This window comes from Azolla caroliniana, unplaced genomic scaffold, assembly GCF_043228905.1.
Source record: "Azolla caroliniana isolate FFs.n. ecotype wild unplaced genomic scaffold, voAzoCaro1.0.p SCAF_10, whole genome shotgun sequence".
Classification (NCBI taxonomy): Eukaryota; Viridiplantae; Streptophyta; class Polypodiopsida; order Salviniales; family Salviniaceae; genus Azolla; species Azolla caroliniana.
Window position 1 is genome coordinate 15,705,080 of NW_028230445.1, and position 72,089 is coordinate 15,777,168.

Below are 72,089 nucleotides of genomic sequence, written 5' to 3' on the forward strand. Positions count from 1 at the left end.
TGGACATGCAACCATTGTTGGAAATGTTCAACAATGTACGCCTAGTAATGTGTTGACTTTAACTTCCTTGTTAACCAAACTTGAATAGTTTGTAATGGGCATGTGCCCTCCTAAACTTCTATATTAAGTCAACCTCCCTACCTTTGTGAAGAAGACATAAGTCGGTATTTTTAGAATCTTCACGCCATGTTGCACCCAAAACAAAGGGTAAAACCACTCCCCTCCCTCCTTTGAATAAAAATAACTATAAAATAAATGGAGATTACCGTATAACTTCAAAAGAATTACATGTGTTTGTTAAATTTTGGTAAGGGGACAAACGAGTTTTTAGGAAGTTGCATACTTACATTACTCTTTTGATAAGAGTGTAAAAACAATTGTTTTCAAATGCAAACAAATGTACATGTTCAAGACAATTAAACAAAAACTCATGCCAATTTGGAAAGAGACGAGACAATTAAAGAAAAACTCATGAATATGTTCAAGTACATGTTGTACAACCCTACATTACAGAATTTCCTCATAGTTGGCTATTGCTACACATTCAATCACTCTGTCAAAGCTTGCAAAGGGAAAATGGTCAATGGCCACGATGGTTCTTTTACAACTTGTGGATTGATAGAACTGCCCATAACATAGTAATTGGGTTAATGCCAACTAAATTTGTTTCTTGTGATAAAGAAGAACTTGTCCTGCACGTCTTTTGATATGAGATAAGTCTAATGACCTAATTAAGAAAAGAGTTAAAGACAAACATAAAGAAAGGGGAAAACTCTAAACTAATCCCTAAGATTTTATTGATTTCCCAAACACCCCTAAATTATTGTTATTTTTGAGATTAGTAGATTTTATATTTTTCTTCAAAAGTAAAAATTGACATATGAAACCAATAATAACATAATACATGTGAAACTGAGTTGCGACGATTGATGTTCAAGAACTTTATTAATGAATGTTGTAATCGAGATTGCGCATTGTGACAATGAGAGGATTGGGTTTGGTTGAAGATGTGTGGAAAGCATAGTTAGATGTGATCAAAGGCAAAGAATTGTATCAAAATGTGATATTCAAAGTCATGAACTTGCATAAGGCAAAGAGTGCATAGTTTATTACTCTCATCACTTGTGCCCCAACACCTTGTCTCACATCATAGTGTGTGAGCTAAGTCTTATTGAACCAATGGTTCGAATGACAAACAATGGGGTGGGCTCTAAAATGTATTGATGTCTGTTGTTTCCTCATTTTGTGAAGAATATGGTTTTATAGTTAGGTGCAACATGTGTAGTATAATTTGTGAAGCGTGAGCCACCACTTTTTTCTCATATGATACATTGGTGTTGCAAAAGGCCTCATTCACAATAACTTTATTGATGCATCTGAAAGCAAGTGTGTTGCATCCCATCTTCCAAATCATTTCTATATATCTTGCATCCAACCAAAACACAACAATTTACGTTTTGTGTGTGTGTGTGTGTGTGTGTGTGTGTGTGTGTGTGTGTGTGTGTGTGTGAGAGAGAGAGAGAGAGAGAGAGAGAGAGAGAGAGAGAGAGAGAGAGAAGTTGAGATCTCAATTCAATCGTAGTTGAGTTCTCAATTCAATCGTTTATTTTGATTGGGATTGTACATTTGGAAGATGTGGTTGATAATGAATCTCAAAGGTTGTCGGATTTTGAAGATGCCAAGAGATGGTTATGTATTCCCCCAAATTATGGATTTATTTGGGAGAAATTACATGATATACCATTGTTGCAAGGATCTTTGCCATTGAAGACCAATTTTGCACCTTGGGTAGATTGGTGATTACAAGATGGTACACGCTTGTTACAGGTCGCTACAAATATATTGTATCATCATGTGATGGCAGCATTATCTTGGCTATCTCCTAAAGCAACGAAGGTGTGGAATGTATATAAGTCAGATGCAAGGTGGTGGAAAATATTACAACGTGGTTGGCATTCCCATCTACCATTTCGTGCAAAGGTATTCATATGGAGAGTCATGATTGGTGGGCTCCCATTAGGTTCGGCCTTAAAGAGACGAGGACTAGGGTCTGGCACTTGTTTCTTTTGCACCGTTCCATTGGAGGATAGTACACATAGGTTCATTAAATGTCCTATAGCGTGTACCATTTGGAAGTACTTATCAGACATTTGGCAAGTTTTAACCCATTGTTGTTTGAGACCTCAACAATGGGTATGTTCAAAATGCATCAAATGATGAGATGGAGATATTGTTCCAATTTTTACATTATTGGGGTCTACAACACAATTGGAATATGCATAATGCTTTCATGTTTGATAATATACATGGGGTGAAAGCCTATATAAAGAAGCTTAAAGGTATTCTCATGTGGAATTTTTGGATGTTAGAGCATGTGGGGATCATTTCCTCAAATGCATATTCAGGTTTTTTAGTAGCATTACAGAACGTCCCTCTCCCTACATAGGCATATGATAAGTACATGAGACTAAGAAGTGTTGTAACTAAGTGGATTTTACATACAATTAATATAATTGTGTGCTTTTACCGAGAGAGAGAGAGAGAGAGAGAGAGAGAGAGAGAGAGAGAGAGAGAGAGAGAGAGAGAGAAGGAAAGATATATTGACGTCTTCTAAGACCAAAATTGGCCCATTAGGCAATTGATTACAGTCATGGGATGTGTACCCAATCATCAAAAATAAAAAATAATGGAGAGAAAGAAAGAAAGAAAGAAAGAAAGAAAGAAAGAAAGATATATTAATGTCTTCTAAGGCCAAAATTGGCCCATGAGACAAATGGTTTACAACAAAAAATGGGATATTTACCCATTCATCGAAAGTAGAAAATAAAAATAAAAATAAAAATAGAGTTTTAAGCTAAATAGTTCTAGTAAAATAACAAACATGTTCTACAATGAAAATGATGTTATACTAGGCCTAATTCATTTCCATCCAAGTCTCTCGCAGAGAAGCGGGAGGTCAAAGGGTTTCAATATGGATGTGGCCTGTGGCCCCAATGTAAAAGGTGCCCCAACTATAGCTTCTAGTCGACGTATCTCACGTTCCCTTATCTTCTTAATCCTTTCTACTCCGTGTCGACTTGTTTTGAAGCCCAACATCTGAGAGCGTTTGGTTGTTCTTTGCATTTCGGCTTCCTCAAGAGAGAGGCCGAGTGGTGTAAGTGTATCCACATTCATCGTCTCCCCTTGTTCTTGAAAAATTACACTAGTTACAAGTTGGTGAATAGTAAAAGGGTTATGGTTAACACTTTGTAATTTATTCTCCATATGTTGTTTTAGCTCTAAGATATACCTACCTAGTCTCTTTACATCCGGGGTATGTAATAGTTTGGAGAGGGTGGGAGAGGGTCCTAATATGTCTTGGTATTCCACTCGTATCTCGGCATAAGTTGGGCACTTGCACGTGAAGTGATACTCATCATCTATCTCTATGTGGCACAACCTACATAGCTTTTCCTCTCTAGGGATTCTATTAGCCCGACCATTCTCAATCTCAAGTTGGTGAGATGATATCCTACTTTGTCCAATGGCCACCCTTAGTGCATTTGATAATAATGTATCTAGATATCTTGGTCGTGTGATAAAACCTAACTGAGAAAAGTGCAAGAAGTGTTCCTTATAGTACAACATTTTAGATGGGAGTGGCTCTCGTGGGATGATCCATTTATATCGAGTGTAAATTTGCCATATTTCTTGGCATATCACTTTATTACGGTCTTCATGAGATATTCGAGTTTGATCAGTCCCATGGTTGTACTTAAGGGTGGGTAGGTTATTAATGTCTACGCCGTTTGCAAGTAACAAACTCACCACAGTGCTATACCAAGAGCTAGTGTCTCTAGATGCATGTAGGGATCAGGATGCCTCAAAGGCTCGACGGGATATCCTATCTTGTCGTTGGCTATGTATCCGATGAATAAAAACTACCACTTGAAATAGTGCTTTTACTAACATCGGGGGTAGACTGAACTCTACTCTAATAATGTCATGTGCTACTGTCAATTTGCTTCGGAGTTGACGTGATAACATTGTCACCAAAGGTCTCTCTAATTGCGTCCACATGAAAGATGGTAGACATGGAGCCCATACTATTGATGCATACATGAGGGAAGGGATCACTAATGACTCGAAGAGCCATCCCTTAGTCTGTGGCTCTTGAAAATATGCTTGGTGGCATTATCTCTCTAAGAGTGAGAGGGATGCATACCCTCTCGTTAGCCTATCTTTGGCTGCTTGGGTCATCGAGAATTTACCTGAGCGAGCACTAAAAGTGACTCCCAAGTATACATATGATCCAACTACCTCAACTAGTTTATGAGAGAGGATTAGGTGACATTTACTCCTAGCTCGGGACGATGTATGAAAGATAAGGACTTTAGTTTTTGCTAGATTCACTACCAGTCCTCGTTGTGTACAAAAGTCATCTAGGGCATTAAGATGCTTTTGTAGGCCGTGTTCCGACTCCGAGAGCAAGACAATGTCGTCTGCGTAGAGTAAGAGACTAACTTGCGTATCTCCAATAGCTACTCCCTTGCCTCCATTACGAGCAATAAAATCAGTGATCTCATAAATGTAGATCCCAAAAAGAGTCGGTGATAGGGGCAACCCTGTTTTACACCAATGGTGGTAGTGAAACAATCGGATAGGCCACCTAGGCACCTTACGCACCTAGAGACTTGCTCATATAGAGCATAAATGGCCCAGATCATGTCATTTGGTATCTCCAAGCTTTTAAGTCTATCAAACAACTTCTCCCTGGGAACTGTGTCAAAGGCGTTGCGAAAGTCCACAAAGCAACAATATAGTTTCTTCTTACGAGCCTTCATCTGGTCAATTAAGCACCTAAGTGTGAAGATATGGTCAATAATGGAGAAGGCTCGTCTAAAGCCAACCTACTTAGATGCTCGAAGACTTAATGCTTCCATATAATCGCTGAGCTCCGCTTCCATTACCACACCATATAGTTTAACGAGCGTGTGACCTATCATAATGGTCCTATATGTATTTGGGTCTATTGGGTCCCCTCCTTTATGTATAGGGGCCACTGTGTTCATGGTCCATTGTGGTGGAAAACCCTCGGCGAGGGTGCGGTTGAAGATAAGAGTGAGAACGGGGGCTAGGCACTCTCGACCATATATGATGTGCTCGGCTCGCAATCCTGTGTGGTCCATGGATTTTCTATGTTGTAATTTTTTTATGACCTTCGTGACCCTAGAGGTCGTGAAAAGTGTCCCCATGGTAGGTCGGGGTGTGGAAGGCATTGGAATGGGTGGTTGGTTCGGGACATGGTAGAGTCTCTCGATATATGTGTGCCAAATATTGGGATCCTCAATGGGTGTTTGTGGTCACGGTTCCCGTAGTCTCTTCCATGCAAGGGCGCAATCCCTACTCATGAGCATATGGTAGAGTTCCCAATATTGGGATGCTTCCCAAGCTTGTCTTTTACGACGTGTCATCATGCGCATCTCTTTTTGAGTCTGTACTGAGGAAATAGTACCACTAAGTTGCGACACTTTAAGTTGTCTATACAACTCTCTACAATCCTCGTCATACCACTTGTTTTGTGGCATAGACCCTATTCTACTATGATTGGAGTGTTTTGTGTATGGGAAGCTACTAATTGTTGCTGAGTGAAGGATGTGTGCGAGTTCCGTAGTGAGGTTCTCTAGAGAGAGAGAGAGAGAGAGAGAGAGAGAGAGAGAGAGAGAAAAGAAAAACCTAAATGAATGTACCTCAATTGGTAAGGTTGCCCAATGGAAATAAAAAAATTCATGGGTTCAACCCTTCGGTTCCACCCATAGTGGCATTCAATAAATTAAGAGGATATGTATGTACTATGGAGTAATAGAGACGTCAAAAAGTTGGGTTTGAAACCCAAAACGTAAGATTAGTAGCCTTAGCAACTTACTATTAACATAAGTAATTACAATAAAAAAAGAAAGTAAATGAGTTTATTTATTTAAATATGAACCATGGGAGAAAAGTGAAATATTTTTGCATAGTATGTGTGGATTTGTGCATGACTCTAGATGTTCAAGAATGTTACTAATGAACAGTACAAGGAGTGTGCACTTTGGGATTCTGAGAGGACTTAGTGGGATTGTGTGACACATCATATCAAAGTGTAATGCTTTGACACCCAAAAGTTGCTTAGGGAAAAATATACATAATCAACTAGTTGCTTTGTTTATGCCCCAACACCTCGTCTCACATAGACTAGGATGTGAACTAAGTCATATGAAAACATCAATGTAGGTTGTGGACAAAGGGACAATCTCTAGCATATCTCATTAAGTGTACTTTCCCACATTTGGAGAAGAAGATAGTATGGTTGTTTGATGCAACATATGTAATATAATGTGAGAAACTTGGGTCAGCAAAACAAGAACTTGTTGTACTATTAGAAAAAGGTGTAGAATTTCAATATAATTGTAAGACAACTAATTGGACCCAAATGGGTGATAAATGCACAACTGAATTTTTTCATGCAATGAAACCCAATCATATTGTTGTTTCACTAAAACAACTACATCATGAGAATGGGGCCATCTCATTTGAGCCTCAAGTAATAAGAGAGATAGCCACATGATACTATGCCAACCTATTATCATTTGTTTCCTTTTCCGACGAGGATTTAACAAGTCAATCTTGTGTATGGAATAAGTTGAATCCTTGAAGAACAACACAAGATATGAATGCGTGTCTTCAAGACATTCTTACTTATGATGAATTGAGTGAAGCACTTCAGGCTTTGCCTAAAAATTGTTGTCCAGGTATGAATGGTCTAACCCCAACGTTCTTCATTAAATATTGGGACTTGTTCTGAAAGCAGATTTATGTACAACATTCCAACAAATTCTTCGAGAGGGTAGTATGCCTTCACATTTTATAGAAGCACTAATTTACCTTATCCCTAAATCAAACGGTTCTTCACTAGACATCAAGAAATGGCGTCCGATTACACTATTGATATATGGTGTATAAAATCCTAGCTAAAGCAATTAGTATACAACTTAGTACTATAATGCCTATAGTTATTCATCCGACTCAAATAGGATTAATTTGAGAAAGGAGCATTTTGGATACTGTTTGTAAATTTTGGGAATCTGTTGCCTTAGTAGCCAAATCTAATCAAAAGTTGGCCATTGTTATGCTTAATTTTGAGAAAGCTTACGATTGGGTTGGTTGGGAATTTTTGCAAGGTGTATTGGCTCGTTTTGGTTTTTTGCAAGAACGGATAAGAGGTCTTCATTATATAATTCTGCACAGAGCCAAGTCTTATTAGTTGGGAATTATGGCCCTTTGTTTTCGATTTCTCGATCATTTCGCCAAGGTTGTCCTTTGGTTCCCTTCCTGTTTATGTTTTTTTGCTGAGGCAATGATTTCTTTTCTTAATGTTGGTGATATTGGTATATGTGGACTATGCATCCCACTCTCAAATATAGAAGTAAGGGACGTTGACTTTGCAGATGACACTGCCCTATATGTACTTACAAGGTGTTTTGGAAAATCTCCAAAAAATAAAATTGGCCATATCCACATTCTGTAAGGCTTCAGGTGCACTAGTCAATTGGAACAAGTCCTTTGCATTTTGGGTGGGGAATGTAGACCCTCCTTTATTGAATCCACATCTGCAATTTCGGTGGATACCATCAGGTTTCTTGGTTTGGTACCTAGGATGTATGATAGGTATCGATCTTTTGTTGGAAAATCAAGTGGCATCCCTCCTTGTGTCATTGCGGAAAAAGTTGTTATTATGGAGTTCAGCCAAGGTGTCTTTTGATGGTCGGATTGTAGTTGCCAATCAAGTCTTATTGGCTTCAACATGGTATGTTCTATCTTGTTGGATATTCTCCAAGTCATGTATTTTGAAAATACCGAGACTGATTCATAATTTCTTGTGGTCTAGTAAAACAGAAGGCAATGCTCAGTCTAAAGTAAACTGGGACGTTATTACCTTACCTCATTCTAAAGTGGGATTAGGTATATATTGATCTAGTAGACCAATCAAGAGCATTGTTAAGTAAGATGCTCATTAGAGGATTTACTTTGGGGCAAGAGATATGGAAAGTATTATTACTTGACCGTTGTTTAGATTGCTCTCTCGCTTAGGTGCCTTTTGGTCGAAGGATGTAAACTGGATATTTAGGGAAAATTTCCAAGTACCTTCAACCAATAGATGGGAAGACAAGTTTATTAGGACACTATTTTAAACATGGAAACAAGTATTATCTGGTTTGCTTCGCAATAAACCCAACCCCAAACATTACTTTGAGCATCTCAAACGAAGGATAGTCTGGAACCCACTATTTACAACATTAGATAGTTTAGTGTTGGGTTCTAGACAATGGCCATCGTGGGGGAAAATGACAGAAGGTCCTAAGAAATTAGTTGGGACATGGCAAGAATTTTTATCGTGTTCATGGGAAGAGCAAAAAGAAATCCTAGGTAATACGCATGGCGATCAAATAATGTATCAACAAATTCAAGAAGCTATGAGTAAACTCCCCATACCACCCAATAACTCTAACCATAGATGGGTTGGGGTTTTTTCAAGATTGGAAGTACTCTTGACTGTTAAGGGCTATTCAAAGGATAAGGCCTACCAGTTTTTTGAGGTGGATGGAACAAATCACTTGTCTTAGTTGGGGGAAATGGTGATAGATTACCCTTATGCTATTGAACACAAGATAAGGGTCATCGGATATGCCAATGATATGCCAATCGTAAATGGTATATTGATCCATTGATAGAGGAAATAAGGGCACATTGGAAGTTGTGGGTGTTGGCTAAAAAACCGGTATTCCGATTAGATTGGGACCCAATTGATTATCGGTGGATATATCCTTTTACGAGTAACAAGTTCAATTTCTTCCAATATTATGTATCGTTAGGAAGACATGTGCTTTTAGATACACGGGATGTGTTACCGGTTGCATTTCAATATTGGAATCAACAAGGTATCACTCCCCAATTCCTTGCAAACTTTTGGGTTATCTTATGGGCAAGAAAACATCCACACCAAATATTGCATGTACAATGGTTACTTGTACATCGAGCCTTGTCGGTTGGCACATGATTGCATAGGATGGGCATATATTTTGGTTGTGCTCGATACCATTTACAAACGGAAACTCAAAAACATTGTTTATGGGATTGTTTACCAACATTTGGCCTGATCACATTGGGATTGTTTACCAACAAGTTACTGCTATCATCATGTATTTGCATTTGGCCCCGACCACATTGGGATTGTTTACCAACAAGTTACTACTACATACATACTTTACCTGGCTGGCTTTTTAGATAGATATGTATGTACATACATGATACTACATACATACATACATACATACATACATACATACATACATAGTTAGAGAGGGAGAGGGGGAACCCATGGAGAGAGAGAGACATGGGTTCTCTCTCTCTCTCTCTCTCTCTTCCATTGTTTATTCATATTGATTGCCCCATAAAGAAACAGAGGAGAGAGAGAGAGAGAGGTAAGAGAGAGAGAGGGGAACAGAGGAGGGTAATAATAGATAGTATTAGAGATAGATAACACAGAGAGAAAAGAGAAGCAGAGACCCTTTCCCCTGCCTTCCCTATATGTACATATCCATTATTAATTTACTGCACATGTAAAGAAAGAGAGAAACTACACAGAGGACATATTTATGTATGTTTTAGAGGCGAAACAGGGGAAAGAAAGAAAGGAGAGAGAGAGAGAGAGAGAGAGATTGATGGATATCTCTTTTGGGTCTTCTCCTAGAGAGCCAGAAACAGAGGAGAGAGAGAGGAATCTCTTGCGGGTCTTCAGATATGTACACATGTATGCGTCATCTAGAGGAGAAACAGAGAGAAAGAGGCACACAGAGTAGAGTAGAGAGAGAGAGAGAGAGAGAGAACTTTTGAGTCTTAAAATATATACGTGTGTGCGTGTATCTTTGGGTCTTCTCTTAGAGGGATTTAGATAATCTTTGCTTGTTCAGAGAGAGAGAGAGAGAGAGACCTATTGCGGGTCTTTCTCTTTTGTATTGTGTGAATAGGTTCTTCAAGGAGAGCTATGGTGTATACCGCCCACACCAGATCATCCACAAATCCTAACAAAATAGAAGAAGAAAGAATACATTCCGTCTTTCCAATTGCCGACAAATCTGAACCCCCGGGGGTAGCTAGTGATGAAAGAATTGATCAATTAGGAGGCAGGTCAATATCTTTTTAATGTCCACCTGTTGCAAACTCTATGGGACAGGGTCGAGCCTATGCGGAGGATTGAACTTAAGTTCTCTCAAATTTAGGATTTTGGCCTGACAGAGAGATGATGATATCTTAAACTCCTGAGAAGGCCAAATATGACGATGATGCAATTGTAAAGTTCTCGGAAGGCCAGATAGAGAGGTAAGGATGATGGTATTTTAACATCTAGAAGGTTAGAAACACAGAGAGAGAGAGAGAGAGATTTGAAGAACTGTATATTTTGGAAAATCAAGAAACCCTAACATAACAAATCTCACAATGATAAGGAATATAGCCCCAAAACAATGATAAAGGATATCCGCAAGCAATGAAAGAAATTTCAGCCTGAAATGTTAACTTTTATAACTTTTGATGTGGGCTATGGATGATCGGAGAATGAAGAAATTGGAATATTGGTTTAGGCTATGGAATATTGGAAAAATATGTGATTATTGATTGGGTTGGGTTGTGGAAAGTGAATATATAGATATCTGTTTTGGCTATTCCATCAATGGGTTTGCTTCAGAATCCTTGTGGGTCTCTTGATGATGATGAAGAAAGTGATAGAAGAGACATCAAGGTTAATCCGAAACCTACCTCTTGGAGAGGAGGAAATATAATGAATTCAAATGGCTTTCAAAATAGTCATAATCTAATCAGGAACAAAGGGTTTGATGGGTTGCAAAATTCTACTCGTAGTGAGCTTTTGTTTTCAAACAAAGTTCACTCTTTAAATGATCAGAATGTAAATACAAGCGATCCCATGGCCATTGTGTATGGTTTTGACGCGTTCTCTTCTTTAGAAGGCCAATGGAAACATGGGGATTTGGCCACCCAAAAAGCATATTTGATGCATGATAATGGGTCTTCTATCAGAAGAAGGACAAATTCCCCCCTTTCAGATTTGTTGACATGTGTCCAAAACGTCATGGCCGGACATATGGAATCTAATGTATCAATCAAAGAATATGACAATAAAACTCGACAACCTGGGGAATCAAGTGGTCCTAATGTTAGTCTTTTGTTGGAAGATATACCTACTGGGGTTTCAGTCAATCAATCACCATATCTAAATGGAAATAAGAGCAACCCATTATGCATTCCTTTATCGCATAGGGATGCAATCAAGCCCTGTTATGCCTCTTTACAGACAGATGGCCCTGTCTTGAATGAGAAGGAAGTATTTGCTTTACACCAAGGTGAGAAGACCCAATATCATTTGCATCAACAAGAATCCCCTCCACTAGGTTTTGGACAACATGGTAACAAGTGTATATCTGGAACTTCATACCACTCTTATTCACAACCTTATGCATCACCTAGCCTATCATTATCGCCTCTTGGTCCAAACCGCCTATTGAATGCAGTGTATAATTCAAATCCTCTTCAAGGTGGAAATTCTGTTTATGGCTTTGATGTATCCCCTATGAAGTTCACTCCTCCAATGAGAACTATATTGAAAGATTCCAGGATACATGGAATTGGGAATCGAACACAGGACTTACAATATGATGATGGACATGATGAAGCTTATTCTCAGCCTTACATTACATGCAATCACAATATTTGCCAATGGGGAACAACCCCTCCAAAGAATGTAGGATATAGAAGCAAGGCTATAGCCAATATGAGGAGATCCTTGGTTGGATCTTTTGAAGAATCTTTGCTTTCTGGTAGGCTTTTATCGGCAAAGCCTTGTCAGGTAATTTGTTGTCTAAAAACGCTTGTTAATGAAACTAACCAAATGCTAGTTTTTTATATTTAAATCTAGTAAATGCTCGTTATTGATAATTATGCCGTAGAAAATCCGTGTTTGTTGGTACAAAAATGTTATGCTACTTAAATCTCACAAAAGTTTTTTGTTATTGAATTGAAACAAACCAAAATTTTTGTTCTTCGTACTTACATAGTGTGATTTGCATGAGAATGAAGGTTATGTCTGATAATGTTGGTGAAAACAATGGGCATGTAATTAGTTTCTCATTGAATGCATTCCAATTTTCTTATTGTTATTATTATGAAATTTGTTGAATGCAGAAGCTGGAAGGGTTTTTATCATTCCTTAGCATTACAGGTGGCTGTTGGTCTCCACCTTTACAAAAACTGCCATTTTCTGTTACTTGTGTTGATGGGCTACTATATTATGCATCGATTAATCTTGCTGGAAATTCTGTCAAGAAGAGAGGAAAGACCAATCAGTGCAAAAAGAATGATTCTCTTGATGATACTGCCATTGGTAAAAATCGGTTTAGAATTCCTGTCCGTGGCCGAGTTCAATTGGTAACAAATATGTAGCTTTAATGTATGAGCTTAAGTTTTATATATACATATGCATGTGAATATACAGAATAAATATGTGCACATTCATATGCATATGCATACATGGATATCCATATCCCTACACATGTACTTATACTAATACATATGCATATGCATATAAAGAACATTTGTACATCTATTTATCGATATGGAATTTTCCTTTGTTAGGTTCTCAGTAATCCAGAAATGACACCTGTACATACATTTCTGTGTAATTATGATTTGTCAGACATGCCCCCTGGAACAAAGGTATGCCACTTCTATAATATATCAATTCAAATGTTTATCTTTTGGTACGTTTAAGAGCTCAAATTATTCTTTAAATTTGTCAGCTGCTTATCATTTTAATATTTATGACAGACATTCTTACGGCATAAAGTATTTCTGTTAACATCCAAATCCCTGGGAAAGACTTACAATGGATCCATTGTTTCGGCAAAAGGCGACACATACAAACTGTCATCATGTAACAACACTTTGTACAGAAGTAATGATGCATCTATTCCTATCACAACTGCAATCAACAAAATAAATGTGAATATCGAAGATGGAAAATTGGAAGACATTGTTTCTCCCACCCATCTTATCGATACCTTCTCGGCCATTGGCGGCCTATTGACTAATCCTCGTAACCATCCTCACATGAATAACATGAATGTGACAGCACCAAAGGAAAATGAAGGGTCTGGTTTTGATGAAACCACCTATAAAGATTATTATGATGTCGAACCAGAACATAGTAATAGTAAACAAAACATGCCGAATAGGCATGCATCAACTATCAATTTGGATGAAATGACCCGTAGAGAGGATCATGGCATCAAGCTGGAACAAAGTGATAGTACGAAAAAGATACCTAATTGGCATGTACCAAATTCTAGTAACTTACATGCTAAAAAAGGTTCTGAAGATGTAGGAGGTAGTAGTGTATTGCGCTATGCTCTGCATCTTCGTTTTGTATGTCCCTCTCTGAAGACACCTAGAAAAGCAAAGGAGGCAGCACTCAATTGCTCTTCTGTATCTATGGACAGTCAGGATAATCTACTGGAGGATAAAAGGCGGTTTTATTTGTATGGTGATCTTCGTGTCGTCTTTCCTCAAAGGCAATCGGATTCCGATGAAGGAAAGGTTGGTTCAATAGGAGCTTTTCCACTCTTTTTACGTATCCAAGGACATTTTTTTAGTGTTAAGGATGCATGTTTCAATTTTTATGTTCAATGCCTTATGATTTCATGATGCATTAATAATATGAAAAGAAAAATACCAAATCTTGATCGAGTGATACCTTTTCTGAGGTTTTTCCTACAAAATAATGTTAAAATGGAGTAAAATATCACATGTGAAACTGTCTCTTGTGTCTCCAATGCTCTTGGATTTTGTCAAAGTTTTTTGTGAAGGTTTCTGACTTTATGAATGCATTCATTTGGAGCCTAAGTTTTAGCATGTTGAAATGTTCGTATTTCAGGTTTGACCTATTTTCAACCATCACTTCATATTATTTTTGTTTTTGTTCAATAGAGAACTCCATAAAAGCTCGAATTTTTCATAGGCTTGTAGGAACAAAGCATTTTTGAGGCAAATAATTTGTTTCTTTGAGTTGGAAATGGTATGAAGAAAATATAGAAATGGACAAATGCTCCTCAGTCATCTATTTATAGTTGGTGAAATTGGCCCTCAAATTTGAAGGTATGGTCTGAACATAAACCTAGCTTTTAACCATTGAGACTTAGATAGGCACACGTCAGTATATAAGACATCATCATTCTTTGGCACCTAAGTCAAGGTGTTACCACTGTGCTCAAAATAAAATAACAAACTTGAGCAAATTAAACAAAAGTAACAAAAAACTAAGAGGTTTTACTCTCCCCCCAATGGTAATCTTCTGATTTGAGGCCAATCGGATGGCTGGAGGGATTTGTGCATCTGATACTGAACCAATGATTGTCTAGCACCATATCGTGTGTTGGGTATGTGTGCACAACTGTAGAGCTTGAGCAAACCACCGTAGAAAATGTGTGATGTGAGATTATCTAGCCCTTTATATCTATGCATGCATGTATATATGTATATGTATGTTGATTTAACATCGTGAATTAACTCTCTCCTTGTTCAATATTCTACAGTTACAAGTGGAGTATGATTTGCCTGCAGACCCAAAATACTTTGATTATTGCAGCTGACTATGATTGCATAGGTTGGAGGAAATCTTTTCTTCATCCTTAATATGGGTTCATCCTATACATAATCTGTATATATTCTCCTCCATATAGATCTTTACATTTCCTGCATGTTTCCAATGCGACAGCATTTGCACCATTTCAAAATTTCTTCTTATAAAAATAATATGATGGATTCTTCCATGTTTATTATTGGAATGCTTTCAAAAGTGTCCAAAGTTTCTTTGATTTTTACCTGGTTCGTTTGGCAATTAATAAAACATGAAGGGAGTTGCAATCTTTATGTCAACGGTGATCATTGATGTGTATAAAATGTGGATTATGTTATGTTAGTTTGTGCTAGTGCATCATATGAAATCTTATTGATGTGTATTTACTCAATTGATCCACTGCATATTGCTTAAGTTCGGATATTTATCCAAACCTTTATCGATGTGTATCCAAATCATATATTTTATATGTTTTGATAATTATAACAATGTATCAATTATTTTGTTAATGACATGTTTGTGTATGATTATATGCCTAATTCATATTTGCATTGTTTTAGGTAGTTCACATTCCATTTTGTTTGATTGGTTGTTACCAACTCTGAGTTTGATTCTGTACAAAATTAGGGCTCAGAAGTCTATTTTCCTCTTGCATATGGATCTGGTGTCTTACTTGTGCTCAATGTTTTGTTCACTCATCTCTCTATTCTCCTTTGAATATAGATGGTATTCTTTGTGGGATTTTTTATGTGTATATTCTTCATATTATTTTGGAAGGTCATTATCTTGTTGATGCTCGTTACTGTGGTGCTTGATGTGCAGTGTTTAAGGATGTAATGCGTTTAGGCTGTATGTATGCATAGTTCATCCAACCTCTCTTGGAGTTCCTCTTCAATAATGTTTTTCTCTCATATGTAGTTGTCATGAGTTCATGTTCATGATTGTATTGCTCTGAACCATGTATACATTTCCGTAATGGATGTAATAGTCCTGTATCTCTTTGATGATTTCTTGCATTTGGCAATCTAAATACTATCAATCATTATTGTGATGCGAACTAGGAGCATTGATGAGTGGTTTTGTATTCTCATGATACGAATGAGGAGCACTATCACAATTTCTTGCATTTGAGAAAGGGCATTGATTGGTGATGTTACTGATGTGAACAATGGTTATTGATAATAGTGTAACAATGTCATGTAGATACACAAGATAATATCAAATTCAGGTTACTAAGTGATTCTCTAGTTCTGGTGGGTTAATTATGGATTGACACAAAGGTTAGATTCACCACTCGCACCACTGTCGTGTAGAGAACATGAATGGGAGGAAGATTGGTTGATTGGGGAGCCAAGAATGGATCAACATATAATCACTACTTTTATTATCCAAGGACATGTATGGGATATTATTGAGAATGAGAGGAGAATTGATTAATGGGTGAGTCAAGAATGGATCAACGTATACTCATTGCTTCTTGTCATGTTGAGACATGAATGGGTTTTATTGATAATGAGAGGAGAGTTGATAAATGGGTTAGCCAAGAATGCAACAAACATACATTCACTACTTGGGCCACACCGATGCGATATTGACCCAACGACAATTTTTTTTTTTAAGAATGACAATAAGGATCTTAAAGATTAAGCGAGAGACATATGCTATCTGTGAAGACCGGCTTGGCTCGTCACATGGGTACCAATGTGTTTATTGATTCTCCTCCCATTATTCGGAGAGTTCATGGTTTCATACCTTCGTGTCTTTCATGCTTCGAGAGCTCTATCTCACACGAGTCATGACCATGTGATGGGCCAACATGAACACATACATACATGATTAGCAATAGGCCCGGTTCGGTTTCGGTTCAGCTGAGTTCAGTTTTTTGGCATTGAAACCAAACCAAACCGTTTAAAATTATGAAGCCATTTAAACCGAACCATAGATCATAAATCGTAGTATTAGTGTGATTCTTCTTCTGGGGCCATAAGTTGGAGATAAGAGAACAAAGAGAGAGAGAGAGAGAGAGATGGCATAGCACAGAGGAGGGGGGCTGTTCTCCTCTTGCCACCATAACTCCATAGCTATGGAGCTAACTCTAAGTTTGCCCATATCTTCAGCACTAACCAAATCAAACCCTTGTCTCCCGTTCAAAACACCTTCTCATGCCAAGCTATGGAGGAGTGGTCACATTACAAGGAACAGAGCAGCCATAAATAATCGAAGAACCAGCCAGAGGAGCAGTAAAGTGCTGTGTGGGATAGAGGATTTCATCGGTGGGGATCTTCTTGGGTTCGATCTCGGCCAATGGGAAGAGGATGTGGAGAAACATGGGGCGCTGGCATTCTATGCACCCCATGAGGGTGGATATGAGGGGCGATATGCGACGCGCCTCAAAGGAAAAGGTTACCATTTCCTTGACCTTACTGCGAGAGGCCTCGGTGATGTTGAGGCATACTTGTCGAAGATCCATGGTGTCCGTCCGGTAAGTCCAATTTTATTTTAGGGTTAAGGGCCCTTTTTTCTTTTTTCTTTTTAAGGTTACGGTAGCTAGGCCGTGATTGACAAAGACCCATGTTGTTTGTCCTGTGATTTCAATTTAATACAGTTTAGGATTATGGTTTGAGTGTTTAATACGGTTTAAGATTATGGTCGAGTATTTAATACGGTTTAGGATTTCAATTTAATAGGGTTTAGGATTTAGGTTGGAAATTTCATGCAAATGCATGCTGTTGAAGATCATAGTATATGTGTGATGAATTCAATTTATGGTTTATTAGGGGGTTAAGGTTAAGTTTGGAGTAGGGATTTAAAAGTAGGGCTTGGGGTCTATAGTTTAGAGTTTTAATTTGTCAAAATCCATCTTATTATGGTTTTATTATGTGGAACCATATGTGTGGAAGATCCAGTGTTTTGGTTTAAGATTATTTTTTCATTCCTTCAAAATCCATGTTGCCATTATGGCATGTCGATATTATGTGGATGAGAATTTGTTGAAAATCTTTTGGCCTTAACCTTGCTAGTACTCGTGGTAAGTCTACATTAGGTTGGAGGTTCAGGCTTAGGATTCGGGTTAGGGGTAAGTTTAGGGTAAGTGTTATTACCCACTTCATTTCTTAAAATCCATGGTGATTTTATTGTATTTCTTAATGCAGCCTCATTTAGGAAAGCAAAAAACTGTTTGCTGGTACTACCCTCCGGAGATTGATTATAGGCTCTCTCTGCTTCCCGAGAACAGCAAAGGGCTCATTCTATGGCTCATTGAAGCAAAGGTAATGAAAAACAAAGTTTCAATTTCATGTTGTTGGGGATCATTAGACTTTGGAAATGAAAAAGCATTTAAAAACGGTTTTTTTGAAGCTGTTTGGAAATGCTAGCTCTCTCACAATATTCTTTCTTACATGTAAAGGTGCTTTCTAAGAGTGAGCTGCAATATCTAGCCCTTTTACCAACAATACAGCCGAAAGTGAAAGTTATCGCAGAGTGTGGAACATGGTAAGTCATTTTATTTATAGACTTGATTGTTATTGTTAAGTTTGCATATAACACTCAACCCTAAACCCCTTAACCATGAATCCCTAAACTCTAAAAGCCTAAAACCCTAAACACTTCAACTCCAAACCCCTCAACCCTAAAACTTCTAATTCTTAACCCGTTAACCCTAAACCACTAAAGTGTGAACCCTAAAATTACGATTTTTCTGTAGGAGGAAAGTCCGATGGAAGCCTTTGAGAGAAATAGCTGGGCTCGACTTGCCACCAGTAGTGGGTACCACCACCTAACCTAAGTATGGACATTTGTAAATCATGTGTGTAATTTTGTATGTTTGTACCAGTAACTTGGCAAAAAAAAGAGTTTAGGCTCACTTGGAAATGAGCTTGTACAGTGAAAATGAGCATACAATGAAATACATTTGTTGATTACTTTGTCTCACTTATTTCCAGCAAACCTTCTCCACGGAAAATTTGTTACCATCAATATAGTTTCATTCGTATGATTCAGTAAATCTTAACTGTATTGTAGATGTGAATTAAGGATACACACCAATTTCAGTTATGGGTTGCCTATTAATGTGTCGTGGTGTTCTAAAAAATATAGTCATGGGTGAGTTCTTGGTGACATCAAATATGGTGCTTTACATGCTTTGATATAGTAAATCTTGAGTTTCTTGTAGCTCTTTTAGTGTCTACATGCTTGTTATGGTTTGCTTTCCTACCTTGTCTCGGCCCGGAGGTGTCTATGTTCTTCATGTTTGGGATTTATTCAGAAATATAATCCAAGTTGGTGTGTCGTGTATTTCTTTACCTTAGATGAAACCCTAAACCCGAGCACCATCTAGTTCTCGCTCACTGCCATTAAATTCAACATATTTGTAGAAGGGCTAAAAGGTCATATAATGAGATACAGTGGCCAAGTTGATAAAACCTTGTATGTTGCATATGCATTCAGAGACACAATGCAGACTCTTTTCACCAAATTACTAGTAACAAACACATTGGTATGAACTACCCCAAGGTCAATATGTATCTTAGTATCTTGGCCAAGGTTGTGATAACCGATTCTTCATACGGAAAATATGCTTCTTGTATGATGCATGAACGCCATTAACTTTTGCCTAGCAAAAGACCACAAACAGTAATCTATATGATCTTGTACATATTCATGTTTGTCCATGATGTAATCACAGAAGAACGCTTAATTTTTTGGCAAAAATCAAATTGTGTACAATTACGAAGATTTAAGCCCCGAAACTAACACAAATAAATGTGATTTGACTGATCTTGAATCATTGGGCCAGAGTAGTTGAACACTTTACGAGGATTATTATTTTTGGATAAGCTTCAAGCTATTAATATCGACATTATCCCTTGATGTAGTCTTCTTGTTTGTAGTATCATGGTAACATCTCCATTGGAACTCCCGTATCTCTATAATTATTATATGGTTATCTCTATAATTTGGTAATATTAGGTTAAAGTTGCCATACAAGGAAGGTCATGTGCGAGGGAAAATTAGAGGAATGATGATCTAATGAGATCGACAATGTCAATCCAATAGTTTCTACATATATTGGCATATCTCACTCATATCATGTCCAATTTATAGGCATGAGCAGAAATAAAGAGGAAAGAAAAATGTTAATAAGAGACAGGCTAAACATAGTTTACAAGAACTTGCTAAACATAAATTAGTAAAACGAGAAAGTCAAATAACAACTTGAATCTACTCTATCTTTCCTCGTTCAATTGTTTCATTTTTGGTTAAGCATACAAAAAAAAGTTGAGCATTTGGCAAAGAGAAAAAGAAATGAATATCATTTTGGCAAATACACTAGACAAATTGGCATTTAAAAAAATTGTATAGATTTAAGCCAATTAATTATTCGTAACTAGTCATTATGACAATCTCTTTCAAAGGACTTCTCATAGTCTAGCAAATTGATTGGTTAAATGAAGAATTTGATCTATTTAAGCGAATCAACAAACCAAGTTCAATCATTCAAAATTACTCTTTTCATCATCTTGATCATCAGATTTGATACTCGAGAATGAATCGATGTTCATAAAATAAAAGACATGGCACAAAACCATGTGTTTCTGTGTTGGCAACATTTGATGGAGGTGATAAAGTCAATTGACAGAAAGATAGCTATAGAAAAGTTTTATGAGTTGTGTAAAGGAAGTATCACTCATTGCATTACCGAAGAAGAGGATGTCTTTCTTTCTATCGAATGGCACACACGTAGCAAAGAAAAGCTTTGATAGAAGAAAGGTTCCAAAGATCTAGCAAAGTGTTCTTATAATTGGAAGGAAGGAATGGACAAGGCCCTTATTAATTATAAACCCAAAAGAGAGGCAAAATAATCTATTAACATATGTTTCTTATTATGGATAAAGATTCCTCAAAAAGATAATATGCTTTCATCGTGTGTACATTTGCTTTTTATACCGTACATTACCTAGCCAACTTCTATTACCTTTATTTTTAATAGATGCACGTCTAACTAGAAATTGGCCATGTTCCTTCTGATAGAGGAAGCATTCATTTGATCACCTTAACTTTGCACTTAATATTAGTATTCTCGTGCTTGCAAGAAAGTAGTTGCTTAGGTTATGTATTTAACACTATTTTTTCATGTGATTTGGGCAAAAATATGACCACACTTGTATAGAACCATCTATGATAAAAAAAGACTTTGGAATTTGAGGTTTCGGAGAGTGTTAAGAGACAATGGATATGAGTTGAATGTATTTCACATGTTGTGTTCTTTGTGTTTAGGTAGATATGGGATTTTCTTAATATACCACAAAGAAAAAACAAGATGAGGACTAGCCGTGATTGTTACACTTCCTATATGTCTCTTGCTTTTCACGACATTCGAGAAGACACGTGTGTATGTTGGGGGGGGGGGGGGGGGGAGGTCCAAGTTTACTTAGAAGTCCCTAGGGTCGACGAATATAGAAGTGGGAGGTAGTGTTTTGGACCAATTTGTCTCGATGCTTGTGGATGAAGACGATGGGGGGGTAAGGCATTTGATGCACCAAAGGTCTTCCTCGCATGAGAGGCTAGACCAATGCGGAACGTGCGGACGGACAGGGTCACCAGAGGCAAGCTCCGATGCCAAAACGGCACACCCGTCTTTCTTTGCAAGGTTGTGTGCAAACCATAGGAGCTCCGTGAGGAGGCCGGAGGATCTATCCCCATGGGCATGTAGGCCATATGCTAGGTGGAGGCCAAATGGCCGGAACACATCGGGTGGTGTCGGGACAACGATACCAGGCACAATCCGTCCAAACAAACGTGCAACGGACACCATGCTGCGCATGCGCCACGATGCACCCTTAAGTTGCAACTTGAAGATCTCATTACACTTCCATATGCTCAACATTGCCCATGATCGGCATTGGTCATGGTCTTGGTTTTCTTGACCATGACTGCCTCCTTTGCATCCGGTTTCCTCTTCATCTCTCCACATGGCCATCCATGTGCCCTTGTGTAACTTGCTCCTCATGATAGCATCCACATCCTTGGGGAAGAACTCAACATGTTTGAAGACCTCTCGATACAAGTGCTCGCTATGTTTCACCTCGACTATCTTCACTTTGGGGTTGAGCCTCTTGGCCTTGGCATAGATGGGTTGGACAAGGATGGCCGGCGTCCGGAACTTGCGGTACTCGAGTCTCTTCGTGAAGAGATTTACGGATGCTTCGTTGTCTTTCTCGGTCGCAATGTATGCATACATTGCTCCTTGCTCTCTACACCATCCCTCCATCTTCTTCACCAACGCTACTGCAATGCCAAGCCTCCTGTAAATTGTTGTGGAAGCCAACCAGCCAGCCAGTGCACATTTGTTCTTAGACAGAAGGGAGACACACAAATTCACATGCAATGAAATGGCAGCACACAAATGACATCAAAACACACTAATGGACCATGGTGCACAAACAAACACACACATATGTATACATACCTACATATACACACACATACATATACATATACATACCTACATACACAACCATACACATATACATGCACACAATATATATACACTGTACACACACACATATACATACCTGCATACACTCACATATATATACACATATACACACAAGCAAACATACAAACAGACAGACATAAGTACATATATACATAAACACACATACATAGATATACACTAATGAAAAAAAAATGAAAAAAAAGTGCATATATTCATAAACACACACATACATACACACTTTATCTATACATACACAAGCACATGCATACTTACATACATACGTATATACATACATGCATCCATACACATATACATACATAAGAACATATGTACATATGTACATACACATACACATATACATACATAAGATCATATGTATATGCACATACACATTACCTATATTGTGGAGCAACCCATAACCATACACAAGCATACATGCATGCATACACATATACATACACAAGAACACATGTATATACACATACCCATATACATACACAAGAACACATGTATATACACATACCCATATACATACACATTACCCATACACATACACATACCCATATACATACATAAGAACATATGTACATACACATACACATATACATACATAAGATCATATGTATATATACATACACATTACCTATATTGTGGAGCAACCCATAACCTATACATACACAAGCATACATATATACATACATACATAAGAACATCATATGTAGATACACATACACATAGACATTACCTATATTGTGGAGCAACCCTTAATCCCAGGATATATGCGGTGCAGACAAATGTGGGGGAAACAGAGTCGGAAGCTTCATTGAATTCATCACATGAAGACGTTGATGAGGATGAGGATGGTGGTGATGATGGTGATGCTGAATCTAAGGTTTTTCCACATACATTAACCTCTTTCACACCAGCCCTGATCATCCCAGCTATTTCCAGATGCCCATCCTCCATCTCTACCTCTGCAACCTAAAATCTCCAAGTTATGGAAATCCAGATTCAGTCTCAAGAACATCGGAGAAAACAAATTACGTAACAGAGAAAATGAATGAAGATGAAGATGAAGATGAAAATGAAGACACAGACATAGATACCAGCGCGCACACACACACATATATATAATTAAAAATGCATTGGAATGTACGAGATACCACAAAATGAGTGTAGAGTACGACAACAAATTTCCGTATGTTTTGTATACTCTGAATGTGTGTAAAACAAGCAGGCGCGCAGACACAACAGACGGTATAAATTAGGGTATACATTTAGAATGTAGAAAAACAATAGATGTATATACATATACAAACTGTATAAATTAGGGTATAGAAAAACAATGCATAGGGATAGAATCTGTATATACATATATACAAAACGGTATAAATTAGGGTATGGATTTAGAATGTAGTAACAATGCATATGGATAGATGTATATACATATGTATATGTATTTGTGAGGATGATTACCATCATGGAGAAGGATGGGAAGTGCCTGAGCCTGCAGAGGGGGTCACCCATGAGGTCAGTGAAGAGGGAGGCAGAGGCCTCACACACCCTCTCCACCCTCTCCACGCCTTCATTGTCCCTCCCCTCCTCATAAACCCTAATCCATACTTTCATCTTCTTCACATCATCTCCATCTCCATCACCATCTCCATCAATCCCATCCCTATCACGATCATGATGATGTTGCTGTTCTTCTTCTTCTTCTTCTTCTTGCACAGCCATCTTTACCTTCATTGCATCAATCAATGAACCCAAAACAAATCAACTGAGACTGAGTATAAACCTCATAAGAAAGGGACCAAAGATGTATATTTTGTATGTATGTATGTATGTATCTATCTATCTATTGGATTTGATTTGTTTGTAGATTTCTGCACATCTCTTTCTATATAGATTAATGCGTGTGCATACAATAATACAAAGGTGGAGAGGGGGGGATAGAAAGGCAGATTAGCAAGAAAGATTCAACAGAGGAGAGATGACACACAGAAGGAGAAACAAAAAACAAGGCAGGGAGAGAGAGGCTGCCAAATACATATGTGATGATTGCTAATATAATTAGATGGTTATTAATGGATATGCAATATGGGTGATATGATTATGTATATTATGCACAAGACATGGAGAAAATGACTCGGCAGAATGAAGAAGAAATAGACGCTAATCTGAACGAAACAAGAGGCAGATATATATACATATGTATGTATATATGTATGTATGTATATGCGTGTGTATGTATGTATGTGTGTGTGTATGTATGTATGTATGTATGTATGTATGTATGTATGTATGTATGTATGTATGTATGTATGTATGTATGTATGTATGTATGTATGTATGTATGTATGTATGTATGTATGTGTGTGTGTCTGTGTCTATGTAAAGAGAAGCTCAAATTGTATGTATGTATGTGTGTATATGTGTATATGTGTGTGTGTGTTTGTATGTATGTATGTATATATGTATGTATGTATGTGTCTATGTATGTGTGTGTGCAAATGGAGAGAGGAAAACATGTAAAGAGTAGCTCAAATTGTATGTATGTATGTGTGTGTATGTGTATATATGTGTGTGTGTATGTGTGTATCTATGTGTGTGTGTATGTGTGTATCTATGTGTGTTTGTATGTATGTGTGTGTGTGTGTGTGTGTGTGTGTGTGTGTGTGTGTGTGTGTGTGTGTGTGTGTGTTGAAATGGAGAGTGGGAAAACATTAGAAGCGTTAGGTCTCGTTAAACAGATAGTTTTCTCTAACATAGAGGTTTTATGATATATATATATATATATACATATGTATGTGTGCATTAGTGTGCATAGGCATTATTTGATATGAATACTTTGTAGGTATGATTAATTGATGCAATACTTGTTTTAAGTGTAATAGTATACATATGTTGGTTTGTGTGTGTGCGCGTGTGAAGAGCTTACGGAGAGTACTTTTGCAACAATTTGGATCTCACAAGAAGGAAGACATGGGATCTAATCCCTATCTCCGAGTTCGGGTGGCTTTGACCATGCTTGGATGCTCTCCTTGTGTGGAGGAAAAGATCAATATATCTTTTGGTGAACCTCAAGCCTACAACACTAGATAGACACATTGCACGCTAATACAGTTTCAAAGAACCACAACCACGTTGTGGTTTCCATACCATGGTCATTTCCACACTTAAATATGGATTGCAAATGTTGGGACCAAGACTTTGTGACACATCATGTTGACAATTCCTCATAGAAGAAAACAACCCACACCAAGATTATTATGATGGATTGGCAACACATGGAAACCTTGCTCACCATGATTATATCATGCAACACCAACAATTTGGCCAAGTTAAGGGATATCACGTAGCTTAGTTGGAGCTCAATTTCGAGTAGCAACTTGACATAGACACATAGAAAAGCTGCCCTCATATACATACTCACCTCCTCTATACAATTGGCAATGTTGGAAATGGTCAAATAAGTGCTTGGTTAAGTTTGCATTAAAATGCATATAGACAAAATGCCTCTTTTTATTCCAAATTCTATTGCACTACTTGGGGATTTATAGTTTAGAAATGAATCGGGTGATAAAAAGTTGAGATACTAAGCCTAAACATCGAAAACGTGAGCAAACCCCTCAACTCGGCGAGGAAAGAGGATTACACGTTAATAAATGATTTCATCATCCTCATGGTTACACATTTTAGGCAAGGGGTAGGTGCAACAATGAACAAATAGGAGAAAATTGAGACACCCACTCCACAAACAAACAAGAAGCATGTGAAGCTTGACTGGAGTCACCTCAAGCACTATCATTTGATGTAGACAAAGGCACTTCATTGAGGTTATGTTAAATTCATTTTTTGAATCAGAGAACAATCTACTAGATGTGTATTGTTTCGGTCTTGTAAGCCACACTCGCCTCTTTAAGGACATTTATACACTTTTTGAGGCTTCTTTATATATAGACATGCACTCTCTCTTTTTCTTTTACTTGCTCTTTCTCTTTCTCTATCTAGATCGTCCATTCTTTGGATAACCTTGCCAAGAGCGTGTAAGATGACCTTTTGAAATTGTCTTTGGTTCTCTAGTTAGAGTATAGTAAATTTCATTTCATGTTTCGCTCTACTTACCTTTCTTCCACAATCTTTTTAGTTGTCCCTCTCTAGCCGAACACATCTCGTTTTTACAACCCACATATTTTTTCTCTTCATTTCTATCACTCTCATGCATTATTCTAAGTTCTTGGTCATCTAACCTACTTTTTTGTATGTGGGAAACAAAGGTATTTTATATATGGTTATATTTTATTCATTGAAGGGTTCTCCTTTGTGTGCATTACCTATAGGAGCTACCCTAGATACCACACCTTCTAATGCAAATGTATTTCACCTTTCCATTGCTTACATCTTCCTGATGCACATATACAAGAGCAGTCCAATCCTTGCTCTCACCAGCCATATATTTTCGGTTTCTAACATCGACCCTTCACCAACTCATTTCAATATCTAAGAGTTATTAATGTCCATATTTGTTCTCCACCTCATTTCCTTAGGAAAGTCCAACACTGTCCATGGTACTTTGATATTCATATGAGGTCAATGTTGGCATAACTGTTGTTATTTAAAATAAAAAAACATTCATGTTATGTTTCGTGGAAGTTGAGACTCCGCATATCTAAGTACTTTCTGCGATTCCCAAACTTTTTGTTACAATACAAGGCTTGTAATTAGTTTTAGGCTTCAACCAAATCCTGTCACGTTTACCTTCATTGTGTGTTCTTCTCTTTCGAAGACAGCCTTAAAAACATTATCAAGTATGGTTAGCTAGTGATTATTCCAGAATCATGTCAATGATTTAGTCTTCGCTCTTATTCATATTCTAAAATGTGCATCAAGAATAAATTGAGGACTTCATGGCATCTTTGCAGTGTATAAACATGGTTGTGCATATGTCACGTTCTTTATGTGCATCATAAAATAGTTCACCTTTGACTTTCAACATTATGCCCAAGCTACAACAACAGCTTGTGGTTCACCTTTTAGTAGGTTGATTCTCTAGCAAGGTGAGTTCTTCTCTATTTATGTGCGTTGCAATGCATGACTAGCAACCTAACCAATTTTCTTTATCACTTTCTTATGGTCACGAAAAATGTATGAGTTGTTCATTCGTCACATACCCATTATTAAAGGTTGGTCAAGACGTTGGTGATGAAAATCCGAATCAACAAACTTTGAGTATTCCTTGGATACATTCTTTATTGTGTACTTTTTCATTTACCCACAAATGCACAAATGTGAAAGACATGCTCTCAATATTCTCTATTCAATACTTTTGCATGAGCTAACTTATATTACAACTCACAATTGCAAAAAGGATCAACGCACATGTTCAATATGATATGTGCAAGCCTTGCTTTTTGTTAAGATTACAGAGAAGCATGAAGATCAATTGCTTGATAAAACTTTTCGAATCTCGAACATTTATGGACAAACATGCTCTCTAAAGGAAATGATAGATTATTTTCTAAAAAAGGTTGTGATCTTGTTTCCCTTCACATTGTAATATTTTTGATTGCATAAAGAAAATGTGGACAATCATCAATATTATTCTATTCTTTCGCATGTCACTCATTTACATAACTTTTTGGTGCCAAAATTTCGAAGTATCTTTCATGAACCTTAATCATATGTATGATAAATGCATTTTTTTTGCGGAACCTTAAAGAATTTGCAACTCTAAGCTATGATCAAGGTGACTTCTTAAACTTTGTTACCATGCTAACAAAGGTCACAATTCCATCCTTCTTTTTAGTAGAAATTGTTAGGCTTTAAAGTGACATGGATAATATCTTAATATTACTACATGCTTTGTCTGACCTCACATCTTTTGCCAAGCCCGAACTGAATGTTTCAAAGACTTCCCTTTATGTTTGCATATTGCACCCAATGTTTAGAAAAGCGGAAGCCTAGTTCACTTAGTGCTTGTCCCACTTGATCTAAAAAAAGGACAAGAAATCGAGAAGCAAATTGAAACATCTAAAATCAAATAATCAACTTGTGTTAGTTAAAATGGACCCACGTGCGTCAACATCCTTGAGAGTGTATCATTTTATTTTTCTACTAGCCACTTTAAACACTATTACGTGAGAACTCTTATTACTAGGAGACAAGAATGATTCATTTAGTCATGCAAATATTCACACTATGGTCAATTTGCATTTGATTATTGGTAAATGTCTCTTAACAAACTAACAATACTATCTATTAGCCTCGTAGTTTGTAAAAAGTGTATGTTTCCAAATCCTTTCATCTTGTTTCTTTTATATTTTAAAGTTAAAGTTGAAAGTTTGAATATTTGAGCATATTTTGAATGTTCAAATTTAAATTTGTGAAACTAGAATGACTTTCGAGGAGAAAGAACATAAACATAACGATAACCTAATTGTGTGTTTATATTTCATAGTGATCATTGTAGGTCTCTCCACTCGTGAAATAAAAGTACATAAGAGGGCACAAATGATCTAAAAGTCACATAATATCATATCGATGCAACACTTCTAGATTTGTTATATAAATTGTAGTAAGGCGAACAAATACTTGGTGGTCTATTGAGACTACATAAATTGTGAATCAAGACACACAAAAACTAGAAACATGCATGTGGCCATGAACGGAGGAAGCATTTTTAAGGTCAACCACTTGCTAATCTACTAACAAACATAAGGATATTTCATTGATTTGTAAGAAATAAAAATAGAAATGTACATTGGTGGGTGCTCTCTTACTTCAAGATGTTTCTTTTCCCCCAAGGACGATCCAAGTTAATCTACATTCCATGAGCTCCACCTTTGTTTATGTGCATATATTCTCATGCATGTGTATCATACTAAACATTGTTATAAAACAAGCATTGACATAATGTGCATTGGAGGGATGCTTCCCATTCAAACTCGAGAGTCGAGAGTCACATTGATATAAGATAATGGTCAAACATCATAATTCCTGATCCAAGATTTCAGCTACAAATCTTCCTATATTGAAACTATATTTAAACTGTGGTATTTATCACTGTTCATTTTTTAAATTTCCATTAGATTCAAGGTGAGGCTATATTTTTCTTGTCGCATCAGGTTAAATTCAATTTAGTTACTATGGTCGATGATAGCCAATGCGAGACTCGTGTTCGAAATCTACAAACTCAATTATTCACGGAAATTTTGTGATTACATGTTCATATTTTGAACTCCTGTGCCCCATATTTCCTAGTGGTTCAAATCAAATTAATGAATCACTAAACCTTGAGTGGATGCTCTTCCATTTATTTCAAAATAAAGTGTTATACGGTATACCAAACATAGGAGAGAGCGAAACATTTGAGAGTTATAATTTAATGTTTCGTAAGCGAGAAAATGTGAGAATGTGTGTAATATATATATATATATATATATATATATATATTACTTGGGTAATACATTAATTCATAATAAGAAAACATAGACTTGCCACCACCACCAATATTGAATAAGATCATCTTCAGAGTTATAATTGGAAATTTTATGGCCATTTCATGCACAATTGAATAATATAGTTGTCATGCAAAACTTTGGAACCTTTATCATTACTCATTACTTCAAAGTGTATGTGCGTGAGCATGAATAGTGTACTTGATGTTAATAGCGCATGGCAAAGAAAAAAGACTAGTGCATTGTGATACCCATTGTTGATTGACTGACAAGGCAAAAAGTATGTACCATACACTTTATGATTATATGACTTTTCCAACTTGGAGTTCAGGTGAGTTGATAAGTTGATAAGGATTCTTTACATGACTATACCGTTTTAAAGGCAGTTGGTTAGTTTTGTTCACGTGGATATTGTCGACCAATAATGCATAATGTCCTACATATAAACTATGCTAAAGTTAAGTTGAATAATCAAACTTTGTATTCCTTCAACAATCTTCGTCAATTCAAAATTTTTGTGGCAAAAACATAGTGCATAAAAGCCAAAAGATCGCTTGATTTGACAATTGTATTCAAGTAAGTAGACAAGCTAAAAGCTTGTGATCATTTATGACTTGATTGGATAGAGCATATGTACGACTATGAACATTGCATGGGAAAGGCTTGGATATCTTCACTATTGGGCTTGTTAAACGTTAAACCAAGAGGGGATATCGAATATACCTAAATTTCATTATGCCACCACCCTTTTTACTATTGTTTTGTCACTCTCCTCTTTCCCTCTCTCTTTATTGTTTAAAGGGGTGTCGATTCATACCTAGGATCTCTTTCTCTATTAGTTCTACATTCTCGAGGTAGTGAAGCCACAACAACATATAGTGACCTAAATCATTAAATGTGAAGCTCACCAATGTGTGTGACACATGCATGCTCTCACATACATACATACATTTGCATGATTGATTGTATCACTTAAATTCCTTTTATTTAAGCTCACCATTGACTCCTATTTATGCTCTTACATTTACATGCATGTGTATTGCCTTATGCGAATATGTACGTATATATCATAAATAACAATTACTAAAAGTCATTAGATTTGAAATGCCCTTACATAAGTTTTAATTGTGTGTGAGCTTGGCTAATACTTTTCTTTTCTTTTCGCCCCATATGTATAAGTTATCATTTGCCAATCATATAAATAAAAAAAGTGCTAATGGTTGTACCTAGTGATAAACCGTGTTTTGACTAACCCATGCATTTCACTTCAAATCTCACTAACTACACTAGGTTACTAGATCTTGATATGGAATGGAGTGCTTGAACTCATGAGTATTTGACCTTTTAGTCACCATTGGAAAAATCTTGTGTATGTGTTCTTAAGTTGATGTTACGCTTAGATTGAATAAAGATAGGCGAGTCTATAACAAAGAGAGTCTTGAATGTCTGAATCCCTCTAAACAAGTGAATATCATGCCATTAAAAAATGAATGGAAAGAGGAGAAGTGAGAGAAATGATAAATCTCAACTCACTTCACTAATATCACTTTTTGACAAACTATGTAAATACATATATATATAATTTTGAAGAAGAGAAGCATTTTTTATACTTTTCCTAGTGATGTAAGCCTTCAAAATTTCTTCTAATGAATTCCCCACAAACAACACATACTTTGTATGGATACTAATGTATGACTTTGTCTATGTACTGTCCACACCCATACATATTTATACTTTATCTCCATACACTTACATATCTCCTCATTAAAGAAAATGATCCACTTGAGAAGTATGATGATGGATGGGATTACCTAGAAAAATTGCTCAACAATATCAATATAATATGAGCAAAAGCATCAATGCCACATACGATCATCATGGCAAATTTAGGACTAGTACTGATGGAAGTGGATATCTTTTTGTGAGCAATGAGTTTCATACAAAGAATGTGGAACCTTATGCATCATAGGTGCTAATGACTTGCTCTCATTTTCTCTTTGCAATTTGCACAGAAATTTTGGACACATGAGGGCATTAGTGAAAGGAGACTAGATAAATTCTAGAAAATGATATGGCATGACAGTTATGACCGCAAGATAATGATGTGTTTATGGCTTATTGCGCATAGAGGCTTGCCTGTAGGGACGTGGGGCCCCAATGTAGATCCTAGATGTACTGCATGTGGACAGATAGAAAGCATTTCCCATATCTATGGGAATGCCGCGAGGCAGCGACTGTATGGGGAAGGGCATTACGTTTGCTTTGCCATGCCTCTAGTTCGTTCACCCTCAATTGGGGACATGATTGTTGGAACTATCTTGAGGATGATGTGGTGAATTATGATAGCACATGCAAATCTAAGTACAGAGGGGAGAATGGCACTGTTCAGCTGATCGCTAACAATAGGGTACCTACAGTTAGTGCGCAGAAGCAAAAACTTGGAGATCTATGGACGCTGCTTGCACCCATTATCATATGGTGCATATGGACAACTAGGTGTACCAGGATATTTTTAGCACACAAACGCCCTCCAACTGAATCGATTAAGCTAATATGGCACACACTAATAACTACACTATGAGCTCAATCTGAGCAGATTGATGGTACTGATGATGCTTCAGAATTAATGAGGCTGAATTTCAGAATACGATGGTGTACTACACCGATGGCCACAACAAATGGAATGGATATACGATGGTAGTATGTAGTACCTAGATGATTGTTCCCCACTCCCATTCGTTGAATGAGGGGCTTGAAAGAGATGTCATGTGGGATACTACATGCGGGTGATGTGTATGAAAGGATGGCTAGAGGCACATGTGATAGTGTATGATAAATAAGTGAGATCTCTTATGAAGGATAGGATAGTCTAAGCAAGGCCTACCCAAGAAAGGGATCGATTTTGTGTATATTTTAACTAATATAGTATATTCCCTTTTGGAAAAAAAAGAACCCAACATAAACAATGTTAATATGCTCAAATGAGTACTTGGTTAGACTTGAGTGGTACTCAAATAAACAAACTATCTCATTTTGTCCAAAATTATAGCTCCTTCATTTTTGGGCTCAACCAATCAAAAATAAATTGGGTGATAAAAACCAACATACTAAAAGTTATAAATTGGGTACAAGGTTAGGTTGGTAATTGATTGAGAGGTTTTCAACATGAAGAGGCAGGTGGGTCAGGCTGGTAACAATAGGTTTACTGGACGATTAACGAAGGTGACCCAGCTAATAGATAAGGTCGTTGATGGATTAGTGTTAAGAATTTGGTAAGTAATTAAGGGTTAATTAGTGCGTAATTATGTGATTAAGTTAAGCGAAAGATTATGACATGATATGTGTGTGTATGTGTGTGAGAGGAAGAGAGAGAGAGAGAGAGAGAGAGAGAGAGAGAGAGAGAGAGATACACTTATGAACAACACAAGATGGGGGGTGAGTAACTATATTAAATTAGCATTATCATCATCAAATACAAAAATACCTACAATGAGGTATATATAGATCTCATGTGCAAGGGTGCACATGTGTGAGGATAATATAGGTACAAAAGTGTAAGTCCTATATTAAATGTACTTAGGAGTGGAGGATCTAGAATATCTCACTTAAGTATAAGGTCCTATTTAAGGTGTTATAGTCAACACTTCAAACTAAACTCTATCTAAGTAACTACGAAGTTACATGGTTGACTAACTAACTAAACTAAGTTGAGCTTGATCTCTCAACACGCCCCCTCAAGCTCAAGTGTGAGGCGTCTGACATCCGCTTTGGCTTTCGTCGGCTTCGTGTGCTTCCGTTCGGTCTTTGGCTTTCTTCGACGTGGCAATCTCGGTTCCTCCCCCTCAAGCCAGTGACGAAGCTTGTAGCGTGTGGGTGAAGGTTGACTACTTCCACCCATCGTGGGTTATGAGCCGCTTCGGTGGAGCTCTTGGGCTCTTGTTCGGCCGCTACCTTCATTGCGAAGGCGTAATGATGGGCCATATACTCATTGTAGCCAAGCCGAGTGAAGGGTTTCTTCTCTCTAGAAGAGCGTCGAAGTTTTTTGCTCGCCGATGTGAGTGCCTTCTTTACTCCGGGTGTACGCATGATGGGTACACCAAACTCACTGTCTAGTGAGGGAGCCGATCCATCCGAATCATTGTTGTCGGGGTGGTTGACTTCGTATTCGGGCATCTTACCTTTGCCTTTGTCCAAGTTCATACTTGGTCGCGACGTGCTTGGGTCACGTGGGGGGGGGGCTCTTGTGGCCCACTAGGCCTTGCTGTAATCGGACTTTCTTCGAACATGTGTTTGAAGCGATCTCCATCTTCTACCTCTTGTTTGGTGGATTCCAGGTCGAGCGGAGTCAGAGTCGAAGTTGTCTCCGGTGCGTACCGGGATGCAGACTCATCGAAGACTACGTCTCGACTTACCCAATCGCTCGGGTAGAGGGGTTGTAGCAGTTGTATGCCTTCTTCTCGGACGAATATCCTATGAGGATACATTCTTCCGACTTTGCATTGGGCTTCTGTCGTTGTTCTTTCGGGATGCATACATTTGCAATGCTTCCGAACACCTTGAGGTGCGACAAGATCGGCTTCCTTCCGACGAGGAGCTCGTATGGAGTTAGCTCATGCACTCCATTAGTGGTGCATTGATTCATGAGATAGACGGCCGTGGATGTCGCTTTAGCCCAATAGAAATTTGGCATGTGCTTCTCATGCATCATGGCGTGTGCTACCTCGAGTATTTGCCGATTCTTCCTTTCCGCTACTCCATTTTGTTGGGGTGTGTGTCGGCATGAGAATTCTTTATGAATGCCTTCACTTTGGAGGTAGGAGGTGAATTCGTCGGAGAAGTACTCCTTGCCTCCATCCGATCGTAGGCATTGAATGTGCCAATCGGTTTCTTTTTCGACTTGGCCCTTGAGCTTTTGGAAATGGGTGAACACTTCGCTCTTCTTCTTCATCGGGAAGATCCACGCGTAGCACGAGTAGTCGTCGATGAAGGTGACGTAGAATCGGCATCCGCCGATCGTCGGCAATTGAGCCGGTCCCCATACATCCGAGTGTATGATGTCGAGGAGGCCTTTGCTCGCGTGGCTCTCCTTCGGGAATGGGAGTCGATGTTGTTTGCCAAGTTGACACGCTTCACATACTCGGTTGACGCATTTCGACTCGAAGGTCTGAAGTCTGATGACGACTCCCATTGTTTGCATAGCTCGGAGCTGTTGGAGGTTTATGTGGTCGATTCTCTTGTGCCACAACTCGATGCTTGTCTTGGTTTTGAGACTGTTAGCATACATTTCCGATTTCACCTCGTTCGAATTGAGGATGAACATTCGTCCGTCTCTCCGCCCCTTCGCTATGAGTCGGCCATCTTTCTTGATGAAGCATCCTTCTTTGTTGAAGCGAACTTCCATTCCTTGTTCCATGATTTGGCCTACCGAGACCAAATTCTTCGTTATCGTGGGCACATGCAAGACATTCTTGATGCAATTGTTCTTGCCATCGTTGCCGAATGGAATGTTGCCGATGTGCCGAATGGGATGCGTGGTGTCATCTCCCGTCTCTATGTAGCCGGGTCAATCCGGTGTACGCAAGTCATTGAACCACTCTTTGTGGGATGTCATGTGATGTGAGGTGCCAGAATCGATGAACCACACGTTCTTCGAATTGGAGGTGCTTGTGGAGTTGGAGGTTGTCATAGAGTTTGCTCTATGCCTCATTACGAACATTTCGCCACGGTCGCGGTAGTCGGAATTCATGGCGTAATTTGTAAACATTTCACTACGATCGTCGTAGTCAGAATTCGATGCGTGATTCGTGAACATTCCGCTACGATTGTGAAGCCGACTCACTTCTCTTTTTCCGACACTCCGCCTCGTAGTGGCCGATTTTGCCGCAATAATTGCAAGTTGCGAGCCTTGTTTGCTGACCATGTTCGGCGTGGAAGCTCCCCCTTCTTCCAAAGGTTCCTCGATGGCTTCCGTGAAGGTTTGAGTTCCCTTCGTGTCATGGGTCGAATTGACCTCTTCTACCGCCGTGACCTCCTCCTCGACCACCGTCTGAATTTGAGAAGAACATTTGTTCATCTGACGTCTTGCTTTTGGTTCGGACGTGGTTCTCTTCGACCAATAGCATTGATTGGAGGTCGAAGGATGAAGGAGGGTTTTCTCTCACCAAGATTGCCGTCCGTAATGGATCGAATCGTTGTGAGAAGAAGAGAGAGAGGAAGATGCACTTATAAACAACACAAGATGGGGGATGAGTAACTATATTAAATTAGCATTATTATCATCAAATACAAAAATACCTACAATGAGGTATATATAGATCTCATGTGCAAGGGTGCACATGTGTGAGGATAATATAGGTACAAAAGTGTAAGTCCTATATTAAATGTACTTAGGAGTGGAGGATCTAGAATATCTCACTTAAGTACAAGGTCTTATTTAGAGCGTTATAGTCAACACTTCAAACTAGATTCTATCTAGGTAACTACGAAGTTACATGGTTGACTAATTAACTAAACTAAGTTGAGCTTGATCTCTTAACAATTAGGTTAGTATTAGAATTAGAATTTTTATCGTCCATAAAGAGGTTAGTTTTGAACTATGGGAAGAGGGAGTTAGGTTGGTTTGTGGCTGAGAGTGATGCACAATTTATCTGTGGCAGGTGCTCAACTAACGAGGAGCGTTTGTGGGGTTACCTAAGTGCATTGACGAATGATGGTAGGTGGTTGTTAGTGTTGGAGGGTAAGAGGTGGCAATTGAACCCGGACCCTAAGACACTTGATCATGATTGTAGAATATGGCTTTTCAACAACAAGCCATTATATGATTTGGAGTGGGATCCATTGGAGGTATGGTAGTAGACATCGGGAACAAACAAACTGAAAATATTTTCTGAGTACAATACTAAGCTCGGAAGATTTATCATTAGCTCCAAATCAGTGGGTGTTGTAATGATTCACAATAGCTGGAAGGATAAATTTTTGAGGAGATTTGGCTTATGGTGGTGTGCTTATTGATTTGGCACATTTGGACTAGGCGCTGTAAGTTTGTTTTTCAACTGCAAAAAGCTCTCATGCGGTAAGGTATCTGGTTTGAGCTAGTGGCCTGGCTGCATGGACGGTATGACTCGATTCAGGGGGAATCGAAAGAAACAGAAAGGGCAAGGTCTAAGTTCTTGTTGAAATGGGGTGGTTCTCCCATGATGGTCAAATCTTCGACGAGGACTAAGTGCGAGTTGAATTTTGCTATATTCGATTGCTAACTAATGCGAAGTATTGTTTAAAAAGAAGAAGATGTGATGTTAACGCCTAAGAGAAGATATGTTAACCTTCCATGGGATGAGGATTGCACATTATGAAACCCACTTCCTCCACCTACCCGTATTGTTTCAATAATTCCCTAGAAAAATGGATACTATCTTATGCATGCTTATTGGTAACCTTGTATAAATATGCACCTCTTCATATTAGCTGATGTAAATGAGAGGAGGCAACAATCAATACCTTGCTATTTTATTACTTATGTGAGAGATGTAGAGTTGGATGAATATCTGTAACTGCACATTATACTACAATTTTTGAGGTAGATATCCTCGTTGCTTCCTAGCAGGGTTTAGGTCATTGTATGATGTCCGATAATTCAATAAACAAATGTGTTTGGGTTTTGTATCTCATTAGAAGAAGGGACAAACAACCATCTACCTTGATTGGACTCCCTAAGTCCATATAGATAACTATAGGCAAATGAGCTCACATGAGTGTTAAAGGTCTTAGCCCAAAAAGATGCCCAAGAACACTTGGGCATAAAGAGATAAGAGACACCCTCTTGATAAAACATAAGAAGGCATGAGGCTCGATTTCTCAAGTGCATTAATATGATCGAGATGAAGAGTCTTAGAGGGCTTTAGGATTGGGAAACATAGGAAATTTGACTTCTCGCACTTTATCTTTATTAAGGGTCTGTTAATTTCCATTTCCCATATAGGCGAGCACGTTGTCTCATATATTTCAATTTACTCTATTGGGTCCTAATTGCCTCTTTAGAGACATTAATACACTTCTTCCTCTATGTACCTTTGACACACACACACACACACACACACACACACACACACACACACACACACACACACACACACACACACACACACACACACACACACACATTAAGTATTAACCCCCTCTATTCACATACTTTCTAGCTAGGTGCTACTTATATTCTTCTTCTATGTATTTTTCATATATATATATATATATATACTCTTCTTTAAGTATTATCAACCCCCTCTATCCACATACTTTGTCTAGGTGCTACTTACACTTATTTATTACATTCTCATTCTCTCTTTCTATGTGTGTGTGTGTGTAGCTCACACCTAAAACACAAATATCCACCTACATAGTATATAGTACAAATATATATTCTCTCAAGTAATCATATACATGTACACATACACTATTAATTCCATTTGTTATCTTATATACTCTATATATACACACACTCAATCTGTCTTGGGCGTTATCCACCCCCCTACATATAGTTAGTATATGCATGCACAGAAATTACAATCTCTCTTTCTCTTTCTCTCTCTCTCTCTCTCTCTCTCTCTTAGTTGTTATCCACCCGTGACCCCTCTATGTGTACATCTTCTCCTTCTTTCTAGGTGTTATTGTTATTCACAAAATAAATGTACATCAGACATTGATGTACTCTCTTTGTCTCTAGGTCTTATCCACAAAAATGTCCATATCCATTACCTCTAGAGATTCTAGGTGTATCCACAAAAATGTACTTACCCTCTTTAGAGCTTCTAGGTTTATCCACACAAATGTACATCATCTCTCCAAGTTAACAACAAAGAACACATCACTCTGTCCCCATAGAAGCGAACATCCATGGATGACATGCCAAGATGTCGTGATTGAGGCGAGTGAAGGAAAAGTTAACGAGAACAGAGATTGTGAGTAATGTGAAATGGGCAATTCTACTAGCATTAGGTCATGGGGAGATCATTGCTTGCCATGTCTCGTATGCCCAGGAAGGAGACACTGGGATTCATTCAATGAGCATTGGTTGAACAAACCAACCAACTGAGCTTACTTTACACACTGTATTTTTTGTCAATAAATCCCATAGACAAATATGGGACAAGGAATGGCCATGTCTTGTCTTGTTCGCGGTGCCTTGTAAACCCATCTCGAGAATCATCATTCGGAGTGCTAGTAAACCCATCTTGAGAATCATCATTCGTGGTGCTTGTAAACCCATCTCGAGAATAATTTGGGGAGCATGCATGCATGCATTAGATTAGGATCATTATTATGAATCATGATGGATCTTGTGGAGATGAGAATTAGGACATGGATGGAATATATATATATATACATATATATATGTGTGTGTGTGTGCATTAACTTGAATTCAGTCATATAATTATACAATCATGATTGGTCTGACACTAGATGTTCATTTCCCTCTCTAGGGTTTGCTTATCCTCCTATCTATGTGATTGATTGATTGAGCTGAGCTGAACTGAACTGAAAACTAAACTGTATTAAATTGATGGTGCTTCATAAATATATATCTGCACAGGAATGTGCAAAAATCAGACAGGACAAAATATGTACAGAGTGGATTTGTCGTCTTTTGGGGGTTTAGTTGTTTTATTTTTATTTTTTTTCCTCCAAAACCTTTAGTATTATTTCGAACTTGCTGATTTTGATTTCTTTTTCTTTTTTTTACTCTTGTGACAGATAATACATACTTCTTTGTTCAGATTTCTGTACATCAGAGCCGCTTTTCGATTCCATCAAACCGAAAAAAGAAACAAAGAAAGACAGACAAGAGAGAGAGAGAGAGAGAGAGATTCAAATGATATTCCTACATATGATTGATCTCAGCGGCTCTTGTCTGTATGCGTGTGTAATGAAATGAATATATATGTATGTACATATATCGAAGGAAGGGAGGGATGAATCATTTGATTGCAGGATGGATGGACAGGAATCAGGCGGTGATGGTGATGGCGATGGCGATGGTGATATATGGAAGGGGATGGAATCCTGATTCCTGCCTGCCTGCCTCCACCTGCTCGCTCGCTCGCTTCTGCGGAATGAATCATCCATCAATCACATAATTTATTATCATTCTGGAATCTGAGCTCCTCCTGCTCTCTCCAGCCATCACCATAGCTTTTAGGTTAAATCATCAGTCCATCATGAGATTATTAGAAGCAACCAGAAAAGAAGGAAGGAATTTAGGGCAAAACAGACTGATTCCAATCCATTTGCCCCCCCCAAATTTCTGCTGCTTCTGCGGCCGCTTTCTTCATTTAAAGAGTCTCTATTTTCCAAAATGAAAAAAACAATAAAAAAATAAATATACATATTTCAAGCGGAGACTTTTATTTATAAATATATATATATAAATTAAATATTTATCCGCACACTGACACGCGCATAAAACTCTAAATAAATAGATAAATAATAAATAATAAATAACGTATGACAAATAAGAAATAAGAAATAAGAAATAATAAATAAGAAATAATAAATAATAAATAAGAAATAATAAATAAGAAATAAGAAATAAGAAATAAGAAATAATAGCCATATGTCCTGTCCATCCTAACTAACCTTAACTACCACCCCCCACCCCAAAAAAAAAGAGAACAAACTATTTTTTTGTGTTCTCCACACGTAAGTTTTTCCTTTACTCACGAGTCACTCCAAACACTAAACTCTCCATCATGATCATCGCACCTCTCGTATCTTCCGGTTTCCAATGCTAACAAGCATAAGAAGTACCATACCATTTTGACATTTTTGACATTTTTGACATTGTTGTAAGTTAGTCATGGTGATGTTTTTTTCTTTTGTGATGAAAGACAAGTATTGACGAAATGTGTGTGTGTGTGTGTGTGTGTGTGTGTGAGAGAGAGAGAGAGAGAGAGAGAGAGAGAGAGTTTAGCTCGATTTGTATGGTTGGGATGTTCAGCTGAACTCATAAGGATGTTTGGTGGACGTGAGAAGGTCATGCATTCAACCCTCATTTGAAAGAAGATATGGGTATAATGAGAATCTTGGGCCTTGATTCATTGAACCCAAGGCTTCACAACCCGGAGGCAAGTTAATTTCGCAAAAAGCTAAATAAATACAAACTTTCAATTGTTACTTTGGATAGGCAATGAAACAGAATCTAGTTTTGAATATAATATTCATTCTCACAAGATGGTAGAAACTATTCTAAAAAATAGTTTGATAGATACTCAACCCACAAATATTCTAGCTAGTGGTAGTAATGCATCAAAGAGAAGATTTTACCATTTGTCTAACTGGTACATGGAACCAACAATAACCGATAAACAATCAAGGATATTTGTTTCTTTGTGCTTGATCCCTCTCTTCATCACTTTGCCACTTCTAAGAGTTTAGCCTCCATGAGATATGACAAATGATGTTCTTATTTTATGTTTAAGGAATTGAGGCTCGCAAAGCGGAGGGGAACTCTTGAGACTGAGCTAAACCATTGGTAAACATGTCATTGCACAAGTAAACATGGTCATTATGTTGTTGACCATTATCAGATATTGTAGAAGGCCAGGGGAACATGCTCATTAAAGAAGTTGCGCTTCTGAATCAAGTGGTACTATCCTTTGACGAATCCAAAGAGAAAATGGGTTGGGACACTTGGAGGATAATTTTTTTCGTAACAATCCAAATAGGATATTATCCTTATTCACCAAGATAAGTCAAGACAGTGGGCAAATGCATCATCCATCAAACCACTACATACAAATCAAGGTAATCATGATGATCCATGGAAATTAATATCATGCATACTTGGTAGGACATTGGACACATATGCTCTTGAGCAATTATATCTGTAGCTTCTATCAACATGAAGTTAGTAAGTAGGTTCATGATGATATAGTTGTTAGACAAGGTTATCATTCATATACAATTCTTTATCATTTTCCTTCTCGAGAAGTTATTGAGACAAAAGCCACATATTTTTGCTATTTGAGTGATACATTCTAGTATGTAATATTATTTTTCCGCTAGGATGACTCAAGATGTAGAAAAATTGATGTTCCGAAACCAAGAAGTGCGAGCATAGGTTCACCTATTCATTGTTTCACATTAACAGAAGTTAGAGTATTTCATTACAAAATTTTCCTTCCATTTACATGCAACCGAAATGTGAAACTTTGTACTTGCTTAGTGTCTTGACTTGGGTATCACTAGATGTAATAAAGGTGTTCACTTAGATGATACACACCACTACCATAACAATGCTCATAGCCTTGAAGAAAACATAGAAAGAGCACATGTCACCCCGTTTTTGCCCAAATAGTTGTGCAACACTCATGTCCACAATTTGGTGTAGCTTTCCAGAAAATTTTGGAGGAATTCGGAGCCTCAACATGGGTTGCGAAGTTTGCAATGGTTTTTGTTTTGTGATTTCAATTACATCAACTTTCCACGTAACCTAAAAAACATTCAAAAGTAGCTTCGAGCCCCAACAATGGAGAAGTTACACTTGGTATTCCTCATGATTTGGGAGATCATTTTTCTTAATGCAAGAGAAGTTCCCAATTCTAATTCAAGACACAATGGGGATAACTATGTTCCTAACTCACAAGAAAAACCTAGACCACAAATGCATGGGGAATCATGCTCTCACTAAAATATACTTAGGCATCAATATGAAAATTGATTGTTCCCAAACTATGATTTTGCACTTAGTAATATCTTTCCTTTTCTTTTCAAAGATTTGATACCATCTAAGCAAATAATAAAAATGTGTCTATGATTTTGGATCAAAAGTGGAGGACATCCAAATGACAGAATGAATGCGATTGACCATATAGAAATTGGAAAATTGAGCCTAACGAAATTTAAGAATCATGTTTAGGAGTGTTAGGATATGGCTTAGGCCATAATTATAATTTGGGGAAGATAGTACATGTAATTTGAGGATAAATCTTTATAGAGAGGATAAGTGTTCATAAAAAAGTGTTATTAAGATCGTCCTCTAAGCACTCTCACATTTATAGATATGTAGATTGCTAAGGTGCAATGATAATTGGTTCTGTGATTACTATCTTTGTAATAACTAACCATCACCAAATAAAATTTACTCTTTGTTTAGTTTTAAAAACTATAGATGAATGAATTGCCGAGTAGTGAAATTTTCCTCCCAACAGATATAGAAAAAGATGATCATAAGAAACCCTTAGTATTCATTTTTGTAGTGTCCTTAATTAATGTCATTTGTTTCATTTTAAATCTGAAAATGTTGCTTTGGTTTGAAATAAGTTTGTATTATGTTGCATTACAAGGGGATTGTATGTATGTGGTGTGTACATGTAACACACATACTCTATACATTTATATATGTATATACACATACATACACATATTAAATAGATACGTATAAATCATTGTTGACATGTCCCTACATCAAGCATCTATCTTCTCTCCATTGTCATATATTGGGTTCTTCCTCAAACATGTCTGTTGTGGTGTCCCTGTTTTGTCCCAATTGGGACCCTGTCCCAAAACTGACTAGGACTCACCAAGGGGCCCAATCCTAGTCCCAACAAAGGCACCACTAGGAATGGGCTCGGTTTCGACTCAAATTGAACCCAACTGTTAAGCCATGGTTTAACGGTTTATCAGTTTCAAAAAAGTTTAATGGTTTGGTTTGGTTCAAGTTATAAATAAATGTTTCGATTTCATTTCGGTTCAGTTCCAATACTCAAGTTTATTGGTTTATAGGTTTGGCTTAAAGGTTTTTGGGTTTTTGGTGAACTTTTTTTTTCCCCCTTAATGATTTATTAATTTAATGTTTTTCTATTTATTTAATTAATGCTTATTTAATTTAATGGTTTAATTAATCACCTCTAGAAACATGCTAGAGGAATTTGGACAGGGGATGATACATCTCATTCCCAAAAGTGGTGGGAGTGCCAATGACATTAGTAAGTGGCGGCTCATAACTCTCCTCAATACTATCTATAAGTTGCTTGCAGAAATCATGGCACGCCGCTTAGCACCACTTCTCCCTCAGCTCATTCATCCGTCCTAGAAAGGTTTTGTTAGAAATCGGAGCATCCTAAACAATCTCTTCTCATTTTGGGAAGCAATAGCCCTTGCCAAGCGTACCAACAACAAGGTCGTTGTGGTGCTCCTAGATTTTGAGAAAGCATATGACTGGGTATGCTGGAAATTTCTAGAAAGTGTGATGGGGAAATTTGGCTTTCACGAATCATGGATCAAAGGCATTAAATCAAGACTTTATAGGAACGCCACCAATTGTGTTTCACTAGCAGGTGAAAGGCGCCCTTTCTTCCGAATATCACGATCTGTACGACAGGGCTGCCCACTGGCTCCATCCTTATTCCTATTCTACGCCGAAGCACTCTCTAGCTTTCTCAACTCGCGGCACCTAAGCCTACGTGGTCTTCGTGTGTCGCATTCTCACCAAAGCCTCCTAGATATAGAATTTGTAGATGACACCACGGTCTACTTGGAAAATTTACAAAAGCTAGAAAGTGGTCTAGACGTATTTTGCAAGAGATCCAATGCCATGATCAATTGGCACAAATCCTGTGCAATATGGCTCTCTCATGATGCACATCTTGTGTGGCACCCAGATCCTGCTTTCAAGTGGATCAATCAAGGAGAGAGCAGCAAATATTTGGGTTTCCAAATTGGGTTCAACATACCTCCATAAACTATGATTACACCAGTTATTCACTCCATACGACAAAAGTTAATACATTGGAGTTCCAAAAAACTCTCGCTAGCGGGGCACATCATAATGGTAAACCAGGTATTACTTGCAATAACATGGTACAACCTATCATGTTGGACAATCTCCAAGGAAAGTATAAACTAGATTCAACGACTGGTACGCAATTACATTTGGTCTGGTAAGGAAGATCATGCAATTCGGGCCAAGGTGACGTGGCCTATACTCACATCACCTAAGTCGAGAGGAGGATTGGATCTTATTGATCCCCTCTCACAATCAAAAACCCTACTGCGAGGACTCCAACCAGGGAATGACTGCTAGAAAATGCTAATGCGGTTACGCTTCGCTTACTTTAGGCCACTAAAAGGGACCAATTGGCCCCCCCAAACTGGATGGATTCTAAACATGGATCTCAAACCTAGTTTCTCTCACCAACTAGAGGATAGATTTAGTGTATCCTTGTGGAAGGCGTGGTGTGACATTAGACGAGGACTCAAGTGTGATCAACCCAATTCCGAACCTGCCTGGCTCAGTCAACGTATCCTTTGGAACCCATGTATTAGGGATGAATCTAATCAACTAATTGGATCAAGCAAGGGGTTGTCATGGGGATACATGGTGTAAGGTCCAGGAAAAAGTATAGAATGTTGGAGACGGTTTATGTCATTACAAATACAAGACCAAGCCAACATCCTCTATGGAATCAGGGGCGAATGGGCTATGAGATCTGAAATTATAAACGCTCTATTGATTAGGGAAGATGCTCATTAAAGGATGACAACAGAGAAGTGGATAGGTTACATGGAGGAGGGCTCTTTGCTCCCAAGAGGTAGGGACACACTGGATAGGATCGAAGGCTCTGAACTACAGGACAACGAGACATCAACACAACATAAGGCAATTCGAGTACTAGCATATACTGGGCATAAATGGATTGTAGATCCTGATCCAGTCAAAGTACAACCAGATTGGCACATATGTACTCATGAAAACACATGGCTACGTAAGGTCAGTTGGGACCCTTTGCAATGGACATGGTGTGATCCTTACGCGGGTCAAGGAAGCAAACCTATCCCTTTCTTTTAATTCACAACTAGATTGGGTCGTCATATTATAGCCGCTCAATCTGCTCGAGATCCGGCTGCTGCAAAGGTCTAGAAAACATATCATGTTCCGTACACAATTATCACCAAGGTTTAGCAGAAACTCTAGAAATAACAACACGCGAGGCGAATCACCACTTTCCAATGGCTATTAATACATAGGCCACTACCAGTTGGTGCATGGCAGCGTGGGAACCTCAACTCTCCTAATTGTGTAGTGTGTCCAATTGTAGTAGAATCAATACGACATGCTCTATGGGACTGCCTAGAGTCCCATCGAATATGGCAGGGGGTTGGCCGGTTATTGCAATTATGCCAAGCGCAAGGCTCAATCAAGTGGGGGAATGTATGTTGGCTATCATGGCAAGCCCCAATTGACAGATATGAGCATCAAGAAGAGTGGATGACTTTGGTTATAAAAGCACAAGAGGTTTTTTTCTCCACCATCGGCAATATCCACTCAACTCCTATTAGTGCCAAATCTCAAGTTGTGTTGGACTTGGTCAGCCCAATAACTCTTTGGATTTTATGGAAACAACAGTGTAGATGGGTCTTCTCCAACCAAAGCGCGCAACCAATAATGTTAATGCAAGAGATATGGAGTGAAGTTGTAGCCACTCTAAAGAGCCAATATGATGGCCTCAAGGGCAACTCCGATAGAGTTGAAAGACGACTAGACTAGCCTTTATCCAACAATGGTCGTCCTCTCCATTTCTTGAGGCAGTGGGCATCCACATAAGATGGACCTATCGTGTCCCTATAGGGATTTGTATATAATAATCTCATCTATAAAATCTTTATAACTAAAGGAAGGAGTTTTTTTTGGAAAAAAAGAGAGGTTTAATTAATGTTTTTTTATTGATTTAAATTTTTTAACTTAAATATTTATTTAGTTTAATGTATTTTTGTTTATTCAATTTGACTTAAGTGGTTAGGATTAAATTTTTTATTAAATGGTTCGGTTTGGTTGTAACTTTTCCCTAAACGGTTTGGGTTTAAATGGTTTAGTTTACCTTTTCTTAAATGGTTTAGTTTAAATCGCTTGAGATTTCCTAAACGGTTTGGTTTGGTTTGGTTTTTGTTTTATATAAATGGTTCGGTTCGGTTTCAAGGCAAAGAAACCAAACCAAACCAAACGGGGCCCATTGCTAGGCACCACCTTGGTTTGGGACAACCTAGTCCCAACGGGTAGTCCCAAATGATTAGTCACAACAACCATATTCGGCCTATATAAGGAGGATCACTCCTCATTTGTAACTAATTCTCTGATTCCCACTTTCTCATTCTCAATTTACCATTTTGCTCTAAGGAGCGTGGAATTGATCTCTCTTTCTTTCTCTCTTAGCTAATATGGGAGTTGTCCCGACGTGTCCCCAACTCCGGATATTGGTTTGCCCCAATTTAAGACTGTTGTAAGCTTTTCTTGTTAATATGACATATGAGCCTGTTTTGTGTCCCAACTTGTTTACCAATTGCGTTTTGTATGCATTTTAAGATCCCCATGAAATAGGGGTTTCTGGAATGCAAAAAGATGTTGAAAAAGTTAAATCAATAGCACTGGAAAATACATCTAGGGAGCCCCATATGCTATGCACCCACATTTCATGGGGGTCTTAAAATGCATGCAAAACGCGATTGGTAAACAAGTTGAGACACAAAACATGCTCATATATCATATTAACAAGAAAAGCTTACAACAGTTTTAAATTGGGACAAACCAATATCCGGAGTTGGGGACAAGTCGGCACAACTCCCAGCGTAGCATATGGGCTCCCTAGATGTATTTTCCAGTGCTATTGATTTAACTTTTTCAACATCTTTTTGCATTCCAGAAGCTACATAAATATCTGCCATAAGGGTATATGCTCCACACCTATTATCGATTCGCACTGCCTCATCGAAAGCTAATCTCCCCACCTTCACATTTCCCCATTTCTTACAAGCACTTAATAGTGTGATCCAAACAGGAAGATAATCTGGAAATGGCAACATTTCAATCACCGACATTGCCTTATTGAACTGCCCCAAACGTCCCAAAACGGAAACCATGCAGGTATAGTGTTCTACATCCGGAATTATACCATATTTTCCACACATTTCGTGAAAATATAGATGGGCCTCTTCTAAACGCCCTGAGTGACTACAAGCATTTAAAATGCTTACAAATGTGACTGTATCTGGGGAAAGACCCTCAGCTTGCATCTCTTTGAAACAGTTTAGTGCTTCTTGAGCTAGCCCATTTTCAGCATATCCACGAATCAATGCATTCCATGAGACTACATCTCGTATAGGAAGCTCTTTCATGAGGACTTCTTGTGCTTTTGCAAGCATGCCATATTTGGTATACATATCCACCAACACATTTCCAAGAACAATATCTTTCACTAGTATGCCCTTGCTACCTACCTCATTATGAATTAGCACGCCCTTCTCAATAGACCCCGTGTTGCCACACGCCTTCAAGGCACAAGACAGGATGGATGCATTAGGCGAGAAACCCTCATCTTGCATTTGTTCCAAACAACGCAACGCTTCATGGTCTTCACCTTGTCGTATATACCCTGAAATTAATGATAGCCACGAGATGGCATCACGACGAAAAAGGTCGTAATGCATGTGGTTTGCTTCCAAAAGCGCACCACATTTGGCATACATATCTAGCAAGGAAGTGCCAAGTACTATATCATGTTTCTCCAAAAGCCCTCTACTGATAATCTCTTCATGAATTTGTTTGCCCTTGTCGATGGCGTGAGCTCTACTACAAGACTTCAAAATACAAATGAATGTGACTGCATCAGGAGGAAGACCCTCATTTTGCATTAATTTCAAACACTTGAATGTGTTTTGGCCATGCCCATGTTCGGCATATCCTGAAATTAGTGCATTCCAAGATATAACACTATGTTCGTAAAGCTCGTCATGCACTTGTTGAGCTTTTGCTAGCATACCAAATTCGGCATACATATCTACCAAAGCAGTGCCAAGTACAACATCTTTCTGAATATTTAAACCTCTATTCAAAATCTCATCAAGAATTTGTTCGCTCTTTTTTATAGCATTCGTAATTCCACATGCCTTTAAAATGTGAACGAAGGTGATTGCTTGTGGGGAGACACCCTCTCTTTGCATTTGTTCAAAGCAATCGAATGCTTCATAAGCTTGCCCTTTTCGGATATATTCTCCTATCAGCGAAGACCAAGAGACTACATCCCGAACAGGAAGTTCTTCAAGAACTTCGTGTGCTTTCCAAGGTACACCACATTTTCCATACATATCCACTAAAGCATTTCCGACTGCGATTTCATCATCAAATATGCCCCTACTCAAAATCTCACTATGAATTTGTTCGCCAATGTCGAGAATTCCTATGCTACCACAAGCTTTTAATAAACAAACAAAAGTGACTGCATTTGGAAAGATACATTCACTTTGCATTTGTTTGGAACAACTTAATGCCTCGTATCCTTGCCCTTGTTCAACATAACCTGCGATAAGAGCTGACCATGAGATAACATCTCGAGCACACAGACCATCATGTACTTTTTGTGCTTTTGCAAGAAAACCACATTTACCATACATATCTACCAATGCTGTACCAAGTACTGAATTTTTCTCCAACAATCCTCGATTGACAACCTCCTCATGAAGTTTTTCTCCCATTTCTATAGATCTTGTACTGCTACAAACCTTTAACATACATGTAAATGTGACCTCATCAGGGGTGATTCCTTCAGTTTTCATCTCTTCGAAACACTTGAAAGCTTCTTGAGCTTTCCCATGTTGGGTATATCCAGCGATGAGTGAAGACCAAGAGACGACATTCCGGACTGGGATCTCCTTAATAAGCACTTTTCGTGCTTCCATAAACATATCAAATTTGGCATACATATACACCAAACTATTACCCAGCACCGTATTCTTCTTCTTCCTCAAAAAGAAGCCATTTCTGACAATTCGATCATGGATTGACATACCTTTTCCAATGGTACCCATATTTCCACATGCTTTTAAGATACAAATCAAAGTAACGGCATTAGGAAAGAGACCTTCTCCTTGCATTTGTTCATAACAATTCAATGCTTCATGGACTCTTCCCTTTTGCATATAACCTTCAATAAGCATGTTCCAAGAGGATACATTTCTATCACATAGATTATCATGCATTTGATGTGCTTTTGCAAGCATACCACATTTGGCATACATACAAATTATAGCATTGACAAGGGAAGGGATCTTTTGAACGAAGCCAAGCTTCTCAATATCTCCATGTAATCTAATGCCTTTGCAAATATCTTTAGATTTGGCACAATTTCTAAGCAAACCCACAATTTCTTCTTTTGGGTTCTTCATTTCTCATGGTTTCCTTCCTTGATCAGTTCTCAATCACCATTCCCCTGCTTTTCTCTCATCAACAAAGATTCCACAGCTCTTTCAACAAACATTGCCATTGAGAGGGGGAAAGAATCTTCACATTCGCAAAGATTCCCGTGAGGTGAGAGTATCTTCACATTCAGAAAGATTCCACAGAGGGTTCTCATGACAGTATCCTCTTTTATTCATTAAGCTTGCTACCCATTTATTCAAACATATATATAAAGGGAACTACAGGGTCAGGGGTTCCCCATCCTTAAGTTCTACACATCTTTGGTACAAGGGCCATGTATCAATTGTCCTATATACATTACCGAATGTATAGAACTAACTAAATGGTTTGATTGCCAATATGATCGGCTATCAACGCAAGGTTGTGGCAAGGTGGTTAGTAGACCAGTGTAGGGATCAAACAAGGTCACGTGTCCGCATCCTTGCTACTACACATCTTCTTTTGTTCCAAGGGCATATCACTTGTCCCAAACACATCGAATGTACACATTTAACTAAATGGTATGCTTTTTTCGGCCATCGGCACAAGATTGTGGTAAGGTAAGTTAGTTATATCAACTTAAGATTGTGGGCTCAAACCCATACTTTCTTAAATATCTAGTACACCATATATTAGCCCGTAATTGGTATGATTTTGGTCGCTAACTATCCTATAACATTTTTGAAGTAATGGTAAGTTGTTTTAGATTGTCAACACAATGTTGCAAATTCAAATATGTTCTCACATATTTGATACAACAGATTTGGCTTCACTTAAAGTGTACTATGTGCCATATCGGTGTACCAAACTACCTAACTTTTGACTTCCAAGCAAATTGATAGAGACATCTCAACTATGGCGCTCTCACTATCAAACTTTCCCGAAATTGCTTCTTTTACCGTTTTAATTACTTAACCTTTTTTCAATTGGAAAGTTGTTGTCATCTTTCGTTAGCCATTGGAGTTGTCTAGTTGATAATCATATTTCTTTTCTCAAAAAGTTTTTCTTATATGCATTTTACTTCATACACCACAAGTGACCCAAAGGTACTAGTCCTTAACTCGTTTACCTTCTTTGGTAGAAATTTATTATGGTTAGACATCAAACTTGTCATCTCAACCATTTGAGTTATTGTATGGAAGTTATTGCCATCTCAACCATTTGAGTTGATATGGGCATATAATGTTAGAGAAAGAGATCATTCACTTTTTTAGCTTTTTATGGTGGAAAATCATGGAGGCTTGACTTCTTGATCATTAACGATGTTGTTGGCCATCTAACAAGTCAAGCGTAAAGCAATATATCTTTTGGCCAAAGGTTTTTCCTATTTCATCTTTTTAATGCTATGAAATTATTAGAGATATTATCCCCGTTTAACCTTGACATGATAAGTTAGCTCCATGAAACATTAAATTTATTGTCCATCATTATGTTTATCATATAGTAGCCATTCATTAAGTGTGCACTTTGACCTCAAGGAAAAAGTGCACACTTAGGGCATTTTACACGATTTGTTTTCTCCTAACAACAATTGATCAAACCCTCCTTGTTGTTGTAATCACTCCCACATTGTTGCTCAACACCTACTGCTCACCACATTGTTGCATATACATTGTTCCTACATTCAACTCCACGTATGTAGACTTTGTGTACATGCCCAAAAGCAGGTTTGATTGCTAAACCATGCATTTTCAGTCTATATGTTGAATTTAGTTTAGGTAAATGCTAATACATGTTAATTAGATGCACAAATGTGTGGTTTCCTTCAAAGGGAAAGGGAGATTCCCAAATAATCGATTGTAAAAGCTTAATGGATTGTGCACTTGACATATTAAGGAACTATGAAAGAATGGCCTCCAATATTGTGCTCCTTTTATTATTATTACTAAACCATGCATTTTCAATCTATATATTGCATTTAGTTTAGGTAAACGCTAATACATGTCAATTAGATGCACAAATGTGTGGTTTTCTTCAGAAGGAAAAGGATATTCCAAAATAATGGATTGTAAAAGCTTAATGGATTGTGTGCACTTGACATATTAAGGAACTATGAAAACATGACCTCTAATATTGTGCTCCTATTTTTATTACTAAACCATGAATAGAGAAAAGATGAGATCAATGGGTTCTTTATGGCTGAATTGTACTCCATATGGTGAATTCAATTTCTGTAAATGTTAATATGTTGATTAGATGCACAAATGTGTGGTAAATGAGTAATGGATTGTGCACTTTTACAATTCCTATTTTCTCATGGAGTTTGAAATTTTGACCATGTCAAAAGCTTACTGCTATTTAACTCAATGTGAAACTAGGTAATTAGCATTATTACAGAGATGAATTCAATCCAAAAGTGAGGTGTTGGATCTCGTTTAAATGATGAGCAAAGGTTGTAACAAATTTTGGAGTTATTGGAACAACCATCATCTCCTTCTCTTCACAACATAGGTAGACAATTTGTTGTAAGCGAATTTGCAATAAGAGGTTTGATTAACAACAAGGATGAGGTACGAATGTGTGTTCAACAAAATGATCAAAATTCAAGAAAAACAACTTTTAGAGTATCAAATGGAAAATAACCTAAATTAGAGGAACAATTATATGCTTGTATTGATGCATATCATCAATTGTCAATTGCATTGCCTCCATCAATTAGTATGGAAAAGGCTCTGAAGCTTAGTTGCACAAATTAATATTTTTTATGATGAATTCAAGGCAACTAAGGGTAGGTTATCGCCAATGTTTGAATACTATTAGTTTGTATGGTGGAGGGGCAATTGATTGAAATGACATTGAATTGTTGGCTTCTTTGGCTATATGCTATAGTCAATGAGTATGATCTTAGTTGCGTTTATAATATGGATGAAACAAATTTGTTTTTTCGATTAGTTCCAAGATACACAATCCTTTTGCCTAGTGAAGATCCTACAACAATTCGAGGTAAGAGAAATTTATTAGGTAGAATTACCTTAGCTGTTTGTTCTAATGCAACTGGAACTAAAAAAGTTGTTATATTGGAAAGGCTTCCTATATTGACATTGTTGGAGAGATTGATGAAGTTATAACACAAGCTTCCAACACCAATCAACCACTTGCATGTGATGAAAACAATTCAGATTTTGAGTTTCTTGAGATGCAATATATATATATATGGATGCTTAAAGGAAGAAGATGTGATCATTTCCCGAACTATTGCAACGTATTTGTCACATACATGACAACCGTTATGTCAAGATTTGAACGGTTGACCTTTTGAATTATAGTCAAGTGTTATTGTTGAGAATCAAGCTCAACTTGTGTGAACATGTGCTTATGAAGAAAAGGAGTATGGGTAAAAAAGTGTGTGAAAACACTTTATTGTAATCCGTGTAGTTGCCGAGTGTTAATGTAGTAAAAAAATATTAGATATTCTTATGACAAAATCATACTCAAGTGGATATCTTGGTTAGATTGAACCAACACATTTAATATGGCAGTCCCTTGAGGACTTGTATATAAAACCCCCTTTGCCCATTCTGTTTTGTTGATGATCTTTTGATAATTAATATAGCTCTCTTAAGTGCATAAGTTGTCATCCCCCTATTGTGTGTTTTCTTATTTTTTTGGTTATTCTCTGTAATTCCTTCTCTTGCTTATATATTCACTCACACACACACACACACACACACACACACACTACGCTTCTGAATACTAAACTCTAATAGAGTTGGATTCTTTACATGGTATCAGAGCGTGAGGGTTAGAGATCCTTCACTGAGCTCTACCATTGAAACTGTGTGAGCAACTAGAGACATTGTTTTAAAACCTGGTATCGTCGCTGTAGTTTTGCACAGCAAGAGGCTCACATTAACAAGATCATACGAATCAAGCTAAATTAGAAAAATGAATGCACAGATGGGTAGCGCACTTCCAATAGAGAAGTTGGACAGGCACAACTACACATATTGGGAATATAAGATGCATCAATACCTAGTTGGACAAGGGTATTGGAGTTATATCGAGGGACCTCAAGAAACAACCCCTGATAGTACAAATCTCAGTTACTACCCCACATGGCAACAAGGCACCAATAGGGTGATGTATTGTTCGGCAACATGTCTGCAAGATCATATGTTAAGCTATATTCGTGATGCGAAATCCCCAACAAAAGTGTGGAAAAACTTGAAGAAGATTTTTGCAACTTCAACCACAACGAGAAAACTTCAACTCCGGTATGTAAACGTAAGTGTTTGCGGAAGCGTAAAACAGAGAACAACAGAGAGAGAGAGAGAGAGAGAGAGAGAGAGAGAGAGAGAGAGAGCAGAACGTAATTTCAAAAATTATATCAAGGCTCTGTCATACACACTGTGCTAAGTAGCACTATTTATACAAGTCCTCTTGGGACTGACAGAAGTACCATGTACTTCAATGCTCACACGAGCATCTGACACTTACTACGAGACTATAGATACCTAGTAGTCTATCCTATTCTAGGCTTCCGATTGGACTGCCGGTTACGGATTGCACCCGGCCTCCACTGCTTGCCGGTTCGGTTGCTCACCGTCATACCGATCCGTTTCGCCCGATCCGTCTCGCTTACCGGCTCCGGCTTATTCAGCCGATCCGGCTCCGGTTGAGCTTGCCGCTCAACACTCCCCCTCAAGCTCAACCTGAGGTGGGGTCGTAGTGTCGACCTCTGTGGTCGTCGGTTCTTCCAACCGACTTCTCCTGGCGTCACTCCACCTTGCTCGCGCTCCTCGTCCGGTCCGGTCCCGTTTGCCGCGACCCCTTTGGTTCTGCGCGGCTCGACCCTCTCGGTCGGTATGTTTGCTCAATAGGCCCATCTCAGCAGTCACGTTGCTATGACTCCGGCGCTTGCTGATCCGTCGGTTCTCCCACGATGGCATCGACTTCCGCTGTGTCTGTGTCCCCTTGGCCTTCAGTCGATCCGTCTCATCCGGATCCATCTGTTGATCCGAGTCAGCTGTCTCCGACTCGTTCCAGCTCTTGTCCGAATCGGTACACCCCGATTCGACTTCCGGCGTTAGGCCTCTCACCACATCGGACCACTTTCGAGTCTTGGCCTTCTCCATGCTTCCCTCGGCTTCTTCAGCCGGTGAACCGAAATCGAATTCTTCATTCGACTCTGTATCATGGTCAGTACCATCGTGATGACCTCCGCACAGCATGCGCTTCTCTTCCTGAGTGCACAACTCTTCTTCACAACCGCTTCCTCCGACCTGTTCGGATGTGTCGACTTTCTTCGTCGACTCGGCTTCCTTTAGCTTCTTGCCTCCTCTTCTTCCGGCTCTCCTCTTACCGACGGGTTCTACAGGTTTTTGGCCTTTGCTCGTTTTGGTAGAGACTTTGCCCTTGCTTCTCCCCCTCAAGTGCGGCACGTCGAGATGCTGAATACTAAGCATGTCGGTAAAGTGCTGCAACTTGTTCGATCCGAGCGGCTTGGTGAAGATGTCGGCAATTTGCCGATCTGTATGAACATACCGTAGGTCAACTTCACCGCTTAGGACCCGCTCACGCACGAAGTGGTAGTGCACCTCGATGTGTTTTGTGCTAGCATGGAACACAGGGTTCCTGGCGAGCTGCAGGCTGCTCATGTTATCACAGTAAATCGGGATCGGGGTCGGCACCTCGATCCGCAAGTCTCGCAACAATCGCCGAAGCCAGATGGCTTCACAAGTGGCAACGGTAGCGGCCCGGTACTCAGCCTCAGTGCTTGACAAAGCCACTGTGGGTTGCTTCTTGCTGCTCCATGCAACGGCCGCGCTACCTATGGAGAACATGTATCCGGAAGTGGAGCGGCGATCAGACGCATCGCCGGCCCAGTCAGCATCGGTGTAACCGACAAGCTCTTCGGGTATGCCTCGCCGGTATAGCAGTCCCCGGTCCTTAGTGCCGCTGACATACCGTAATATTCTTTGCGCGCACTGAAGGTGCTCCAGGGTCGGCTTCTGCATGAACTGACTTACCATCCCGACCGGATAGTTGATGTCGGGTCGGGTGATGGTTAAGTAGATTAGGCTTCCGACAACTTGTCGGAACCGTTTCTCATTGCAGGCCGGTCCGGAGTTGGGACGGAGCTTCTGGTTTTGGTCCAGGGGTGTGGAGACAGGTCGGCAATCCGTCATGCCGAACTTATACAACATATTCAACACGTAATGTCGTTGTGAGAGCAATATGCCGTCGGCGGTCCGGATCACTTCGATCCCAAGAAAATAATGAAGGTCCCCCAGGTCCTTCATCTCGAATGCGTTCGACAACTGGGACTTGACGCGATTGATTTCGGGAAGACCCGGTCCGGTGATGACTAAATCATCCACATACAAGAGTATACATACCGGACCGTCAGAGCCTTGCCGGATGAATAACGAAGAGTTCGACTTAGAGACAGCAAACCCCAGTTTACGCAACCGGTGCGTGATCTTCGCGTTCCAAGCTCGGGGGGCTTGCTTCAAGCCGTAAAGCGACTTCTTCAGTCGGCATACCGCCGACTTGTTCATCTCCGAGTGAAATCCGGGGGGCTCAGTCATAAAGACTTCTTCTTCAAGCTCTCCTTGAAGGAAGGCGTTCTTCACATCCATCTGGTGAAGATGCCACCCCCTTGCCGTAGCAACTGCCAGTACCACACGAACCGTCGTCATCTTCGCCACAGGAGTGAAGGTCTCGTCGTAGTCGATTCCGTGGGTCTGCGCGTATCCCTTCGCCACTAACCGGGCTTTGTACCGGTTAACAGAACCGTCGGCGTTGTACTTGACCTTGTACACCCACTTGCATCCGATCGGTTTACAGTGACAGGGAGGATCAACTAGGTCCCAAGTTTCGTTGGCATCGAGTGCCCGCATTTCTTCGTCCATAGCGGCACGCCAATTTGCGTCCTTTGCCGCTTCTGCGTAGCTCTCCGGCTCGTGCACTTCTGTCACCTTAGTCATGTACGCATAATGATGCGCCATGTATTCATTGTACTCGTACCGCACGACGGGATCCTTCTGACGGGTTGATCGGCGCAACGCACTGTCACCTGATGTGAGGCCCTTCTTGGCCAGTTCGGTCTTCGTTGCCGAAGATCTACCTTTCTCATTTCCGGAGTTGGATACGCACTGATCCGACTCATCGATGCCGGTTTCGAATTCCGGCATCTTCCTTTTCCCTTTCTCTTTGCGCGTGAACCGTTTCCTCGGTTCCTTGCGCGGGGAGAGCACGACAGAGTCTCCACCACTTGCCGTCTCTTCATCCGACTGGTCCAACCGACTCAGTCGCTTGTTCGGTCCACCCAACCGTAACGATTCCGGACTCTCATCTGGAGTCCCTGCATCATCATCCTTTGCCAGGGCTGATTCAGGCTCACTGGCCTGATCTTCCGACATTGGGTCGGGATCGGAAGTTGGAGTCGGTATGGAGTACCAGGATGCCGATTCATCGAACTTGACATCCCGGCTAACTCGAACTTCCTTCGTCCGGGGGTTATAACACTTATACCCCTTTTGCTCTTGAGCATAGCCGACTAGGATGCATTTTTCCGATTTTGCATCCAGCTTCCTCCGCTTCTGATCCGGCACATGCACATACGCTATGCTGCCAAATATCCGAAGGTGTCTTAAGTTCGGCTTGCGCCCGAAATACAGCTCATGAGCTGACACCTTGTCACCAATGCGGTTTTGTATGTAGACGGCCGTCTGGACCGCCTCCTCCGCCCAGTAGAACCGGGGCATGCTCTTCTCCTCCAACATTGTCCTTGCTGCTTCGACGAGTGTCCGGTTCTTCCTTTCGGCCACACCGTTTTGCTCCGGTGTGTATCTGCAGCTGAACTCTCGCCGAATTCCCTTCTGCTGCAGATAACGAGTGAATTGGCCGGAAAAATATTCCTTTCCGCCATCCGACCGAAGGCATTTGATCTTCCTCTCTGATTCCCGTTCCACCATCTTCTGGAGGCTCCGGAAACAGTCGAAGACTTCGCTCTTCCGCTCAATGAGGTAGATCCAAGCATGCCGAGTATAGTCGTCGATGAAGGAGACGAAGTATCGGCTCCCGCCAAGGCTCACACTTTGTGCCGGTCCCCACACATCCGAATGGATGAGATCGAGCTTGTTACGGCTCCGGTTCCGTTCGATGGGGAATGGAAGCTGGTGTTGCTTCCCAAGTTGGCAGGCTTCACAAATTTCGGCTCTCCGGCCGCTGAACTTCAGCAAACCGAAAACGACTTGTTTCGTTTGCAGATCTTGAAGCCTTTGGTAGTTGACGTGGCCTATCCGTTTGTGCCACAGGTTGATGTCCGACTCGACCTTCTGTCGTTTCGCGAACAGAGCGGTGCCAAAGTCATTGGTGTCGAGGATAAACATCCTCTCATCTCTGCGCCCTTGCGCAATGACTTCGCCCTCATCCTCAAAGAAGCACCCGAGGTGCGTAAACCGCACCTGCATCCCCTGGTCGACAATCTGACCGACGGACACTAGGTTCTTCGTGATCGTCGGAACGTGTAACACGTTCATCAGCTTCCCTTTCTATCCGACGTGGCTTAGAGGGACTTCTCCGACGTGCACGATTGGGTGAGGAGTGTCGTCTCCGGTTTCGACTACTCCTGGTTGATTCGGTCTCTCCAGAAAGGAGAACCACTCTTTGTGGCTCGTCATGTGGTTCGACGCGCCGGAATCAACATACCACACTTCCTCCGATTTGGAAGTGGTCTTCTTCATTGAGTTTGCCTTGTGATTCATCACCAAGGCTGGCCCCTTACCGGCCTTTCCGGTTCCGGATCCTCCTGATCCGTTTGCGTAGTGCGAGTTTTGCCGGCCATCCTTACCGGTCTTGCCGGATCCGGATTTGTCCGAATCGGCACGCTTTCTCCAACACTCGCTTTCCCTGTGGCCTCTTTCGCCATAGTACCAGCATTCCGTAGCGGATTTGTCTTGCCGGCCTCCGGCACCACCTTGACTCCCCCTGCTTGTGGAAGTCCCAGAACTGCTGTCAGCACACTCATAGTGCCTCCGTTCCTGCTCTTGCCGGCCGCCTCCATTGCATGCCGACCCACCTCTTCCACCACGCCCACAGTGCCAATCCGTTCCCGTGTACAACATTCGGTTGTCCGGGGATGCACTGGTAGATGCACCGGCGTGGTTCTCCTCTACAAGGAGCATCGACTGTAAGTCGTAGAATGAGGGGGTATTCTCCCTTGTACAAACCGCAGTCCGGAACGCTCCGAACTTGGACGCCAGGCCTCCGAGACATACCTGCACCATCTCGTCTTCCTCTACGGTAACATTGATAGAGGCGAGTGAGTCGCAAATCTCCTTTATCCGGCCCGTGTAGTCTGCCACGGACATGTTCTTCTGTCGAACATTGCTCAACTCCTGTCTGAGTTGCAGCTTCCGGGCAGTGTTGCTTGCGGCGAAAACCTTTTTCAGGTTCCCCCAAGCATCCTTCGGTGTCTTGGCATCACGGATGTGGCTGAGCAGCTGATCGCCGACACTGGATGCGAAGCAGTACATCACCATGCTTGCCGCTTGTTCCCATACCGGGAAGTCCTTGTGTGCCGAGTCTGGCGCTGCATCATTCGCTCCTTCGACATAACTCCAGTACCCGTGTCCAAGCAGGTATTGGTGCATCTTGTAAGACCAGGATGCGTAGTTGCTCCTGTCGAGCTTTTCCACCGGGAGCGACGTAGCCATGCCTCTATCCATGTCTTCTACTGTGTCTGTTTTCGACCTGTTAGGGTTTTCTTCTCAAGAGTAAATGTCTGCAGCAGAGGTTCTCAACCCTCGCGCTCTGATACCATGTAAATGTAAGTGTTTGCGGAAGCGTAAAACAGAGAACAACAGAGAGAGAGAGAGAGAGAGAGAGAGAGAGAGCAGAACGTAATTTCAAAAATTATATCAAGGCTCTGTCATACACACTGTGCTAAGTAGCACTATTTATACAAGTCCTCTTGGGACTGACAGAAGTACCATGTACTTCAATGCTCACACGAGCATCTGACACTTACTACGAGACTATAGATACCTAGTAGTCTATCCTATTCTAGGCTTCCGATTGGACTGCCGATTACGGATTGCACCCGGCCTCCACTGCTTGCCGGTTCGGTTGCTCACCGTCATACCGATCCGTTTCGCCCGATCCGTCTCGCTTACCGGCTCCGGCTTATTCAGTCGATCCGGCTCCGGTTGAGCTTGCCGCTCAACACGGTAGGAGTTGAACAATATTCAGTAGGGGGATATGTTTGTGATGGACTATACCCTCCGGATCAAAGACTTATGCGATTCACTTGGCTCCATCAATGTCGCAGTTGATGATGACGAGATGGTGCATATCTGCCTTGGCGGCCTCGCACAAAAATATGGCTCATTTTGAACTGCCATAACAACAAGGGAGAACCCCCCACCCAAGCTTTTTCGACTTGGAATCCATGCTAATGGTTGAGGAGAACCATACACGGTCGAAAAGCACGACATGTAATGGGCAGATGCTATATACACATGATGATCTCGGTTGAGGTCACGGTCGTGGTCATGGAAATAGGGGGAGGAATGGTTGAGGAAGAGGTGCATGGCGTCCACAACAATTTAATTCCAAGCAGTAAGAAGGTCGAAACAGCCGAGGGAATTCCGGCAAAAAGGGGAGCTTCCACCAGCCTACATCAACCAGGCAGAACCAACAAACTGAGTGCTGGTATTGTGGAAATCCTGGCCACTTTGAAGCCGAGTGTCGGAAGAAGAAGAATAACTCAGCTGCCTCATCCCGACAGCAAACAAACTATGCTGTGATGGCTGACCTAGAAAACAAAGGCCCGATGTTTGTTATGCGACACCGAGTGAATAGCATGATAACAAGTGTTTCCCAATCTGATGATGTATGGTTCATGGACTCAGGTGCCTCAAATCACATGACAACTCATCAAGAATGGTTCATGAATTTTAGGGAACCCGAGAGACCTGTCGTGGTGGAGGCCGGTGATGACTCCACACACATGATTGAGCACATTGGAGATGTGGCCCTTAACAATCACGACAACAAGGGTTACATGAAGGATGTACTCCATGTGCCGACAATCACAAACAATTTGGTCTCGGTTGGCCAAATTGTCGAACAAGGAATGCAAGTACGATTCAACCAGGAAGGTTGCTTCATCGAGGATAAGGGCCAACTTATCGCTCATGCAAGAAGAGAAGGTCGCATGTTTATTCTTGATGTGACTGAGGTGAATACAACAATGTATGGAAAGGGACTCAAGGCTGAGTTTGATATTGAGTTGTGGCACAAAAGGTTGGCCATGTAAACCTCGGTAAACTGCGATCAATGCAAACAAAAGGGGTTGTGCACGGATTGCCACGATTTACTTTGAAACATCCTGATAATGTATGTGAGGCGTGCCAACTAGGCAAGCAACATAGGCATCCATTCCTAAATGAAAGAAATGTGAGTAAAGGCTTGTTGGACGTCATCCACTCAGATGTATGGGCCCTAGCTCAAACAACGACAATCGGTGGGTGTAGGTACTTCATTACCTTCATTGATGACTATTTGCGGGATACTTGGATATGCTCGATGAAGTTGAAAAGTGAGGTCTTCTCCCACTTTCGCAAGTTAAAGAATCACGTGGAAAATGAGACGAATCACAAGATTCGATGCTTACGGTCTTATGGTGGCCAAGAATACTTCTCAACCGAGTTCAAGGCCTTTCTAGAAGAGAAGGGGATTCGCCGGGAATTCTCTTGCCGGTACACACCACAACAAAATGGTGTTGTTGAGCGGAAGAATCGCACAATTCTTGAGATGGCCCGCGCCATGTTGCATGAGAAGAACATGCCCAAGATCTATTGGGCAGAGGCAGTAGTTATGGTTGTGCATCTCATCAATAGGTGCATGACCGAGGGTGTCCATGACATCACCCTCACAAGAAGTATTTTGGGACAAAGCCAGACCTTTCGCACTTGAAAGTTTTTGGCAGCATTGCATTTGTGCATGTCCCCGATGAGAAGCGGAGAAAGCTTGACCCAAAATCGAAGAAGGATCCTCGTTGGTTACTCACTTGAGCAAAAGGGTTACAAGTGTTTTAACCCCATCACTTGACAATCACGAGTAAGCCGAGATGTGGTATTTGTCGAATACAAGTGTATAATGGACGTATTCACACTATCTCTTTGTATAGATCAAGTTTGGGCCATTTGTGTAATTAGCATAAATGGTAGTTGCCCTAAGTCGGTCACTATATATAGTGACCTTGTAACCTTTTTGTAAGGTTGGGTTGTATTATTATTTTCTATTGAATAGAAGAGTCTTTTGTCTCTCTCTCTCTCTCTCTCTGTGCACGATCTATGATTCTGTTATACGCAGGTTCTCAACCCTAATCGAATGCTTCTTGATCTTCCGCATTGACGACTTCTGTCTGCAACATCTGGTATCAGAGCCTGCACAGTATTCGGTCCTTCATCCCGCTGTCGGCCGTCGTCTCAGCCTGCACAACATTCGGTTTCCTGCGTCATTCGAAGAAGAGAGAATAAGAAGAAAAACGAGGCTTGCATCTCATCGCGTTAGATCATCTTCGCTTGGAGTAAGCCAGCAGGTTGTACTCTGTTCCTTGTGATCGTAACCGCTCGAGGTGAAATCCCCTTGTGCAACATTGACACGATCGTGCTCCACTCGGTTAAACGGCATCCGAAGAGGTCATCAAACGCTGCTCGCCGCTCATTGTAACCACTCGGTGCAGATCGGTCTCAAGACAACAACCCCAATTCGCGCTTCATCCGGCTGATCGACATTCGCGAGGATCAGTTGGATCCGTCTCTCTCGTCGCTGCAGTCACCCGAAGCAGAATCGGTCCTGACAATCGGTTTCAATAATTGGTATTTGGCATATATATTCGGAAGCGAACCGGGCTCACTCCGACTCGGCAACATTCGGGAAGACCAGTCGGTTCTGTCCCTCAAGTTACCGGAGTCAATTCGAGCAAGTTCAACAATACATATATCCGAAGCCGAACCGACTCGGGTTCAAATCCGACTAGAACGATATCGGGTGAGCCAACCGGCTGCACTCCAACAAGGTCCGTAGTCAACTCCGAACCGAGCTTCGTCAACCGAAACCAAATTTGATGGCATCAACATCCGGCTCGTCAGAAATGAGTCTACGAAAGTTCGATGGATCGAACTTCAACTTCTGGAAGGAGCAAATGCAGGACTATCTCATAGTCAAGGGGCAAATCGATCCCATCGAAAATGAAGAACCTCCAGAAGGATACAAACCAATTGAGTGGCAAAAGCTGGACAGAATCGTCCGCGCCACGATTCGGATGCACCTATCGGAATCGGTATACTTTACGGTGCAATCGTGTACGACAGCATTCGAACTGTGGAAAACACTGTCGGACACCTACGAAAAGAAGGTCGCTGCAATGAAGATGTTTCTGATCCGGCGCCTCTACAACTTGCGAATGAAAGAATCAGATTCGGTTCAAGCACATCTCAATGAGTACGACAGCATAAGCTCCCAAATCTCATCTCAGGGGACGGCAATCGAGGATGAACTCAGAGCAATGATACTCATGAGCAGCCTTCCCTCATCATGGGAAACTTTCGTCACAACTGTGTGCAACGCGTCAACTACGGCTGTTAAATACTCCGAAGTCACGAGCGCAATCCTGACCGAAGCAGCTCGGAGAAAGTCTTTCGCCAAAGACTCAACAGACGACGCTTATGTAGTACAAGGTTCGACAGACCGATCGAACATACGAGGAAGAGATTCCTCACGGCAGCCGAACAATCAGCAAAGACGGAGCCAATCACGGGATAATCGAATCTGCAACTATTGCAAGAAACCCGGACACATCAAAGCCGACTGCCGCGCACTCAAAAACAAGAACGACAAGTCTCAGAAATCAGACAAGAAGAGTGGCCGGCATGAGGAGATCAATTACATCAGCTTCTCAGCTGATGTGCTACCAAACGACCCGAATATACTATCAATCGAAAATCCAGTCGGATCAGAAGTTCTGCTCACGACTGAAGAATCGAGCACATGGCTCTTAGATTCGGGCGCGTCATTTCACTTGACTCCTCATCGATCCCAATTTCGGCAATATACGATCCGTCACTCCGACTCAGTTCGAGTCGGCAACTCGCAACACTGTGACATCATTGGAATCGGCACAGTAGAGCTCAACCTTGCAGGTGGCTCTACACTTGTACTTCACAATGTCCGACATGTACCCGAGCTCTCAAGGCCATTGATCTCAGTCGGACAACTAGATGAAGACGGCATTCGTGCCGATTTTTCTTCGGGAGGGTGGACACTCCACAGGGGGAACCTCCTGCTTGCTAGAGGACCCAAGATACACTCACTGTATCCGTTACATGTTACGCTCAGAGAGGGTAACCTGTTTTTGGTGGATATTCCTGTGTCATCACTATGGCACAGAAGATTAGGACACCTCAGCAAGGCCGGCATTACGCACCTATCTAGAGCCGGATACATCCCTAAACTCTCCTTCTCCGACCATCAATTCTGCGAACATTGCCAGTATGGCAAACAAGCAGCCGCATCACACCCGACATCAGCACCAAGAGAAACGAGACCTCTCGATTTAGTCCACTCGGACGTCTGTGGCCCAATGCCGCATCAGTCTCTTGGCGGTGCCTCTTACTTCGTCAGTTTTATTGACGATTCGACTCGAAAGGTGTGGGCTTATCCAATTCGCACCAAAGATCGTGTCTTCTCGATCTTCTCCGATTGGCTCGCTATGGTAGAAAATCAAACTGACCGAAAACTGAAATGCTTTCGGACCGACAATGGGGGAGAGTTCAAATCAGAAGAATTCGTCAAATTCTGCCGACAACGCGGCATCCGACGTGAATTTACGGCACCACACAGTCCGGAGCAAAACGGGATTGCAGAACGCATGAATCGGACAATCCAAGAACGGATAGTTTCCATGCTCCAACACTCCAGACTGTCGGATGGCTTCTGGGCAGAGGCTCTACTCACGGCAGTACACATAATCAATATGTCGCCAAGTAGACCTCTAGGACTTCAAATTCCTCAGGAACTATGGATCGGCAGTAAGCCGAATTACGACAAGCTGAGGATCTTCGGATGCGAGGCATACGCCCTTATTCCGAAAGATGATCGCCGAAAACTTGCACCTCGGTCCAGGAAATGCATTTTCCTTGGATATGGATCAGACGGCGAAATGGGATACCGACTCTGGGACCCCGAACGCAAACAAATCGTTCGAAGTTCGGACGTTGTGTTCAACGAGTCGGCTATGAATCCATCAGTCGAAAAACCGATCGAAGTCCGAAGGGTAACATTTTCCGATGTGCCGACCCTTCAAGAAGGCCCCGCTCTTAACACACGGTCAGCTTCACGGGTAGCTGAACCTTACACCACCGACTCGGACAACTCTGACTCGGCACAGCAGAATAATTCGCTTTCGGACCATCCGACCTCGATACCCGATGCGACCAGTCCAATCATACCTCGACGATCCGAGAGACTGTCGCAACCTCCGGAGAGGTATTCTCCTGGAATTTTCTTCACCGACGCCGGCGAACCGACGTCTTACGAAGAAGCATCGACATCTGTCGATTCAGCCACCTGGCATCTGGCGATGGAGTCGGAAATGCACTCCATTCGGGCAAACAAGACTTGGGATCTGGTCGAACTACCTAAGAATCGACGTGCTCTTCCTTGCAAGTGGGTTTATCGACTAAAAGAGACGTCTGATTCGACCACCCCAAAGTACAAGGCCAGATTAGTTGCGAAGGGCTTCCGACAAGAATATGGCGTCGACTTCGACGAGATTTTTTCACCAGTGGTGAAAATGACAACCCTTCGTTTTCTACTCGGCGTAGTGGCAGCCGACAACTTGGAGCTGATTCAGCTAGATGTCAAAACAGCCTTCCTCCATGGTGATCTTGAAGAGGAAATTTATATGGAGCAGCCAAAAGGCTTCGTGGCAACTGGCCAAGAACATCTAGTCTGCCGACTCAGGAAGAGTCTATACGGCCTCAAACAGGCACCGCGACAATGGTACAAGAAGTTCGACGACTTCATCCAATCGATCGGCTTCTCAAAAAGCGATGAGGACCATTGTCTTTTTACCAACACAGCTCAAGATGGATCACCCATCTTCCTCATCATCTACGTGGACGACAGGCTAATTTCTGGACGCCACGCGGGCGAACTTGCCGATCTCATTCGGCAACTGCGGTTGAAGTTTGCCATGAAGGACTTCGGTCCGGCACGACACATACTCGGCATGAAGATTAGTCGGCATCGCGACAAACGACATCTTTTTTTGTCTCAGACCGACTATATCGGACGTGTCTTGGAACGCTTCAACATGCAATCAGCCAAATCTGCTTCAACCCCGCTCCCCATGAATCTTCGGCTCTCTCAGCGAGACTGCCCGACATCCGGTCCGGAGGGGGAAGATATGAAGTCGGTACCGTATGCACCGGTAGTCGGCTCCCTTATGTACCTGATGGTCGCGACACGGCCTGATATCTCTCATGCCGTAGGAGTCGTTAGCAGATTTATGCACAATCCTGGCCGATCGCATTGGAACGCAGTCAAGCATGTGTTCAAATATCTGGCTGGCACAAAAGATCACGGCATTCTTTTCGGTCCGAACTCAACCTCAGGCGTAGTCGGTTACACCGACTCGGACTTCACCGGCTGTATAGACAGTCGGAAATCAACAACCGGATACTGCTTCAAATTCGGCAATGGAGCAATTTCGTGGAAGTCGAAACTTCAGGAGTGCACAGCGACCTCAACGACCGAAGCAGAATATGTAGCTGCGTCCGACGCTGCAAAAGAAGCTTTGTGGCTCGGCCGGCTGGCGCACACGTTTCGGCAAGTCGACCATGACTCGGCTCCAGTTGTCTATAGCGACAGTCAAGGTGTTGTTGCCTTGTCGAGAAATCCGGTTCACCACAACGCCTCCAAACATATCGACGTTCGATATCACTTCGTTCGGGACTGCGTCATTTCAGGGAAAATCGGTCTAGAGAAAATATCCACAACTGACAATGTCGCAGATGGAATGACCAAGTGTCTTTTGGCAGACCGCTTTCGGTCCCTTCGGCATCAGATGGGCGTAACGACAAACCAGTCCGGTTAGAGCCGGACACAGCGCAGGATGGTTTCAGACAACCGACATCAGTTCCCTAATGATCGGCTTCAACTCTTCCGACCCGACCAGTCCGGTCTTCTGCCTTCGGACCCTGCCGACTCGAACAAAACTGATATGTCCGAGAACCTAGGTTTATACCTGTAATCTTAGATAACCCATGTATACGCCCATTACGGGGGAGTGTCGAATACAAGTGTATAATGGACGTATTCACACTATCTCTTTGTATAGATCAAGTTTGGGCCATTTGTGTAATTAGCATAAATGGTAGTTGCCCTAAGTCGGTCACTATATATAGTGACCTTGTAACCTTTTTGTAAGGTTGGGTTGTATTATTATTTTCTATTGAATAGAAGAGTCTTTTGTCTCTCTCTCTCTCTCTCTCTCTCTGTGCACGATCTTTGATTCTGTTATACGCAGGTTCTCAACCCTAATCGAATGCTTCTTGATCTTCCGCATTGACGACTTCTGTCTGCAACAGTATTTGATGAGGTGACATCATGGTATGGCCCAACATCAGTGACCCCCACCGTGCTCGAAACAAGTAGATCTGGAGCAGATTCTCAAAGTGAAGAAGAAGAGATGCTAACGAACATTATGGGTGGAGAACTAGCAGAGAGTCTGCCCACACTCCAGCTGACTGGACATGAGGTGTCATCCAGCAATCAGAGTCTTGCACAACATGAAGAAACCTCTGATGTGTTGTCACCTTGGTGCTACACCCGTAGAAAGAAAAACAAATGGCAAGATGCTTGAGCAAGAGGCCAAGGACATGACATCCAGTGAAGACTCAGATCATTCACCCCGATCAGTCCACACCAAGTATGAAATGAAGAAGGCCTCAGAAATGACGAAAGGAAAACTCCGTCAATCGAACCAGAAAAGAGCCCGATAGTTAGGTTTGGGTACAATGAGTACATGGCCCACCACTATGCATTCATGATGAAGGTCACATTAGACCAAGAACCCGAGACTTACAAAGAAGTTACCCAAGATCCCTGGTGGATCGAGGCAATGAGGGAGGAGATGCGCACGTTGTTTGACCATGATACTTGGGATTAAGTCCCATCCTCTGAAATCAAGGAAAAGCCAATTGGTTGCCGTTGGGTGTTCAAGATAAAGCATAATACGGATGCCACGGTCAATCAATTCAAGGTTCGGCTAGTCGCCAAAGGGTATGCTCAAACCCATGGCATAGACTATGAGGAGACATTTGCCTCGGTGGCAAAAATGACCACTATGAGGACGGTAATTGCACTCGCAGCAGCGAAAGGATGGCACTTGCATCAAATGGATGTGAAGAACGCATTCCTCCAAGGTGAGCTCGAGGAGGAAGTTTACATGATGCAACCACCTGGCTTCGAATCAAACAAACATCCACATGTAGTTTGCCGATTCAAGAAGCCGCGCTATGGACTGACGCAAGCCCCAAGAGCATGGCATTCAAAGATCACATCATATCTTCACGACATTGGCTTCCGGATGTCAAAATCTGAAAACTAGTTGTATGTTCAGAACAATCCCAAAAGCCCCATCTTCTTAATCTTGTATGTCGATGACCCTGTCAACAGTGGAGAAAGCCTCACCAAGACACAAAAGATTAAAAAGCTGGTTTTGCAGAAGTTCGAGATGAAGGATCTGAATGACTTACATTAATTTCTCGGCATTGAGGTCATTCAAACTCTAGAAAGGTTCCTACTCTCACAACGACACTATGTGTTGAACTTGCTCTACAAGTTCGGAATGATTGAGTGTAAGTCCATCTCGACACCCCTTGATCGAAATATGAAGCTAATAGCATATTCTAGAAAATCTGTGAGCCGACACAGTATCGCCAAATAATTGGGAGTCTTATCTACTTAACTATCACCCGACCATACCTCGGCTACCCGGTCGGGGTTCTTAGCCAGTTCATGGAAACCACCCGCGACACTCACATGGATTGTGCTAAGCGAGTGTTACGTTATGTTAGTGGAACACTTGATTATGGTATCTTCTATAAATGTGGAGCACCACTTCGACTCGAAAGCTTCACAAATGCTGATTGGGTGGGCAATGCATCTAATAGGCGATCCACTTCGGGATTTATGTTTTCACTCGGTAGTGGAGCAATCTCTTGGAGCAGCAAGAAACAACCAACAGTCGCTCTATCGAGCACCAAGGCAGAGTATAGGGCTGCAGCTATAGTTGTTTGTGAAGTTGTATGGCTTAAAAGACTATTAAAAGACTTCAACGAATTGGTGAACAAGCCAATATTGATCCACTACGATAATTTCAGCAACATCCAGCTTGTAAAGAATTTGGTGTTTCACGCGCAAACTAAGCACATCGAGGTGCACTATCATTACATCCGTGAGCACATATTGGCCGGCGACATTGACCACCAATACATTGGCATCAATATGCAAGTGGCTGATATTTTCACTAAGGCGCTAGGTCTTGACAAGTTACGACAATTCTCAGTGGATCTAGGCCTTAGACCACTCGATATGTTGAGCTTGGGGGAGAGTAAAAGTACAAAGACGAAGGAAAACATGGAGAATCACCACCATACAAGAGGAAGAGTGAGACTGACATCGGCAAAGTAAGGCTGACATCGACAAAGTAAGGCCGACACATTTAATCCAACTTGACACGACAAGTTAGAGGAAGATTTTCCAAAGAACGGAATTTTTGAAGCTCGAAATTTTGGATTGGCAAGATCGACATTGCTAGATCAAGATCGAGTACATACGAACAATGGGAAAACCACGGTCTAGTAGTCCAACCAACTGCAGTTGGGTCTTCAACTACACCAAGATAACTAAGCTTATGATGACACACAATTGACCTTCAGGGGCGTGTTGAGAATCAAGCTCAACTTGTGTGAACATGTGCTTATGAAGAAAGGGAGGATGTGTTAAAAAGTGTGTGAAAACACTTTATTGTAATCCGTGTAGTTGTCGAGTGTTGATGTAGTCAAAGAATATTATATATTCTTATGACAAAATTGTACTCAAGTGGATATCTTGGTTAGATTCAACCAACACATTTAATATGGCAATCCCTTGAGGACTTGTATATAAAACCCCCTTTGCCCATTCTGTTTTGTTGATGATCTTTAGATAATTAATATAGCTCTCTTAAGTGCATAAGTTGTCATCCCCCTATTGTATGTTTTCTTATTTTTCTGGTTATTCTTGCTTATACATTCACTCACTCACTCTCTCACACACACTACGCTTCTGAATACTAAACTCTACTAGAGTTAGATTCTTTATAGTTATGTTGTAACCAACACAGGCAAATACATAGTCATGTATCTTTGTAGATGATCTATTCAAGTTCTAGGAATATTTAGAAAGTTTTAGGCTAGGAGGTTCTAGAGGGTTCTAGAATATTCTCAAAAATATTTTGTAGAATATTCTAATGCATGTACTTCAGCTTAGAGTATAAATTCTTGTAACCTCCTTGGTCCCTTTCAAGGGATTCAACGCCAGTCATTGACATATCAATCTAGTATTCTTGTTTAGCCCCATTTTCTCCCCTTGATTTATATCTCCGTCTTTATGCTATTGTATTGTTCCTAGCATTCGTAACCTCATCACGTCGCTCCCAACTTCCCGAGTTTCTAGCCTCATCACGTCAAGTTCCACGTTCGTAACCTTATCGATCGCTGCCTTGTCATCTGTGCTTTGTCGTGTCTAGAGTTGGTGTGTTCGTGACAGTATTGGTGATAGTGAACTCATGTGATTTGATCATGACAACAACTTATTCGAGTTTCGAAAAAGCAAAGCAAGTAAAATACACTTTATTGAGTGCTTGTGGAATTATTCAAGAAGCAAATTCTGTCATTGTTTCTAAGCGTATAACTAAAAGTAGGCAAATGACCTTACATGATTTTGGTATGAAATAGAGAAAGACTTAGAAATGATATTTTTGTTGATGATTTTGTTGTTTTTTGAATGTTTGGGACATAGTTTCAATTTGGTTTGATGTAATTTTGTCATGAAACAATGTAAACTTTTTTATCAGGATTTTGACCTCCATGAAAAGAACACTTAATAGAATGGCACACAAGTGGGCACGCAGTTACCGAATGGTTGCTGTATAGGGATCATAGAATCTCTTTCGCCTAGACACATTATTTTTCTAAGGGTGCTTCCTCTAGGAAAATTGTGACAAAGCTAGGATAAACAAAAAAACATACATGAATAGCGCAATGTGATATCCCTCATCTTATTAGCATTGTCTACAAAAAGGCAATCTTTTGATTTTGAGGTGTAATTGAAATTTTTTCAAAATGTATCAACAAAAAGAATCCTCTTTATCATGTATCAACAAAAAGAATGGTCTTTATCATGTAACTTTCCTATTTTAATTATATTTATAGATCTTATAAAAGTTTATTGTGTATTGTTTCCTTCCCTCTCTCATTTTCAAAGATAACTCATTCTGACATTTGCACATAATGTTGTCAAGAAGTTGATGTTGGAAAGTTTCTTGCATCAATATCCCACTAGTTTCTTGTTAATTCTTTAAAGTCACATATGGATGAAGTTTTAATAATATTGAGAGCACTAATGTTTTCCACTTGAATGTTCAATAATGATGTATGACTTCGCTAATTGATCTTCTCTTAGGTTTACAACCATGTGCCAATTGATATTGAATGTTAAATAAACATTGGAACATTTGGTAAGTTTTTTTATTATGATCAAGATTACAGTAATAACAACCTAGTGCACACATAATACACACACACATGTTGGATCAAAATGCTTATTTTATCTTTAATAATGATAAAACATTATGACTGCAATTACAATATAAGTGATAGAAGCAAGAAATATGGGGTGTGCACATGCATAAGAGATTCATCGATGTAATAGTCTTCATTGATTCAATAGCCTACACAAGCTTAAGAATTGACCTTTTCATTCATATGTACAACCAAAACCCTTACAAACAATGATACTACATTTTGCTTACAAAACCCTTGAACCAACACTTTGTAGTTGAAAAATAAACGTGAACCGATGTCTTCGAGCAAGCAGTAGTTTCCTTCTTGTTACATTGTTGCA

At 40.3% G+C, this 72,089-nt stretch overlaps 4 protein-coding genes and 1 long non-coding RNA gene across 5 annotated transcripts; 3 read left to right on the forward strand and 2 right to left on the reverse strand.

Annotated features, from left to right (window-relative positions):
• Positions 1 to 1,460: 1,460 nt before the first annotated feature.
• On the forward strand, positions 1,461 to 54,204 carry LOC147859177 (uncharacterized). The gene is made up of 3 exons (XR_015530334.1): positions 1,461 to 1,558; positions 9,714 to 9,983; positions 54,155 to 54,204. It is a non-coding gene; the product is annotated as an uncharacterized LOC147859177 (long non-coding RNA).
• Positions 10,253 to 14,922, forward strand: LOC147859178 (uncharacterized). The gene is made up of 5 exons (XM_087325531.1): positions 10,253 to 11,938; positions 12,274 to 12,516; positions 12,724 to 12,804; positions 12,916 to 13,683; positions 14,679 to 14,922. Exons 1-5 carry the CDS (start codon positions 10,748 to 10,750, stop codon positions 14,733 to 14,735), a joined length of 2,340 nt encoding a protein of 779 aa, XP_087181657.1. The 5' UTR covers positions 10,253 to 10,747; the 3' UTR covers positions 14,736 to 14,922.
• On the forward strand, positions 16,713 to 18,642 carry NDHN (NADH dehydrogenase-like complex N). The gene is made up of 4 exons (XM_087326458.1): positions 16,713 to 17,204; positions 17,875 to 17,991; positions 18,129 to 18,214; positions 18,426 to 18,642. The coding sequence occupies exons 1-4, from the start codon at positions 16,806 to 16,808 to the stop codon at positions 18,499 to 18,501; spliced, it is 678 nt and encodes a 225-aa protein (XP_087182584.1). The 5' UTR covers positions 16,713 to 16,805; the 3' UTR covers positions 18,502 to 18,642.
• HLS1 (Acyl-CoA N-acyltransferases (NAT) superfamily protein) lies at positions 21,138 to 23,989 on the reverse strand. Its single transcript, XM_087325307.1, has 3 exons — positions 23,697 to 23,989; positions 22,966 to 23,201; positions 21,138 to 22,026 (listed from the first exon to the last, which is right to left on the reverse strand). The coding sequence occupies exons 1-3, from the start codon at positions 23,967 to 23,969 to the stop codon at positions 21,153 to 21,155; spliced, it is 1,383 nt and encodes a 460-aa protein (XP_087181433.1). The 5' UTR covers positions 23,970 to 23,989; the 3' UTR covers positions 21,138 to 21,152.
• On the reverse strand, positions 47,216 to 49,989 carry LOC147859181 (pentatricopeptide repeat-containing protein At2g33680-like). Its single transcript, XM_087325631.1, has one exon. The coding sequence runs from the start codon at positions 49,886 to 49,888 to the stop codon at positions 47,216 to 47,218; it is 2,673 nt and encodes an 890-aa protein (XP_087181757.1). The 5' UTR covers positions 49,889 to 49,989.
• Positions 54,205 to 72,089: the final 17,885 nt, after the last annotated feature.

Bases quoted from the DNA above. Each gene is read 5' to 3' on its own strand.
- LOC147859178 (XM_087325531.1), top strand. From the start codon at position 10,748: ATGGGTTTGCTTCAGAATCCTTGTGGGTCTCTTGATGATGATGAAGAA. The intron at 11,939-12,273 runs GTAATTTGTTGT...TGTTGAATGCAG, and splicing joins TATCGGCAAAGCCTTGTCAG to AAGCTGGAAGGGTTTTTATC. The intron at 12,517-12,723 runs GTAACAAATATG...TTCCTTTGTTAG, and splicing joins TCCGTGGCCGAGTTCAATTG to GTTCTCAGTAATCCAGAAAT.
- NDHN (XM_087326458.1), top strand. From the start codon at position 16,806: ATGGAGCTAACTCTAAGTTTGCCCATATCTTCAGCACTAACCAAATCA. The intron at 17,205-17,874 runs GTAAGTCCAATT...TTCTTAATGCAG, and splicing joins AGATCCATGGTGTCCGTCCG to CCTCATTTAGGAAAGCAAAA. The intron at 17,992-18,128 runs GTAATGAAAAAC...TTACATGTAAAG, and splicing joins TATGGCTCATTGAAGCAAAG to GTGCTTTCTAAGAGTGAGCT.
- HLS1 (XM_087325307.1), bottom strand. From the start codon at position 23,969: ATGAAGGTAAAGATGGCTGTGCAAGAAGAAGAAGAAGAAGAAGAACAG. The intron at 23,202-23,696 runs GTAATCATCCTC...TGGAGATTTTAG, and splicing joins TCCCATCCTTCTCCATGATG to GTTGCAGAGGTAGAGATGGA. The intron at 22,027-22,965 runs GTAATGTCTATG...AACAATTTACAG, and splicing joins AGGGTTGCTCCACAATATAG to GAGGCTTGGCATTGCAGTAG.
- LOC147859181 (XM_087325631.1), bottom strand. From the start codon at position 49,888: ATGAAGAACCCAAAAGAAGAAATTGTGGGTTTGCTTAGAAATTGTGCC.